Source organism: Melanerpes formicivorus, unplaced genomic scaffold (genome assembly GCF_026170545.1).
Source record: "Melanerpes formicivorus ecotype bairdi unplaced genomic scaffold, bMelFor1.0.p_v2 SCAF_3, whole genome shotgun sequence".
NCBI classification, from domain to species: domain Eukaryota; kingdom Metazoa; phylum Chordata; class Aves; order Piciformes; family Picidae; genus Melanerpes; species Melanerpes formicivorus.
In genome coordinates, this window is record NW_027142355.1 from 7,566,413 (window position 1) to 7,622,442 (window position 56,030).

Here is a 56,030-nt window from a genome sequence, read left to right on the forward strand (position 1 = left end):
ATCTGGGTCAACCTTTTTTTTTGACAAAAGCATGGTCTAGACAAGACAGCCCAGCACCTGCTCCAGCTGAATTTTAAAAGGGTCTAGTGTTGGGGAATCCACCCACTCCTTTCCTGGAGAGATTATTCTAATGTTCTTGTAGTTAAAAATGTTCATCTTGTATGCAACTGGAATCTCGCCTGGAGTAACCTGTACCCATTACCCCATCTCTTTTCCAGGTGACTCCTTGTAAAAACAAGAGCCTTCATCTTCTTTGTAGCCACCCTTTAAATACTAGAACATGGTTATAAGGTCCCCTCATAGCCTTCTCAAGGCTGAACAGCCTTTGTATTACTCATGCAGAGATGGCTAGGGCAGGCCAGAGATTGCAGGCTACCATATGAAAAGATTGCCATCCAGATCTAAAGCCCTAGATGCTTATGAAAGCTACAGCAGATATGGGGGAAATATCAGTTATTCCTTCAGCACTGCTTCAATGACTGTGAGCTGATTGATGGGGCAGGAGCTCAAGTGGTCTTCTGCTCAGTGTCGTCAGTGGCAGCGGTGTACACTGAGAGGAATGGGAGAACCCACACCATCAACAATTGGCTCAAGGGATAGTGCCAGCAGCGGAATTTTGGTTTCTTTGATCATGGGGCAACTTTTACTGCACCTGACCTGCTGGGTCCTGATGGGGTGCATTTATCTAGAAAGGGTAAGAGAGTCCTAGCACTGGAGTTGGCAGGGCTCATTAGGAAGGCTTTAAACTAGGTCTGAAGGGGGTGGGTGAGGAAATCGGTCCCTCTGCAGAGGAAAGAGTAGGGCACAAATTAGGGTCAATTGAGATGTTGGGAGCCCAGCTGAGGTGCATGTACACCAATGCACGCAGCATGGGCAATAAGCAAGAGGAGCTGGAAGTCCTGGTCCACCAGGGTGACTATGATGTAGTCGCCATCTCAGAAACATGGTGGGATAATACGCACGATTGGAGTGCTACACTGGGGGGCTACAGGCTCTTCAGGAGAGACAGGTGAGGGAGAAGAGGAGGAGGGGTGGCTTTGTATATTAGGGAGTCACTCTCTGCCACAGAACTTGAGGTGAAGAAAGAAGGGATTGAGAGCCTGTGGGTTAAAATCAGAGGGCAGCCAAACAAATCTGACATCCTGGTTGGAGTCTGTTACAGACCACCCAACCAGGATGAGGAGGCTGATGAATTATTCTACAAGCAATTGGAGGCTGTCTCAAGATCATCAGATCTTGTCCTTGTGGGTGACTTCAACCTGCCAGATATCTGCTGGAAACTTAATTCAGCAGAGAGGAGGCAGTCCAGAAGATTCCTGGAGTGCATGGAGGACTACTTCCTGATGCAGTTAAGTGAGCCTACCAGAGGCCAGGCTCTGCTTGACCTGCTGTTCTCCAATAGGGAAGGGCTGGTGGGAGATGTGATTGTGGGAGGCTGCCTAGGGTGCAGTGACCACGAGATTGTGAAGTTTTCAATATGCAGGGAGATAGGGAGGAGCACCAACAGAACCTTCACCTTGGACTTCCGAAGGGCGAACTTCAGCCTGTCTAAGAAACTTATTTGTAAAATTCCCTGGGTAGCAGCCCTCAAGAACTGAGGGGTCCAGGATGGTTGGACCTACTTCAAAGAGGAGCTCTTGAAGGCACAGGAACTGGCGGTTCCCACGAGCCAAAAGACAAGCTGTCGGGGAAGGCAACTGGCCTGGATGAGCAAGCAGCTCCTGGAGGATTTAAGAGGGAAGAAGAGGCTGTATCACCTTTGGAAGGAGGGAAAGGCTTCTCGAGGTATGTTTAAGGAAGCTCTTAGATTATGCAGGAATAAAATTAGGGAGGCAAAGGCCCAGTTGGAACTGAAGCTGGCCACCTCTGTGAAAGATAATAAAAAGCATTTTTATAAATATATTAACAATAAGAAGAAGGGCAGAAAGAACCTGCACTCCTTATTGGACCTGGAGGGGAACACTGTGACTGAAGATGAGGAAAAGGCTGAGGTCCTGAACACCTTCTTTGCCTCAATGTTTAACAGAAAGGCAGGAGTTCAGGACGAGTGGTCTCCAGTGCTGGGTGATGAGGTCAGGGAGCAGTGTAATGCCTCGGAAATCCATGAGGAATTAGTTTGGGATCTGCTGAGCCACTTGGACACCCACAAGTCCATGGGACCAGATGGGATCCATCCTAGGGTGCTGAGAGAGCTGGCAGGTGAGCTGGCCAAGCCTCTCTCCATCATTTTCCTCCAGTCCTGGCTCACTGGAGAGGTCCCAGATGACTGGAAACTGGCCAACGTGGTCCCCATCCATAAGAAATGTCGGATGGAGGAACCTGGAAACTACAGGCCAGTCAGCCTGACCTCAGTGCCAGGGAAAGCGATGGAGCAGATTATCCTGGTGGCAATAACTGCACACCTGAAGGATGGCCAAGGGCTCAGGTCCAGCCAACATGGATTTAGGAAGGGCAGGTCCTGCCTCTCCAACCTGATCTCCTTCTATGATCAGGTGACCCGTCTGGTGGATGTGGGGAGGCCTGTGGATGTGGTCTACCTGGACTTCAGCAAGGCCTTTGACACCGTCCCCCACAGCAAACTGCTGGCTAAGCTGTCAGCTCGTGGCTTGGACCACTACACTCTGTGCTGGGTTAGGAATTGGCTGGAGGGCCGAGCCCAGAGAGTGGTGGTGAATGGTGCCACATCCAGCTGGCGGCCAGTCACCACTGGCATCCCCCAGGGATCAGTGCTGGGCCCCGTCCTCTTCAACATCTTCATTGATGATCTGGATGAGGGGATTGAGTCAGTCATCAGCAAGTTTGCAGATGACACCAAGTTAGGGGCAGATGTTAGTCAGTTAGAGGGTAGAAAGGCTCTGCAGAGGGACCTCGACCGACTGGACAGATAGGCAGAGTCCAATGGGATGGCATTCAACAAGTCCAAGTGCCGAGTGCTGCACTTTGGCCATGGCAATCCCATGCAGAGCTACAGGCTGGGGTCAGAGTGGCTGGAGAGCTCCCAAACAGAGAGGGACCTGGGGGTGCTGATCGACAGCTGCCTAAACATGAGCCAGCAGTGTGCCCAGGTGGCCAAGAGGGCCAATGGCATCCTGGCCTGCATTAGGAATAGTGTGGCCAGCAGGAGCAGGGAAGTCATTGTGCCCCTGTACTCTGCACTGGTTAGGCCACACCTTGAGTACTGTGTCCAGTTCTGGGCCCCTCAGTTTAAGAAGGACATCAAAACACTTGAACGTGTCCAGAGAAGGGCAACAAGGCTGGTGAGAGGCCTTGAACACAAGCCCTGTGAGGAGAGGCTGAGGGAGCTGGGATTGTTTATCCTGGAGAAAAGGAGGCTCAGGGGTGACCTCATTGCCCTCTACAACTACCTGAAAGGTGGTTGTGGCCGGGAAGGGGTTGGTCTCTTCTCCCAGGCAATCAGTGGCAGAACAAGGGGACACAGTCTCAAGCTGCGCCAGGGGAGGTTTAGGCTCGAGGTGAGGAGGGCGTTCTTCACCGAGCGAGTTGTTTGTCATTGGAATGGGCTGCCCAGGGAGGTGGTGGAGTCACCATCCCTGGAGGTGTTCAAGAGGAGATTGGACGTGGCACTTGGTGCCATGGTCTAGTCATGAAATCTGTGGTGACAGGTTGGACTCGATGATCCTCGAGGTCTCTTCCAACCTTGGTTATACTGTGATACTGTGATATTGTGAAATTAGAAGAGCCAAACCACACACTGGACTGACACAGCTGCCTCTGAATTTCACAGTTTACCCTTAAAAGCTGCATGATGCAGTTGATCACAAATGGTTGCTGCAAAGGGAAGCTCTATGGAAAGCCAATTGCTGCACGCAAGGCACCTACCACAGGTCCAGCCTTAGCTGCTCATGGGCGCAGGCAAACATGCAGCCTGCAGTGTGCATGTGGAAGGGGATGATGCTCATGGCAGAGGGGGCAGAAGGACTACAGCCTCCTTATTCCTTCTGGGCATTGTCCTCTTCATCTCCTCCTTTCCATTAAATTCCCAGCTGACCTGCACAGCACAACACTGTGCAATGTAGAGGCACTCCAAGCAGCTGTGAGTAACACAGCTTGGGTAGCAGAAGATGTGTCAACACAGGGCTGTTTTGATCTGATTTGTGTGAGAGGCATGCAGAGTGAGCAACATGGCATTGCTGTGACAGTGAGATGAATGAGAGAGACACACTATGGATTTTCCTCGTCCAGGGAGAAAGATTGCCCTGGGAGCAAATTAGAGCTTGTGCTTCTTTACAGAAAAAGGCTAGAAAAGAAGGCATGTCCCTGTGAGTGGCCTGGAATTGCTCAAGTTAATCTTTCTGTTCACCAGAGGAAACCAGAAGTCCTGCAGCAGAGCTAATGCTTGCAGGCTTTGGAAGACAAGGAGAGACAATGGAGCTATTATATACGGTCTTGTTCCTACACAGGAATAATTAAATCACACAGTGGTGTCTTCAACTAATAGTAGTCTGGATTAGAGCTATAGAGCAGAAAATTCTGGGCTAAAGCCAGTTTGCAATCCTTAATGAATGCTAGCCTGCCTCACATTCGAGGTGTATGGCCTGACCTTTGCAGCAGGTAAGAGTGACATTTGCTTGAGGACTGCATACTCCATGTGAGCAATTCATGGAAACTGTAAAGCTACATGGATCTGGACCCCCAAGGCTTGGAAAATCCTCTGATGCATTTCTAAAAATGCCCATTCACCTCAGCAAGGACATGGTTTACAGAGTCCCAAGGTAACAGTCTGTGCCCCATGGCATTCCTTAATCAGTCCACAAAGAGCATGTGGTCACCTTGTCCTCTACCTGTGATGACGTTATGTACCAAAACCTGGAAACATGGCAGACATAAAGAAGATATATGTGCAGATGTGAATCAGCAGGTGCATGAGGAATATCTACCCTTTTACTGGACTTCAGTTTTCTGCTAGATGCCTCAGCTGTGGCAATTATCCATGGGGTTTCCCAGTTCCCAACCCAGGGACCCAGACTGGTAACCAGATATTCCTTCTCACCACTAACCTTGTACCAAGCAACAGTAGGAAGCAAGGGACTACTGCTAGATCTTTGTAGATATGTATGCTACAGGCAACATATTGGCCACCTCTATATTTCAGGCTGTGTACCTAATAATTTTAATATAATCAGCAATGACAGATGTTCATTCTGTAAATAATCTATGAAGAGTCATTCTGTAAATGTTAATTTTACACTTACAATAATACTAAAAAGTCTACTGTCCACTGGTTAAGTAATATTACATGGTGTTTTGTGGTCTGTTGTATGCATCCACAGAGTAATAGTCTTCTCCCATACATTGCTATGGTACATTTGTGAACTGGAAGCCTCCAGTGTTGTGATCAAATTAGACAGACAGGTGTTTGTGCTATGTTACATGGTCTTTCAATTTACCCTCATTTATTTTGGTTTGGACTGACTAGTCCACAACTAGTATGATGGCATTTAAAGAAAACAGGGAGAGAAAAAGGGATTTTAAAGAAGTGTTTAGTCTTCAAAACCAGCAAAGATGATACAGAATTATACCAACCATAGATTTTTGCTACTTCAGATCTTGGAAATCTGTATTGATAAGTGCAGGTAAGTGTTACATGAGTGACAACTTGCTAAGCACACTTAACTGTTGTCACTATGCACATTACATAGATCCCAATATGTGAAATACTTAAAACCCTGAGCTCCTAATACAAGTGGAAATTGAGAATTAGTAGTAATATATTCAAATATTTTTAAGATCAAGGGTAAAACTTGGCAATGTTTAACCTTGCTTTGTCTTCCCATTGCTCCCTGAAATGAAAAGCCTAAAGACCTAATTCTTTTTTAATTCCTCTGACAGGTACTTTGGCAATCTTTCCTGTCTACCTAGCCTGCATGTTATTTGGATATACTAGCGCTGAAATATATCTGGTGTTCAGCACATGGTAATTTTCTGTGGGGTAACTGGAAAGTGCATAGTCCTTGAGAGATTTGCTCAAGGCATGGATCATATTATCCTCTGTAGCTATGGGGAAGATACACCTAAAATTAAAATGTTGTGCTTTATTTTAAGGTTAAAAACCACATTAGAAGTAAATTATTAATCCAAAGGAGCTCTCATCATTTCTATTAATAGTAAAGTAACTGATCTATAACAGAGATTGTATGCCTAAGTTCCTAAAATAAACTCAGTGTGAAATAAATAGTATTCATGCTACTACTGTTGGGGAAGTACATTACAAGAAACAGCAGGCTGAGTTCTGCCTTAGGGTCATACTTGCTGCAGGAAAAGATATCTCCTGCTCAGCTATGCATGCTGGTGGGATTTCCACCCAAATGCTACTCTAGTCTGCTCACTCAGTCTCACTGATAAAGCAGAAGCAGTTTATCCGATTTTTCCTCCTGGACCATGAGTTTGCAAAGGGGCCAAGAGCAGATGGTATTTCCTAATCTATTAATTTTCCCTGAAGCAATTGCAGCTGGAAGTGAGTTGTGTTTTGAAATGTTAACACATTCTCTTCCCAGAGTTAATGGGAAGATTAAAGGAAGATTCTCTCCTCCCCCAAGTCCATCTTCTTTTCCCATCCAGGGACTTGTATCACATTGTTGTTGCATAACACTGGAAGAGTGTAAAACTTCTGTTCCATTTAATTCCATTTAGAATAAGATATCAGTTTTATACAAAAATAATTTAAATTGGAAGTTGATAACTTTGCTTACACTGAATAACTGCCTTTCCTATTAACAGTTCTATTGAATTTAATGGAATTGAATTTATCATGTAAGAGATCACCAACATGACAAAGCATCACAAAATCAGACTTTAACATAAATAATTTTTTGGTCTGTATTTACAAGGATTCCACACAGTACGCATCTTGTCCATGGGAGGAGATCCTAAGCCTATTAGCAGACAAAAGCATACAATAAATAGTTACAACATCAAGAGTACACTGGTGTAACATCAGCAGGACACTCTAATGGCATTACAGGTCTTCCAGTTTTCACCAAGGTAACTAAATGAAGGTACTTGGGTGGCTGTAGTACCTCTCTGTGAGTCATGACATGAAAATCTCTTTCAGGTGTCTAAGGAAAGCATATTTGCGAACACTACTATCATTGCTTTTTTGATGCTACTCTTGTTACCCATATTTTACAGTAAAGCTCCTATCTACTTGATCTTGCTCTCTATGCCAGTGCCGCCACTTGTTTTTATAGCTGGGGCGACCTTAAATAGCCAAAACCTGGCTCTGTTTCTTTGGGAAGCCATGAAGAATCCCTGCACCTTTTTTTCTCTCCTTAGGGACTGATTAGAAACAGTCATTTCAGAACTGCAAGCGTAAACTCAGGCAAAAACATGACAGAAAGTGGAGATGGAAAACTATATTAAAATCTTTGTGCCTCTGCCAGTGAAGAGAAGCAACACTTAAGGCACGGCCAAACCAAAACAGTAAGAGAAAAGGAGAATTTATGTTTCAAGCAGACTGCTTTTCCTTGCCAAATAGTGTTGCAAAGTGCTGCCTAATTAGCTATCTGCTATCATCCACATATCCTTCAGATGCACTGTTTGGCAGGCTCCTTTCTGCCACAAAGCACTAGTTTTCTTTAGGATACATTAGTTTGCATTTTCTACTCAAGGTCAGTCTCACTGTGTTTGCTGTCCATGTTTGTAACCACTCTTTGATATTGCTGCTCTTACTAGCAGGTTAGACACTTCTGAATCTTCACTTCTTACAGTATTTCTGTGACACTTTGCTTTCCAGAATGACATATAAAGGAACATCACTTCTCTTTCATCAAATTGTCAGTCCAGTATATACAGTATCATGAATCATGGCTTTGATTGAATGAGATTCTATAACAGTTTCCTTACTAAGGTGTAAACATATTTTATGATTCTGCCAGTGTCTGAAAGATTAAGCTATTCTAGTAAGATTATTTTTCAGACATTCATTATTTTTGGCTTCATGTACACTCAAGGAGCCAAATTCTGCCTCCTTTACTTAGCCAAAAGTGTTCCAACTTAGGAGAATGGGCAGAATTTAGCCTCATATACCCATCTCACCCTAGTTAAAAAAATCCACAAATGTTGATATCATCTGGCATCTTCCAGCAAGGAGATTAACATGAGATTTGGAGGAAGTTCAGCACTTAACTGTCAGTGAAACCAATAGTTATTATGTGCCAAATACATCACAACAGCACTGATGAATCATAAAACATCTCTATGAAGATACTTATAGATTTCTGTACCCTTAGCATTATTCTTCATCTCTGAAGATGCTAGGGGAACCTGGGTGACAACTGATCTGCCCATGTGCCCTATATTTTGACTGCTCCTATCTGGCATAATGCATCCCAAGATAACTTTACAAGCTTGTTCTAAAGCTGTTTTGCCTAGCTTCTTTTACTATAAGGAAGGGCAAGGGTAACAAAACCCATCACTTACTGACATTCTTTTTGTTGTTCTTTATTTGTGTTGAAGCCAAATGTGGTTGAAACAATACCCAGTGACAGCCATTCACAGGTTTGTCCTGTGCAAAGGGACTGTGGCATTTCATTAACACTGCCCAATGTAACTAGTCTAGCCCTTCTCCTACAGATTTAATCTGTCAGCAATTCAAGACCTTGTTCTGATAGCACCAGCTCTGAAAAATTTCTGAAACAAAAGCCCCAATGTGAGAAAGTACACAGAGTCATGTGAGACAGGAAAGGCAAAAAGGCGGAGGTGGTGGTGGTGTGGTTTTGAGATAAGGATAGTTGGCAGTTCAAGGATTCAAACGGGAAAAACACTGCTGTGTCAAGGTGTAAAACCCTGAAGAGAAGAAACAGCTGGCTGGGAGATGGCAATGCGGCGGTGATCACCCAATCCAAGGATAGAAAGGACTTTGAATGGCTGACAAGCGCCTGGTCAGCAGAGACTTACTGCTTCAAAAGAAACAGATACACAAATGTCACCTTCAGAGCCTCCTAACACTGCCTGTTCACTTTGGTGTGAAACTGTGAAAACCATCTCCTTTTAGCCATTGTTTATGAAATTTCATCTCTGCAGACCTCTAGGTTGTCTGCCATGAGATTTACACTTCACTGTGGATGTGAGCCTGTGGATTTAGTGCTAAAATGTGTAATAGAATGCAATGTATTGGGGAGTACTTCTAGAGCATGGAAATCATCATTCCTAAATGCTCTTCACATGAAGATCTGGGAATCTTTGAAGAAGATCTGAAAATCAAAGGGACTAGCTCAGATGATGTCAAGAAACTGATGAAGAGCTTAATCTTGCAAAAATCCCCCAACCAAACCAACCAACCAACCAAAAGCAACACAAACAAACAAAAAAACCCTGTAGAATGCAGGAATGGTAACAGTCTCCTGCTGACTAAATTATTAATGCCTTTAATAAAGAATAGATGATGTTGCACTGATGGTTATGCTACATTACTGCTTTGACAACCATGATTATATTAAATGAATGTGTTAAAATATGATCCATAAAGTACCTTCTTTCCTTTCATGATTCTGTAACAGGAAGAAACCAACAAAATGTTTTTCCTGTAAGTCTACACAAATATTACACTGGAACACAAACTTCAGGGCTCGGTCCCAAAGGAGTTTGATAAAAGTGTGAACAACAGGGTACTCTGCCTGATTTTTTGGTGTGACTATTGCACGTAAAAGCTAAAACCTCCAATTTCACTTAAAGTTGTATCTGGAAATTCAAACAAGAGCAATTATTGTCCCAGGATAACAAATTACAGAAGAAAAACAAAAACCTGATAGTTTAAATTCTGCAGTGATCCAGTAAACTGCATAGATCAAAGATCTTTCACCAACTAATGAAACTGTAATAACAACATTTAATTAAAACATTAAAAAAACCCCAATATAACCACTTTATAGGTCTGATAGTATGTTAGCATGTAATAGTATACATTTCTTGATTACCTGAAGCTGTGTCAGACTCTATGTGTCACAATGCCTTTGAGTAGTTTCTGTGTTCAGTACAAAGACCCATAGTAATGAAGATAGTACAAGATCTTGAACTGAACAGCTCTCCACACCTCTTATGGTGTTGTCAAGAAATGCCAAAGGGAAACTGGTCATTTAGAATGGTTGAAGACTCACTAAGCAATTACCAAGGATGCTAGTTCTACCTCTGCCTGGGATCCTGCCTTATTTGAGGTTTCCTTTTCATCCTTTTCTTATCTGGTTTGTAGGAGTAGCTTATGTTGTGCAATGAGTCTGTATGGATGGTGAAATTTTGTGTTGGATCTTCCTGGGCCACTTGTTATATAACAATATCAACTCCTGGACATTTCTGCAATGCCACTTAATGCCTTCTCTGTGGCTCAGTGTTATCATGGCCTAAATCAAGTTAATATTTAACAGAGTGAGGCCACCCAGAAAATAGTTTCCAGCTGGGAAAATCCAGACTGGCTAATTGATTGCATGGCTGTGTAGTTAGTTAATATTCAGGTACAATTTATGCTTGTTTATGCTTGTTTCTTCCAAGTGTCCTAATTTCACAGCTTGATGCAGTGTCAAAAGTAAACTCTGTTTTTTAATAGATTTCTTATGGTTTCTGTGGATTATTTATGGGATCTTAAAGTGCTACTTCGAATGCTTACAAGTTTAGTCCGTTGCCCAGTGTGAACTTGGGCTGCAGTAAAAGTTTCTCTCGAGTTTTGAGCTTGTAGAACCTTTTCATCTGAGGCAGGGCAGCGGCCAGCGAGAACTACCACAGTCCACATACACCCAGCATCCGATGACACCCCAAGACCTCGGACAGGAGCCCTAGGGGGGGGCGTGTAGGTGCTTCTTCCCCAGGGTGTCGCAGTCGGCTGGACAGGTACTAACGTAAGGCGGCAGCTTGTTTAACAGCAGAGAGGAAGCAAGGACCGCACCGCCCCGCCCCGTCCCGTCCCGTCCGGCCGCCCGCAGGAGCCGTTTCGCCCCGTCCCGCCGCGCCCCCAAGCGCCGCCGGCAGCCGCGCCCTCGCGCCGGTCCCTGAAAAAGGGGACGGGGCGGAACAACGGCGGCACTGGCACCGGCTGCCGCGGCTGCGGGAACTGCTACCGGGCCTCGCACCGAGGGCTAACCTGGAGAACTTCCCACACCTCGAACACTGCCAGGGCGCCCTCTACTCCCCGCCGAACGACGCGGCCGCAGACCGGCACCTTCGGATCCCTTCAGCGCCCGGCGGCCGAGGGACCCCTTCACTGTGACGGCCACAGCCCGCCCGTCGGCGCCAGGGACTGAGGGCACCATGACCGTGCTCAAGTTGTCCCTCATGGCCTTCAGCTTCATATTCTGGGCAGCGGGGTTGACCATGCTCATCATCGGCCTCTGGGCCAAAGTGGCTTTGGGGAACTATCTGGAGCTGTCGGCAAATGACTACCCCAGCGCCCCTGCCATCCTCTTGACTACCGGTGCCGCCGTTATCATCTGGGGCTTCCTGGGTTGCTTCGGTGCCGCCACGGAGCACCGGGGCCTCCTGCGCGCCTATTGCGCCTTCCTGACGGCTGTGCTGGTGGCCGGGCTGACCGCGGCGCTCTCGGCGCTCCGCTACCGCCAGCACGTTGCGCAGGGTTTCCAGGGAGGACTGCGCCAGGCCCTGCTTGCCTACGGGGAGGACGAAGGGTTGGCGGACGCCCTGGACGCTTTGCAGCGTGGTTTGTCCTGCTGCGGCATTGAGAGCTACCGCGACTGGCTCACCTCGCCCTGGGGGCTGGAGCAAAACGGCTCGGTGCCCTACAGCTGCTGCCGGGCCCGCCGGGGTTGCCAGCACAGCCCGTCCAACACACAAGGGCTGCACCGCGACGGCTGCTTCAGCAAGGTGTCGGCCTTCATCAGCAGCAACATGTTTTACGTTGGCACCGCTGCTCTGGGGTTGGCACTGCTGCAGCTCATCGGCATTTTGCTGGCGTGCCTGCTGGCTAGCCGTATCCCTGCCCACCTACTAGACATTGCCACCCCTTGCTGAAGTCTCCCACGTCCTGCCTCTTTACCCCCTTCAGCTCCTTAACTTTCCCCCAGACCTGTGTGCACTACATTGGAAAAATCCTTTCTTCATATTCCCCACTTCCACATGAGCTTCCACCCCCAGGCTCCATTCCTCCTCTAAAGCCTGTGTCAGGTGTGTCAAAGCCACAGGCAACTCTACAGTCCCTCAGAGCTGGGAAAGTGCCACCTGGACTGGCTGTGTTGTCTGCAGGACAGCAGGTCCCCACTGCCGCCTGGAAACCTCTGGACTGCATCTACAGGGAATGGTGGCAGCATGGACAGACTTTGCCCTCTGGGGCAGTGAAGATAACAAGGCTGTCCAATTTCTTGGGTGGTGTGCTTAAATGGGGACCAGAAAAGAGGAGAGGGTCAGGAAGAGCAAGAGTGTTGTTTTAGCATTGTACTGAGTGAATGTTCTGAGACTGGAGTGCATAAAGGGCACGTCTGGTGTGAGGACACCCAGATAGCCAAGCCAGCAGCTGCCATCAGAATCTGCTTGAAGAACTGCCCTGCAGCATGCACTCCACTGCACAAAGAGCATGCAGACTCAAGCTGCAGAAGTGCTTTTCCCGCTGTGGTGTTTCCATTGCTGATCTCCAACTAAAGGTGGAGCTGCAGCTCTAAGTGCTACTCCCTCCTTCAGGGTGTTGCTATCCTCTTAGCCAGTGCTGCACTGGTTATGTCCTTGAAGGGCTTAGAAGACTGTTATTATGAATCCCTGATGATGGCAAAAGCTGTAGGATTGACCCTTACCAGGGGTGGCAAGAGGAAGAAGGGATACATTGCCCTCCAGACGTATCTTTTGGACATTTGATATTAACTTCAGAGTGAGCAGAATGGACAGTTTTCTGAAAACCAGTCCCTAGACTCTTTGACATCTTTCCTCTTTCAAAGCATCTTTCTCTGAAGTGTGCTCCCACCTGCCAGATTTATACAATCTGAGAGTAAACAGAGGACCCCAAGACTTGTGGCATAGCCTTTGTTGTGTGCAGGGCAAACAGCAACATCAGTCTGCAGGATTTAATTTCCCCCATCATTTCTGGCCTTGCATTTGGAACTTGGGAGAAGCAAGCCTTGCACTATAGAGGCTCCTTTCAGAACTTCATCCTTGCTTATGCCCACTTCTTTAAAACCTGGGAAGTAGACTCATACATGTTTTTCTGCCTCATACCAGAAAGACATACTGAATAACTCCCTTACCAGACTGGGAAAGGAGGATTCCAAGAAAGAACCAAGATCCACAACGGAACTTCAGGATGTGACATCTTTTAGGAATGCGACTAGCAAAGCTGTGAAAAGTGGTCCAATGCCAACAAAGATGAACAGGACAAGAAATCTTGAATTAAGATGACCAATAGCTTCTTGGGAGAAGTGCCCTTGGGGGAAAGAAGGTATAACAGTGACACTCTGGTACCTGGGCAATGAATGCATAGAGTGGGGGGTCAGGAAAGCTTGGCTCATTTTATTCCTTCCTACTACTTTTCTGGCTCTCTCTCTTCCTCCTGTCAAAGAACGACTGCTTGGCTGCAAGGATGAGCCAGGCAGAGCCTGTCTCATCAGTGCAGGAAGCAAGAGCCTCTCCTGCTTGCTTTGGGAGATGGAGGTGGCTTTGCCCTCTGGGGCAGCTGTGCCTATTGACCCTGATGAGGCAGGCAAAGGGAGAGCAAACCCATCACTGCTTTTCCATGGGGAAAAACAGATCAAATGCAGAACTAACTCTCCTCCCGCTGTTTAAATCCTCACAGTTTCTGTACTTAAAAGAACCCTATCTTGATATTTCTGTGCTTTCTCCCTGCAGAAAATTAAGCTTCTAGGATTTTGTTTGACAATGCTCCTGGGAGTGAAACCAGGGCAAAATGTGTATTCACTTGGAAAGACTCTGATTCCAGTTTTTTAATGGTTTATACCATTCATAAATGGTATAAATGGTTTATACCATTTAAAAATACCTGAAAATGCTACCACTTCCTTGTCTTTTGTGATGAAGTCCCCTTCCCCCCTTTTTTTCCCCCTATCAGTCATAGTTTTGGGGAGAAATATTATCTCAATTATGTGGTGAATTTGTTCCACCTGCTGGACTGTAACTATTTCTTGCCTAGGCATAGTGCTGCAATTTGGCCTGTTCATAACATCCTGACTTCTTGTACTGCCTTCATAAAGGTGCAGTATTCCTGCAGAGCAAAGCAGTCTTGTCCAGGGAACCTAAAGACAGTTCCCCCAACTTATGTTAACAGTTGCACAAACTTGTGGATGTTGAAAGTATAAAACAAACATCCAAAAGAATCTATGTGTTTCTGTGGAAAAATGACATTTCACTCTGCAGATATGCAAAACAATCTAAAATTCACATGAAATTTCAGCTGGTGACTGTTGAGTCCAGAATGCTAATGACAAGGAAAACATTTACAAGAACCAGCAGGGAGTATCCAGCGCTTGCTGGAGTCCAGGCACATAAACTGATCTTAATGAAATTTAGAAAAATGATCTTTGCTCATAGAAATAATTCCCTGGAGTCAGTTCTTGCAACCAGGCTCAAAAGATTGAGAGCTGAAAACAGACACGTAGTTTTCCTTTTTAGAGAATGAGTCTAGTCTACATGAATGAAGCTTAGTATTCTGGAGTGACAGATGTTTGCTGTGGCTTTACATTAACTGTTCTCTCTCTAATTTTTAATTATTTTTTTTTTTTAGCTGTCAGGTGGCTGTGTAACTCTGATAGTCATGTCCCAGGTGAAGAGTGCAATGTCTACAGGCTTGTCAGTTGTCTCCCTGTTCGTCTGCATAGGTGAACTCTGCAAATGTGTTTGGAATCTCTCTTTATAGAGAAAACATGCTTTGTTTTTTAGTGCTGATGTTCATTGTTTTACATAGTGCCTATATTTTAATTCTTTTAATTTGTAAATGTCACTGCTTTTTTTGAGTTATATACTAGTGGAACTCTCATTATTTTCTGGAGATCAATGTCATGTACAGTGTGGTCAGTGGGCGAAAAGTGTAGTTTGTATGGGAAATGCTACTTCAGAAATAAAATTGAGCAAGTGCTATGACTAAAAACAGGTCACTGTTTTGAATACAGTATTTGTATTTCTGTATATCTTCACATTGTTCAACTACATGCAAGTGAAATGAAGTGTACAGTGAAATGTAAAACCAGAAGCATTCTCTGTGTGTTTGTTTTATTCAGACAGTTCATTAAAGAAGCAATAAAACAGGTGGTGTGGAGTGTGTGGGAAAGGCAAATGGAGGTGTACTGGATTAATTATAATGATCTTATTTATTGAATCAATAAGGTCTGAATACTGACAAGAATATGACATTGCTTGTCCTTCCCCCCCCCCCCCCCCTCCCCCCCCCCGATCTTGACCCTGGTTACTTTATAAGTCATGAAGAATGCTGTTAAAACACATTCAACCTAAAACCTTGTGTAGATTCACGTCAGTGGATTTATTGTCTTTCTAAGTTGCTAGGAATGTCAAAACAAGAATGAGAAGACCCAACTTTTAAGTATACCAGCACTTTTTTTTTTATGGTGGCCAGGACTGAATTTCAAAACATCAACTTAATGTAATGAAGGACACTTAGTTGCTGGAGTGGGTCCAGAGAAGGACAACAAAGCCAGTGAAGGGCCTGGAGAACAAGTCTTGTGAGGAATGTCTGAAGGAACTGGGATTATTTAGTCTTGAAGAGAAGTCTGAGGGGAGCCTTATTGCTTTCTACAGCTACCTAAAAGGAGGTTGTAATGAGGTGGGTGTTGGTCCCCTCTCCTTAGTATCAAGTGATAGGACAAGAGGAAATGGCCTCAGGTTGTGCCAGGGGAGGTTTAGATTGGATATTAGGAAAAATTTCTGTACTAAAAGAGTGGTCAGGCATTGGAATAGGCTGCCCAGCTTGGTGGTGGAGTCACTGTCCCTGAAGATGTTTAAGAACTGCGTAGACATGGCACCTTGGTTTAATGGCCATGGTGGTATTAGCTTGATGGTTGGGCTCAATGATCATAGAGGTCTTTTCCAACAAATTACTTCTTTGATTCTATGGTTCTATGAATAATTAAAAATGTAAACTATCACTCTGCACTCCAGGCCTACAGTCACTGAAATAGGATGAACCTTGGCAGTGACCACCTAAATGTCAATTATAGTTACAACACTGAAGATTTCATGGACTGTCTGTGAGTTTTAGTTGAATGTTTATTTCAGATTTCTAAAATAATAATTAACAACATTAACTTTTGTAGCTATCTGGAAGAAATGGCATTCTTTTCTAATTCCTTCCTAGATCAGCAGATTCCCAGTAGCTGTTTAATTTGTTTTGAATTCATTGTGCTCAGTGACTAAATTTAATTTAACATTATTGAGATTCAGCATTCCTTTTGCTCTAGTTCGTCAGAATGGCTGTAACTGGAAAATGTTACACTGGACAGAACCCTCTACCCCTTGCCGGAGTATGTCACAGAATCACAGAATTGCCTAGTTAGGAAAAGACCCTTATTAAGATCATCAAGTCCAATCTGTCATCCTGTTCACCATAAAGTCACTCATCAAAATGACATACCAAATTAAGAATAGGAACAAGTTTTGTAACAGTTGCAGAATCAATAGCTCTGTATTTTTGGCTAACTGAGATTTAGGATTAACAGGGTGGTAAGATAAGACACTTCGTATGAAACAAGGACTATTCTGTTACATTGATCTAGAATGATAAGAATATAAGTCTTTCAAACTAACATTAGTTATGTACTGCACTCGTGTGTAGCTGAACTTCACAATGCAGATATCTGGAACTAAACCCAGCCTTTATTGCAGACTGTGAATTTTTAGAGAAGAGGTGACTTTTCATGGGGTCAGAAAACTTAAACAATAGATGGGGTAAAGATGGGGTAAATCAGAGAAGAAAAGAGCACAGCTAAAAGAACTTAGATTTCACTAGAGACCTGAAGGAGGAGATTAAAGGAAAATGCCCAAAGCTGTGGTGACAGTGAGACTGCAAAGGAGAAAACAGTGGTAAGTTCTGCACTGCCATATAGAAGCTGTTTTCTGAGTAGAATTGAAGCATGAGCTGCAGAAAGGATTTAACAGTGGCTGAATTCCTGTTGCCATTACCCTTCTGATACATGTAGCGTTTGCTTTTTAGTGCCACTATATACTTTGTTCATCTCTCTTTCCTTGTGTTTCAGAGGCTGACCATCTTTGTAAGTTAAGATTTTTGACACTGGTATGTTAACTGACTGTACATGTCTATCTGTGCAATTTTACTTCAGTTTATACTTAATTGGTCATGCTTCAAAGTACTAAAAATACATGCTTCTACCTAAATTGATCTGGTTGAAAACCATACATTTCAAACCAATATGCCATTGTAGTTTGCTTAGAAACTGATTACAGTATCACAATTTAACCTGGTTTTCTTGTGCCCTCTACTGTCCTGATCTACTTTTTGGGACAGTAAAACTCAGGTATCAAAGGATATAGTGTTTCTGTGGTATCAAAGAGGACACACACACACACATTTTTCAGAAGCTTTGTATTTATTGGTCAGATACATGGATTTGCTTGTTGATCAGACAGTGACAGAGGAAAAAAAAAGAAGGGAGCTATCATAGAAAGATGATGTTCAGTCCTTGACATTAGCTTTCGTTTGTGACGAACGCTCAGCATTATCTTTTGTAGAGAGGAAATCTTTTGTTAATGATTTTAATCCGTGTAATAGAATTTAGTAGAGAATCTTATCTGGGCTACAGGATTAAAATAGTCAAACATTGTTTTAAATGTTATAATTTTATAAAGATTTCCCTAATCTGCTTGAAGCGATTTCTTTGAAGCCCTGCTTCTCTTTTTCTCTCATTCTGCTGTTGTCTAGTCATTCTTAAGTTGGCTTCACAGCAGCAAAGTTTTAAGTAGTGTTTGAAGCCTGAATCTTTGACTACTCCCATTTCGCAAACATTACTCTTATCATTTCAAAATTTGTTGTTACTTATTGAAAGGGTAATAAACACATCTTTGAAAAAGTAACAAATACATCTTTTTATGTGAAAGCTTTTCCACATGATAAAACTTCCCTTGGAGAACTGCAGTGATGGTGTCCCATTTGCTCATTGTCAGCCTGGTCTGTACTGAAGTTTGCAGCATAGCTGAAAACAGACTGCCCTGAGCAGACTTGGACTTCATCACCACTTTGGTTTCCTGCAACCACCTTTTTGACAAGATGCTTTTCTCAGTAATTGTGGTGAGTATTATGTCATGTTCCTTGATATAGTGTACTTGTATCCCAGTAATTCCAGGTACTGTTATTCTTGCCTAGAAGCTCCCAGAAGACACAGAAGTGGACATTTGCCATCTGCAGTAGCATCTTGAGTTTTGATGCAGAGTTCAACCAAAATAATCAAGAAAGAAAAGAAAAATCCAACAGCTAAATATATACACATCATGATTTGAAATAGATCTGCTCAGTGGAGCAAAGAAAACATCAGGATGGCTACATAATAAGCACAACTGAAAACTCATTAATACTGTGAATTTTCCCACCAGTATAGCATGTTCACACTTTCTTGTCCATTTTGTTCTTCCAAGACCTGTCTCTGTAACTCCACTTCTTCACAGTGTTACCTGTACTGCTCAACTTGGTTGTTAGTTTCCTGCTGGGTTCTGGGTCCCTTGAACCAACTTCTCTTTGTTTTCTAGCTTCCCATCCCAGGAGTCAGGCAGGCCTTACAGGTCTGAGCACCTGGATGGACAGGTTTTTTATAACCCTCTTGATCTGCCTGGCTTTACTATCAGCAGCTTTCTAGCACTAGTAGCCACCTTTATATTTCTTAATTATGTGAAAAGTTTGACGGACAGCCATTATTAAAAATGTCAGATAACTATTTTTCTATTAAATAATCTTTGTTTCTTGCTGGTGCAAACACCAGCACCACCCACCTCATATATATCATCTTTGTTGGCTTGATGGTAGTGTTTGTTGTTGCTGTTGCTTTCTTATAATAATACTGTGGAAAATTCAGCTAGAAGCTAAACTGATGATTTTATAAGGAAAAGAGTGAGTTTGGACCACCAGATTTTAGGATCTGCCCAATATGCAATTCTCTGGATATCAGAACTATCTACATTTGCAAATCCCAAACTCCCATTTTGTATCACACAAGAGTCACTTGTAGGAACTGAGACACACAGTAGTCACACCTCAGGATTGTGGCAAAATTGAGAGAGAAAGAACTCTTACACCAACTAAGAGTATGTAGGATGTTGCCACTGGGCAGTCACTGCATTGCACTTTGAGATAGATCCTGGCAATCTGTCTTTACTTGCAAAGAAGTAATTTCAGACCAACTATGTTAGAGGCAAGAAGCGGTGATCTTTTTTCACTACCTTATCCAGCCATTTCAGGCAACGTCCAGAGATCTTGTACATCATTCATCATCTCCTATTCTTCTCAATCTGGGCTGACTCAAAGCTGTGCTGAGTGGGAGCACTTGGGAAGAAGCAGTATGAGTTCCTATTGTGCAGTTGTCCTTCCCTCACCCATTCTCGAGGAAGTTTTCCATTTAGAAGGGACTGAAGAACTATGGGATAGCCAGGAGCAGAAGCACAGAGGAACCCAGAGCAGACATCCCAGCTGGTGAGTCCCTATGGCTCAGTGGAGCACCATGTAAATCTGTCAGCCTGTTGTTGTGAAGCTTCCTGGCAGCTCTGTCCAGCTAGGGCAAAGTGCCTATTGGCAAGCTAATCCTGCTTCTGGTTGCAGTGATGGCTCCCACAGAGCTAACTGAAACATCTCTGCATGCCACTTCTGAGGTTTACTCACTGTGGTTACTAGCTTGGATGAGTCTGTACTCATTGTGTACCACTGGTTCATAGGAGGATTGAATGAAACCTTTTGAAAAATAGAAGCAAATGTTAAACAATGGTCACTGACTAGTAACAGATGTGACTACATCAGTCAAGTGCTCTTGAGGCCTTGCCTTGGCATGCAGCAGCTTTTGGAGTAAAATACGGGTAAATGCAGTCCTGAACTTTTATTTTCTGTATCACAGGAATGTGTTACAAACTCTGAAAAGATCAGGATAAATCCAATTACAAATGTGTTACAAATTCTAACCTGATTAAGAGAAACTTGATCTTTAAAATATGCTACAATACTTTTGGGCACATTTCAGCCACATTTTATTTACAGTAAGTTTCAGTAGAATGATTGGATGCTCACACCATAGCACTGTACTTAGTAAGCAGTATGCCTTGAGGTTATAGGTTGGTACCAAAGGTATCGCTTTAGGAAGTACCCTTAGGCATTCTGTTGAAGTATACTGCCTGCTGGGAAAATGTTTTTTTTTTGGGAAATAGGAATTTTACAGGCACATTGAGAAGGTTTCCTTTCAATTAAGTCCTTTGTGCCACAGTAGGCTGCAAGCAAATTCAGGGGGTAACATTATTGTTGACCACTGACATTAAGCTTGGCCCTGTGAGAGCAAATATAGCTCTGAAGAGATTCATACCTTCCATATATGCATTTGTGTGCAGGTGCAAAATCCGAGGCAGTGATACAGTCACCTTTTCTCACATGTTCAGGGATTAAGCACTTTAGATGGCTCTCAAATGATGAGTGAAGATTACTGACTTTATAGCGGCAGTTAATTAAAAAAAGCAAAGTAAATAGTCACTGACATCCAGAGCTGATCAGTCATTGCTAAACCAGTTTTCATCCTGTCAAAGGTTGAATGGCAGCCTGAACACATTACCAGCACATTGTTGGCTATTAATGTCTCAAGTCTTCCGTAGAAAAAGGAATTGGCAATACAGACATTTTCAACCTTACTCACAGGTTTATGCCAGAGGCATAAAGGTCAGAGGAAGAGCAGTAAAAGACATTTTCTATGTCAGATATAGCAGAACACCAGGCACATGCTCCTGACTACTGAAGACTTCAGCTGTAGTGGACTACAAAGATGCTGAGAGTGTAACAGGGAATGGTTTTGCTGTTCTGGGCCACAGGTCTCCCTGGGAGCAATAAAAAGATTACTGAAAATCAGACTTGTTCTGATAGACTTACTCTCCTTGATGCCACGTCTTCTGACACAGTGCTTGAAAATGTGGGCTGCTCAAACAGTATCACAGTATTGCCAAGGTTGGAAGAGACCTCGAGGATCATTGAGTCCAACCTGTCTCAAAGCACAAAGCACCATATTCCTCATTTCTTTACTGTGCGACAGTTGCATTCACTGGGTTTGGGTTAAGCTCTCTTCAGATTCAGAGTGCAGCAGATTTGTATGTCCCTAAGACATCACAGTAAACAGTCTTGGACCCTATAATGAAGGGAATTATCAGGGGATCTCCTCTGTGACTACAGCCATGGGAAAAGGTGATTCCTCACAGGCTGGTTCCTCCTCATGGAGACTTGTATGGCTGAAGTTGCCCTAATTACTAATCTTATATTGTATTAGTTCCTTAAAGATTTTAATATTTTTTCCTGTTCTTTTTTCTTCTTTCTTTTTTTTGCCCCTCTGATATGAAAAAAACAAACTCAAGCCATACCCACTTTTCCATTCAGACTCAAGTTTGTGTATTTTCACTTCAGGTATTTTTTCCACCTATAGATGAATATCTTTTCTTTGTTGCTAGGACTTTACAGGCTGATTTACCTTTGGGAAATGAGCTGTCCTGAGCGAATGCCAGAAAATGTCCTTTAATTTCATGGGTCAGTTACGCTTGTGTTCAGGCGTGACATGATTGAATACCCATCATTTCAGAGATTGACCTTGCCCATCAGAAAATATACAAGTGAAAAATCATTAAGCATTCTTGCAGCCAGAGACACAGAGACCTGGGGGAAGGACTGGATCTGGCAGGGTATTTGCTGTGTACTGTAGGTGCATCCTGTGAATGGGCTGAGCTGCCAGCCTGGGCTCAGTTGCCTTACTTGGAGCCATGTGTGGCAGTTGTAAAACTGCTGTCCTAGCACATTGGTACACAATTGGTTTGAACAAAGTATTTTCCAAAGAGGACTTTAACTTTAGACTGATTCAACAAAGCCTGCTTTAGAAAAAGCTGTTTAATTTCCTTGGGAACTTGGAGTCCCTGGAGATCTATAAGTGGACTTCAGATTCCTTAGAGCACATGAATGTCACAGAGATGCTGCAACTCCCAGGTATGTGCTGGCTTGGCTGATGTAGGCAAGCAAGGACCCACAGGGTAACAGAAACTCTCAGGCCCCAAAGCAGCCCAAACTACAGCTGCATTATCATGCCTCCGACAGCAGCTATCTCAGCTTGATAGAGGTAGGTCATACAGAGCCAGCCTCAGCGTCTGTGCTGTGACTGTAGAAATCCTTTACATCATCTCTAGCCCTTCACCGGATCTGCTCATTTGTTTTTGCACCTCATCTGCTCTTGTCCCGCAATGGGAATTCTCTGTTGCCTTCAGCTCCTTATCTATTCCTGTGGGTCCTGAAAAGAGATCCTCTATCAGCCTTTAGTCCCAGGTAGTTTTTCACTAGGTGTAATTACAGCCTGACTGCACACACACACACACCCTGAAATTTTGCTTTGAAATTGCCTGTCTCTGCTTCCTATTAGGTAATGCTGTTTCACTTTATGTGGAGACGATCACACTTTGGAAATTAGCAAAGTGATTTCTAAATGCATCTCAAAATGGCTTTCAGCAGAGGGTTACTCTGGCTATTTTTTTTTCTTTCCCCAGAGAGAATGCAGTAAAATTGTTATTCAAAAAAAGGAGATGGAAATTGAAGCTTTACATGTACACATTGGAGAGAACTCTGGCTTATGAAGGGAAAGGTGAAATAATTCCTTCTTTGAAAACTGACCTTTTCTCCAACAAGGTGAACTCAATTACAAGAACTGCACTGATTTCATTGCAATACCACTGGGAGCACTCTAAATCCATAAAATGAATTAGCATAAATACAAAGCGCACATGATGGGTATGTGGAAAACTGTTCCAAGTTCTTTCTCTGCAATATTAATATGCAGTTTATCAAAGCTGTGAGTGAAGGCTCACAAGTGAGGGATGAATGTTTTCAGCTACATGACTTGTGAATAAACATTGCTGCTTGCTGTTAGGTTGGTGTCTCTTTGCAGAGGGCTTAGTAAAAGAAGAATTTCTACTCCCTGTCCATCGCTGAGATTAATTCATGTCCTATTACACAAGCTTTCTGTCATCTGCAGTTGCAATTATTTTGGATTTAATGTTGCACTTAACATTTTTTAATTTCTTCCTGACAATCTGATTATAAACCTTTTGATAGACAAGATTCTAGGCAAAGATGTGTAAGTACATTAGATAATAACAAAGGGTAACAACAAAACAATGGGTATTGATGAACAAAAAATCAGATAATGGCCATGTCTTCAAGTCACTTACAAGCTCAATGTTGTGATTGTGTCTTACTAAGATACTACATAAAAGGAATTTTAGCTTTAAGCTGTTAAAAACTTATTTGTTGATTCTTAAGTCTGCCATCAGTCAAGGCTTGAATTTCTGTCCCTGGGTGAATGTATAATTAATGTAATATGAAATTAAGGTACCATCTGATTGTCCTTATAGTTCATTTAACAAGTCACCAGGATAATGGCTGCGATTCTTACAAACACTTGTACTAAACATTAAAATATAAATAATATACTATATAAAAGATAATTAGATTATATTACATTATTATGTAATTATATAATATAATAATATATAAATAAGTCAACAAATTAGAATATTTCCACTAATTATATTAGTAATGGCTTCTGTGGGAACGTTAACCAACAAAACTGGACACTTTGTGAGTCCACGTAGGACTGGTTAAATGACATGAAATGTTGGATTTTGGTCTAATTTATCAGAGGGGATAGAAAGTGTCTCCTTTCTGAGAATTTCATTTCCACCTCAGTCCATGATTGTGATCTACACCATTTTTGAGGTAACAAAGACATTTCCATGCCTGTACTTAAGGTAGCTCTTGTGAACACTATTAAAGTCTCTTGGGGAGAGGGGAGAAGTGTGAGAAGCAGGTGTCAGATAATTAGAAACACTTGCTATGTACTGGTTGCAGAAATGCTATGTTACCTATACTTACTACATGCACAGAGCATTGGCCAGTCAGACCCTGGCTGAGCAGACCTGGCAGGCTCCTGCCAGGCAGCAAGTCAATATTGAACAGCTCACTGCAATTCATACTGCAGCTCTTTTTCTTGCTCTCTGGATTAGTGAGGTATCAGACTTACTATCTATCTCTAAGCAAGATGCAAGCCTGCACATGCCTTTGGCTGAAGATGCTTTCAGGACTGTTTTGTAGGTATGCCTTGGCTTGTATTTTGAAATACAAAATGCTAACCTCCTCAGAAAAGGAGTAGTTACACTTGCCCAGTTGGGTCTCTTTGTGTCTGACATGTTCATAATAAAACCTAACAGGCTACAATCTTAATATCCCAGCAAAACCTATTGAAGCATCCACTCCCTGAACCCCTTTCCTAGAAGCAGCAACTGTTGTCAATACTGTTCTGCATTGTGTTGAAAGGGAAAAGAAAAGAAGAGAGAGATGATGCAGGAAGGTCAATACAAACTTATTTCACAGAGGAGCGTCGCAGCATGCCGTTTGATTTTGACATTAGTTTAGGTATAGCATATAGCATTTCTTTATCTCACCTGTACAGTCTAACAGAACTTTTATGACAGGAAAATGCAAGCTGGTTTTGTTATGTTATCCCTGAGTTTCCATTTAGTAGTTTCATGCATGTACCTGCTGTCATTTGTCCTTCATTGTTGTACACCCCTTTTTCTGTATGTTAGGCATTTTCATCCCAGAATTTTTGCAGGAGTCAGAGAAAGAGTACTACTTGAGAAAATATTTCACAACTGTGTTTCAGTTTATTTTCTTTTTCTCCTGACATACTTAGGCAGTGAGCTTGCAGATCTTTCTGACTAACTTTAGTAAATGAGTTATGAAAATAATTTTGACTGTTAAAATATCCTGTACTGGTTGCAGTTTTTATTAAATTCCATCTCAATTTCTAAGGCATGGGATTAGCAGTTCAGTTATGCCACTGAAGTACAGGCTTCAGCTGATCAAGTTCGCTGTGATGAAGGGCACTCAACAGGTAGGTGGCCTTTCAATTGCAGCCTTTCTGAGGACAAGGGCCAAGATATTTGCTGCCTGTGTCTTGCTGAATACAAGTGAGCCTGTCCTGACTACCCAGCAGGATTTTGCTTGGCAAGACAGCAGGAACAGCTCCTGGTCCAACCCAAGTGATTGCAAAATAAACAATGCAGGCTAATGTAAAGGTGAGTTGACTCCAATTCATTTGTAAAGTTTTTGTCTTTCAACTCTATTTAAAAGAAATGTATTTAATATATCAACACAAGGGCAGACAGACATTAACATTCTAAAAGGCATTTAAGGGAGCTATCAAGAGTAAGATATTTTAATAGAAACACTTGGAAGCAATGCATCATTGGAATAATGGTTCTGCTAAATATTAGGAATTATTTCTCCACTAGTAAAAGATAATTGGGCCAGTACATACACATGACCTAGTGCACAGAGGAAGTCAATTACCTGACTGCCAGTCTGCTAACAGAATCAGTGTTACCTTATTCATACATTTGCTGCTTCATTAACATTCAGGGGGAAGAAAATGGAAATGATACTATAAAATCTTCAGTTTGCAATCAGGTGTAGCAACTTGAATGCCATAAAAATTGTCTGAGTCATCCATGCTAAACAAATCTCGCCAGTGCCTCTTCTGGTGCTGAATGCTTTGGGGCTTTATGTCTGCTATAAATCTGCAGAGGAAACATCACTAAAGCTATCTGTTTCTGTAGTCATTTAATGCTTTGAACCTGATAGATTGCTCAGCACAATCAGCTCAAAGGCAGCTTATTTGGACACATTTGGTATCACTTACCACACAGTCTTTGGCTTCCTAAGCAAAGCCAACAAGAGAACATTTAAAGTTTCAACATTACTATGGAGACATTAGTGTCTCTTAGGAGTTTCCTAATGGAGTGAACTGCACAGAATACAAAAAGCTGTGGGGAAGGTTAGGACATGGATTTAGGAGGTGCTAGGCACTCTGGAGTAACAAATCTTGTATATGTGTCCATCCAACAGTAAAGCAAAGCTTGCTTTTCAGTGAGAATCACAGAATTAGTTTATATTTAGCATGAGGCCAGAGTACACACATGCATAGCTGTCACACAGAGATAATACACTATAAATCAATAGTCTAATTTTACTTTGTGGTAGCTGAATGTTACTATATGCATAATCTTACCTTCTGGGGAGAATTCACCTTGTACTTGAACTGGTAAATCCCACTGAGTTTAGCTCTCAGGACTGGTGAACAGTGTTAGCACCTGCTGGTCCTCCTTGTTTTCTTCCTTGATGGTAGAGGAAACAGTTCTACAATCTCTTCTGTGCCAGCTGTGGTGATGTGGTGCTCAGGTGAGGCAGAGCAAGGTGTTGCACAGCCATCATATAATCTGCAGCTCTACGAGGAAGGTGTTGTGAGGATGGCTGGAGGAGGGACAATACAGGAGATGAGTATAACAACAGCATCAGAATTGGCATTTTGGCTTGGAGTAGCATGGAGATAATTTCCTGATGGACCTGCCAGCTACATACTGGTTAATTTTTACAGAGTGGATCTGTTGTGATTGCAGCTTCTACAGGAGAAATCATTCCTAGAAGGTCTGCTCCTATGGCACTGCATTATTGGCTAATGAAGAAGTAGCCAGTGTAACCTAGGTACAGTATGTGCAAGAACTGACTTTAGAAAAACAGGCTTAACAAGCAAAGAGGTATATGGTAGAGAGAGAAGGCAGAATTTCGGGGACATCACAGGCTGTGGACTTTGGTGAAGACAGGGGAGCAGATACAAGTTAGTGACCTGCTCAAGAAAAGACAAGAACTGGCTGCACAGTCTTGGGCTGCATCTGACCTCCCAGAAGATGACTGTTGCCCTTGATTGTTTTGGGCCCTGACTCACCTGTTTCTGCCCATTTCCTGCACTCTTGCAAAGGCCAGCAGGCAAAGTGATCTCTTCTGTGCCCTTGTGCATTGTATAGCTAAGGCAGCTTTCCTTTATCCGTGGAAAATGTTTTGGCTTGCAGAAACAAAGTGGACAAGCTTCTACAACAGAGGGAGGGTTAAGGCTGCTCAGTGCTTGCTCAGAAGCCCTCCAAGTAGGGGCAGCTCTAAGCCCATGCAAGCAGGCAGAGCTGCCTGAACAGGCGCAGTACAATGGCTGTAGGCCTGCTAGATTCTTGGCCAGAGTTGCCACTGTATTACTGGTCTATGAAAGCAACTCCCAAGTATGACTGCAGCCCAAACACTAGGTAGTAACATATAATAAATTAGCAAGTCATCTCATCAGAAGTGTCCTGCCTTGACTTTGCAAATGAAACCTGTCATCAAGTATTTTGCAATTTACTGTTAGCCCAAAGAAGAAACATCTAAAGAAAGCCCTACTGATTTACACATCTTAATTCACTACACAATTTACAAACATAATTCAATTTACAAACATAATTCTACAACTTAAAACTTGCAGAAACTAGATAATCTTTTGGTTTGATTTTGGTTTCAATGCTTAGGGTAAAAATCAAAAGCCAAATTCCCATTTACAGTGTAAATGTGATTCCTATTTTATTTATTGTGGTTTTGGTGAGAAAGTCAGTGAAATATAAAAACAAAGTTAAAACTGTATAAAGGCCAGGGCTAGAACCACTAGAGGAGAGGTCTGCTGGGAAAAAGAGTGTGCCTGAAGAGGACATTTTGTTTGCCAGCCACATTGCCTCTGGTGTTTCCCAGAGATTTATTGTAACATAAACCTGCATTTAGATGGTAAAAAGGAAAATAAATAGCTCTTGCTTTAGGTCCAAGTGTCTCTTTCCAAGACACTGCTGTTGGATCTGCTTGTGCTTCCCATTCTGTAGTTACTTTAATATAAGACTTTATTTAAACAAAAGGACTTATGGCAGGAGACCAGGCCTCCTAGCACTTGAGTAGAAACCGATGATTTAGAGCAAACTGGGTAGTGGCAGGCTGAGCCAGCAGCTCTTATAAGTAAAGACAGGCTTGTAGACAAATACATGGACTGATGTTGTGGGACATTCTGACTAATCTGTGGATAAAAGAATTAAACAGACTTTTGCAAAAATCCTGGAATATAGAAGGGAAAAGACATACCTGCATATATATTATATTGCTGGCTTTTCCCAGGATGGTGCTCTCTCTTCACAACACAGAGTTCTTGATTTCACATGGTCTGAGAGGAGTTTCCAGGAGAGCAGCCAGGCTGCTAGGGAGCCTGGAGTCAGGGTTCTGAAAGAGGCAGATAACTTAGGTGTATTGAATGCTGTTCCTTTTACAGCCTCCACCTGCCTACCTGACAGGTTAAACATATTGTCCCAGCTTTCTCAGTACCTCCATCATCTCTGTGGCACTTCTCTTAGTGTCTTTTTCCCAGGCATTACAATATTCTCTGCCACTGCTTTGGAGACACTCTCATGATATTTAAAGGTTCTCTCAGAAGTTCCCTTGACTCTTCTGCCACTCTTGTCATGTGAAGCATCCCTTTGCTCTGCTGAGATACCTCATTCCTCAAGCTCTCAGCTATGTTGTTTTGGATGATTTCTTCCTTATGTCTATCTTTTTGTCTAAAACCATTATCCCTTGTCCTGTCACTGCAGGCCCTATTAAAAAGGTTTTCTCCATCTCTCTTACAAGCTCCCTTTAAGTATTGAAAGGCTACAATCAGGTCTCCCTGGAGCCTTCTCTTTTGCAAGATATTAATTTTTTTCTCTACATCCTGTCACCCTTTTACATTGTTTTGGCCTTTCTAGTAACAGGATAAATCTCTCAGCATGACATCTGCAGGACTGTCTACAGAGGACAAATAGTACAGTTTTCTTTCCAGGCTTGTGTGGATAAACACATCCATCACTTTGCAAAACAAGTTCCCAAACTGCTCTCAGAAGCTCTTTCCCTCAGCAACAAAATGTACCCATCTGTCTCCTCTGCTGTGTGCCCCAAGGTCTGGGCACAGGCTTGTTATTCCAGAGCAATAACTGCTGTAAACTGCCACGGCTTTATTGACAGAGTGTAAAAGCTCTAAGAGCAAAAAACAGTATAATCTTGTAGGCATGTAATTTTTCTTTACAGGCAGTCATCTGCAGTGGAGGATATGGGGTTTTCTGTCTCATTTCATGCAAGACATTGTATTTCACTTGTGAATCATGCATTCCTCTTCCAGGCATTTATTGTATTCTGTTCACTCCCTGGATATGTTTTTGGAAAGCTAGGCTGGTGAATGATAGGAGCCTGAGATTACAAAGCAACATTATTTCTAGTTAACCAAAAGAGTCAGTAAACTTCTTTGCTCTAGAGCTCAGCAGGAGGCTCAACAATTTCTTTCAGTTTAAGCTGGCTCTGAGTCTTGGCAAATCCATTCTGTGAACAAACAGCAAGTCAGTAAAACAGCAAGTCAAAAGCATCAATAATCACTGAGAACAAGAGGATTGGCAGGCCAGCACTTCCTTGAATCTGACCTGCAGAATAATTACTAAATTTTTCTGTTGTACAATGTTGCAGAACAGCTAAAAAGACTTTTAAACTGTTCAGAGAATAGCAAAAGCTGGAAATTTGTTGATAGTGAATAATGTACATAGAATGTTTTCTCATTAGTTACAGTCCCTTTAGAGATGGAGTGGAATATTCCTTATTAAAAGCCAGAAAGCATTGAAAGGTGGATGAAAACGAATTGTCCTGTTTAAAACTCACAGGGTTCTCTGTGTCTTGTATTTTAGCAGAATGATTTTAATGACAAAATTCATTGCTTCTTTGAAGAAAAACATTTTTGATCAATATTTCACTATGTTTCTGGTAGAATTTAAGAAAAGCATTTTCTGCTAGTGAATTCAGAGAGCTTTCCTCTAGCACCCAAAACCATCCTCGCTTGCTTATACTGGCAGGTAAGGCAGTGCACTACTTATAGCATGGTCTCAGTTTTAGATTATGTACTATGGACACAGCTTAAGTCGCTTCATGACAATTTTTTTCACTTTACTGTGCTTCAGAGTGTGCATTTATAAGCTGGGAATGATGATGAGCTCTTCTAGAAGCCTCCTACTGAAAGGTTAAGGTTTTCACTAGCCCTATTAATGCTCTTTTATGACTGTGATATGAAGTGAAGAATTTTTTCCAACACAGCAATAGGTTAACTGTGTTTAAGGCTGTCTTCAGTTTTCAGTGAGTCAGTGTTTTTAGAAGCCTGAGCTCATGCTCTCAGACTTAACTTTTCATTAGTGTTCCTTTTGATGCAAGCCTGAAATGGCACTGACAACCTTTCCTAAAGCTAGAGATGACATACCCTTAGTGCAGCATCTCTCTCACACAGAGACCGTGAACACTATCCCTGCTGTACTTTTAACTGGCAGATAACCTGGTTACTCTTAACCAGGGACAAGCAAAAGGAGCTTCAGCTCTGCTTCACTTGCCTCTGAGTCCAATGGTGGCTTTGGGAGCCAGCTCTGGAAATACAAAGGGTGTGCAAAATAGCTGTCAGCTGCATTCCCAACACAGAGATTAATTCACATAACATGTTGCTGGGTTGGGCCTCATGCATGATAATGACAAATGAAGGGAAAAGGAAAGAAATTACTAAGTATAGCTTATTCACAAAGCAGAGAAGATGATCATTTCTATGCAACAGATATATATTTACATCCATATAGAGAATTTGTAGGTATATAGCTATATATGTATAAATCTGTGTGTGCCTGCATATGAGTATATTTACTCAGTACAGCCAAATGTTAGTGACATCAATATTAAAAAGTACTAAAAAAATCCCAGCGGAAGTACTTCTCTAGCTGGCTGTAAGACAGAAATGGCAGATCTCCTGCTGGGTTTGGACAGCCTAAATAAATCTCAAAAGATGCTTCTGACACACTCATCTCCCCTATTTGGTTGTCAAACATACTCTGAATAAGAGTTCCCCAAAGAAAAGGGTTTCCGTGCTCTCAACATGTGGTCATTTCCGAATGAAGCAAATGGGAAAGCAGCCTTAGAGAATGTGACTCATCTGATCTGCCAAGCTGAAACCATTAGGCAGAGTCCAGGCAGACAGAGATTCTAATGTGATTAATGCTAAAGAGACATTTAAAGATGAGGAAGACTAAGGCACAGATAGTGCTAAACCTGGCTGTGGTGGGTTGAATCTGTAAATCTGTAACTAAATTTTAAAGGCATAGCCTAAAACCACCACACCTGCCAAAGGATGCAAAGAATAACAAGAAGGTTTTCTACAGGTACATCAGCCATCAAAGAAAGGTTAAAGAAAGCATTCCCCCTCTGAGGAGTTAGAATGGAGAGCTGGTGTCAACAGATGAGGAGAAGGCTGAGGTACTTAATAACATTTTTTTGCCTTAGCATTTACTGGCAATCTTGCTCCGTTGCCTTCCCAAGTCCATGGGTGACTAGGCGCAAATTGGTGGGGTAAAGTCCCTCCCACCGTGAGGGAAGATCAAATTTGGGACTACCTGAGGAACCTCAACATACATAAATCTATGGGACCTGATGAGATGCATCCCAGAGATCTGAAGGAACTGGCTGATGTTGCAAAGCCACTCTCCATAATCTTTGAAAAGTCCTGGCAGTCAGGTGAAGTCCCTGCAGACTGGAAGAAGGGAAACATTACACCCATCCATAAAAAGGGTAAAAAAAGAGGACCCTGGAAATTGCCAACCTGTCAGCCTCACCTCTATGCCTGGGAAGATCATGGAACTACACTGGAACACATGGAGGCCAGGGAGGTGATTTGAGATAGCCAGCATAGCTTCACCAAGGGCAAGTCCTGCCTGACCAACCTAGTGGCTTTCTACTATGGTGTAACTACATCAGTGGACAAGGCAAGACCAACAGATGCCATCTATCTGGACTTCTGTAAAGCCTTTGACACAGTCCCCCTCCCCAGAGTTGGCTTTGATGGGTGGACTGTCCAGTGGATAAGGAATTAGTTGGATGATTGCACACAAAGGGTCGTGGTCAATGGCTCTATGTCCAGATGGAAACGGGTCACAAGTGGTATCACTTTAGGGTGTGTATTGGTACCAGTGCTGCACAGTATCTTCATCAGTAATATTCACAGCAAGATTGAGTGTGCCCTCAGCAAGTTTGCAGATGATACCAAGCTAAGTGGTGTGGCTGTTAAGTCCGAAGGATGTGATGCCATCCAGAGGGACCTGGACAGGCTGGAGAGGTGGGCTGAGGAGAATCTCATGAGGTTCAATAAAACAATATACAAGGTCCTGCACCTAAGTTGGGGCAACCTTTCATATTAATACAGGCTGGAGGATGATGAAATTGAGAGCAGCCCTGTGGAAACGGACTTGGGGGTACCGGTGGATGAGAAGCTGGAAATAAGTAGACAGTATGCGCTTACAGCCTGGAAAGCAAATCACATCCTGAGTTGCATCAAAACAAGCATGGCCAGCAGATTGAGAGAGGTGATTCTGCCACTTTGCTCTGCTAAGGCCTCACCTAGACTATGGTGTCCAGCTCTGGGGCACCCAATACAAGAGATACATACAGAGAAGGGCCACCAAGATGATCACAGGGCTGCAGGACATCTATGAAGACAGGCTGAAAGAATAGACTAGACTAGACTAGACTAGACTAGAATAGAATAGACTAGACCAGGTTGGAAGAGACCTTCAAGATCATCGTGTCCAACCCATCATCCAACACCATCTAATCAACTAAACCATGGCACCAAACACCCCATCAAGTATCCTTCTAAAAACCCCCAATGATGGTGACTCCACCACCTCCCCAGGCAGCCCATTCCAATGGGCAATCACTCTCTCTATGAAGAATTTCTTCCTAATCTTCTAATCTTCCCCTGGTGCAGCTTGAGACTGTGTCCCCTCGTTCTGGTGCTGGTTGCCTGGGAGAAGAGACCAGCCCCCACCTGTCTACAACCTCCCTTCAGGTAGTTGTAAAGAGCAATAAGGTCTCCCCTGAGCCTCCTCTTCTCAGGCTAAGCAACCCCAGCTCCCTCAGCCTCTCCTCATAGAGCTTGTGCTCCAAACCCCTCACCAACTTTGTTGCCCTTCTCTGGACACGTTCCAGCAACTCAACATCTTTCCTAATTTGGGCTATTCAGCCTGGAGAAGAGAAGGCTACAAGGAGACCTTATAGCTACATTTCAGTATCTGAAGGGGACCTACAGGAAAGCTGAGGAAAGACTCATTAGAAGGGCTTGCAGTGATAGGACGAGGGGCGATGGTTTTAAACTATAGCAGGGTAGATTTAGGTTCAACATAAGGAGGAAGTTCTTTACAGTAAGTGGTAAAAACAGATTGCCCAGGGATGTGGTTGAGACCCCATCCCTGGAGATATTCAAGATCAGACTCAATGTAACTCTGGGCAGCATGATCTAGTTGGAAGTGTCCCTGCTCACTGCAAGGCAGTGGATGAGATGACCTTTGAGGGTCCCTTCCAACCCAGTGTAATCTGTGAATCTTTGAATCTTGGTCATTCAATTTAGTTAAGTTCCCCTTAGTGAGTGGGACACTAACATTTTCCTTTCAGTCCAGCAAGGCAGTGTTTGCTATGTGCCTACAAGTTACCTACTCCACATAAGCCATGACTAAGCTGCACTTGCTCTCTGCTTGCTTGCTTGGTCAGTGTAATACAGTTAGCTTGTTAAGACCCAGAACTGGGTGCCCAGTATCTGTAGCCTTCAGCTTGTGAAAGAGGACAGTGCAACACTCCTGTAAGACCAGTAGTGAGTGTTCTCTGAGTTTAGCTTGTTCCCAGGGATGGGGAAAGCTATATGCTTTCCTTTCTTTCTTTAAGCTGGTCCAATAAAGCCTGATACTGATTTCTACAAGGACCCCAACAGATCCTAAAGCAAGAGAAAGGAGCATTATCACAGTGTCCACACAGACTTCAGTTCTGCTCTTGAATGGAGACATGCACTTTAGTGGGATACACTTCCTAGGAACCACCACTCATTAGATTGGTACATGCACCTTCCTGAGAATCCAGCTCTGCATCTTCTGCATAATGAAAATCCCTCTAGTTACTGAATGTTGCTATTTGCAATGCACTACACAAAGTTCAGACCCTTAGTTTTGCACACAGTCTGCTTTGCCTGATACTGGTGTACAGGTACAACACTTTCACTACAGACCTACTGCTCATCTGATATATTGCTCATGTGTGGTATCAAGTGGAAAGTCAGCAGCTGCCCCCGAGGATTTCTCCATGCATTTGTAACATTGACAGTTGAGCTGCTGCAACCAGGAGCAAATTCACCACACTGCCTTCCAGCAATTGAAAGTACAGAGGCATAAGGGAGTTACATGTCTTTAAATCTGGGCTGAGGGTCCTATTCTTTCACTCTGCTTTTGTTATGAGGTTCCTGATTTTCTGAGGGCAATTTTCCTATTTTTTGTAATTGTTTTTTAGCAAGTACTGAACTACAATGGTTTTAATTTGCCTGACAAAAAGACTTCTAACTGCAATATTCATATAAGGAAATACAGTGTAGTGGGGCATTCAGCTTACCTCCAAAGTCTCCACATGCCATTGCTTTCAGGTGACTCTGAATGGATGGCAGTTACCCATCAGGCTGGATGGAGACCTTGCTTGCAGTCCCATCACAAGTGATGCTCCACTCCTAGGCTCTCACTGAAGAAAACTTCCTCCTGTACCTGGGGCAGAATGAGGCCCTGGCTACGCAGGTGAAGATTCGTTACTAAAAAATCCCACCAATTTATCAGTCATGCAGGGCAGTGATGCTCAACACCCTGCAGATTGTGTTAGGGTGGATTAAAAGACAGGTGACCAGCCTATGGCCCTAAACCTACAAGTAGCATATGAACTACTTGAATCCCTGTTTGTCCCACAACTGCCTCACACAACAGCTCTGCTGCAGGCTACAGTGGGAATTTCAATGTCCCCAGGGATGGAAGGAGACAAGCCAGCAGCAGCCTTTGCAGCTATCATCTCCCAGCTTCCCTGGAGCAAGCTCCATGTCCCTCATAAGTTCCGTGCTGTCCTGCATTATGACGAGACCTCGGGTGTTAGAGGTCAGCTGTCCCCAGCGCCCCTCCCCTGTCTGTGGCACGTGTCCTGCGATTTGCTGCCTTTTTAGTATTTGGCTGTTCAGGCCAAAGAGCTTGGGCAAATTTGAAGTTATGTAGGGGGAAACGGTGGCTTTACATGTCCCTCCTACTGCTTTTAATACAATCCCACTTGCAAGCAACTAAGCTAGGAAGTAGTACACATTAAACTATTCAGAATAATAGGTATTTATTTTCAGTGCTATTTTCATTAAATATTGGTATAATATATCCATGTCTGAGGTAATAAATTAAAAATAAATTCAAGATCTCAGTCCCATTTTTTGTGCTGCATATTTTATCTACCATTATACATAATTTTGAAGCAAACACACATAGTCCATAATTCTGGATGCAGCTAGGAATATTATTTTAACACAGTCACTTTTTGTTTCACTATAATTTTGCTGAGAATGGTTATTGCATGACACACTTTTAATAGATGTTTTAGTTATACTAGAGTTTTCTATTAGATCACACATACCGTAGTTATAGGAAGATGGGCATGAAGATGTGCTTTGAGCCAAGGCTGGCAAGTACTGAATCAGAGTGGTAGCACATACTGCGGGATTATTGTCTGCTTGCTCTACAGTCCAGATTCAGCAAAGCCATTTCAGTGTGTGCTTAGCTTGAGACATACGAGTTGTTTCAGTGTCATCCATGGCAATAAGTGTTTGCTGAATCAAGGACTAGCCAAGTCTGCAGACATAATTCATAGACTTTTAAAACTGTGTGTTATTTGAAAACATGTTTGCTGGTTTTGTATTTTTTAAGATGTTTTGTAACAACCTCCATAAAATTTTTCGTATCAGTGAAGCACCCATGAAAAGTTTCTAACCTGGTTCATAAATACACTATGAAAAAATAAGCAGCTACAATGACTCTCTTCTACATGCTTTGTTAAAAGCAAGAAGTCTGAAAAGTTATTAAAGTAATTTTTCCCATGGTAAAATATATCTAAAAAAATAAACTCTTCATTTCAGCATCTTCCATCAAACATATAAGCATGTTAAAGGGCAGGGCATACCTCAGATATTTTCATTTATAAACACAAGAGATTGAGTCTATCAATCTTTTTGCACTTAAATGCTGGTGGTAGTAAGGCCCTTTCAGGTAAGTCTCCATCAAGCCCAGCATTAGTGAGCTAAAGAAACAACTGAACAAAAATTTTGCTTGCATATAACTTTTTCATAATCCTGAATTGAAAAAAAATCCCATTTAGGAAAAAGCTCTTATTTAACTGCTGCTGTTAAAAAAGTATTCCTCACCTCCATTTTGTTTTAACTTTAATCAGCGATTCGGATTCCATTTGCAAAGGATTTAAACACTTACTAAAATTAATGTGGCGTGCCATCAGACTCTTAATGCTCATAAATTGTGCTAATTCCCATTTAAATCAGGAAGCTAGAGTTGAGCTAGAGCTAATGGTTGTTTTGGTGTTAGAGGTCTATTTCCACCAGATTTGCTTTATTCTATTTTGCAAATGACTGACAGTGCTCATGATGTGATCCTGACAAACCACTTGGTGTTATTACTGAAAGCTATAGTCTGTGTGAAAACTCTCCATGCTCATGCAGTGAATTGCATCATTGAGGGGACCACGGTCCGCACTGCAGTGGTTTTGGGCCTGGCCATGAAGGCGCAGCTGTGGAGCCCGGGGTCTTCAGTACTCCACCGAGCTCACAATTGCCATTGGTTCATCAAATGTTGCCAACCTTATCTGCTTTGGGGTAGCGATAGAGAGGATTTCCCCGGTGTCGGTTGGTGAATGAATACCATTGTCTACTATGTTTGACACTTCCTCCTCGTGATCCTCATACAGCGTGTTGATGTGCAGCAAAGGGTGGGCTGGGTTGCAGTTCAGTGCAGGTGTTTGCTCTGGCTTGACTTGGTTCAAAGTCATACTTGTTGCAGCAGCGGTTGTGGCTATATGATTGTGGTTACATGTCACAAAAGCCCCAGCAGCAGGCACAGTTCTGCATGTCTCCGAAGAGTATAGGATCTCTTTTGCAGGATGAGGGGTGTCTGAAAGAAAATAAAACAGCCAGTTACAAAATAAGTTGTCTTTTACCCTTCCAGTCCACCAGAGAGGAGTGTCTGAACCCACAAAAGTTATTGGCACTTTTGGCACCGATTTCAGTGGGAGCTGGAGTGGTCCCAAAAAATAGTTTTCTTGGGACCCTTTAATAAATTCAACAGGACTGTTTCAAAACAACAGGGTTGTAAGCTCAGGGAAAAAGGACAAACAAACGGGTTTTGTAAATCTCACTCTTATTTATGCATGCTCATGCTTGCTGACAATGAATGGTTTTTTGGTAAAATGAACAAAAACCAACTGAAAAGTATCTTTTTTTCTCCTCTACAGTCTGGCAGGGTTTTTTTTAAAGTAAACGTTATGACTTAATGTTTTGACAAACGTTATGACTGTTGAAATCCACAGGATGGAATAGAAAAAGCACTAGTATTTTAAATAGGAAAAACTAGTGCTTACACATTGTAAGCCACTTGTCTTCAGAAAGAATTCGGACATTTGACATTAACTGATGTCTCTTTCCAGAAATTATACGTCTACCTTACCTGATAGACTGCAATGTAGATCTAACTCAAAAGCAAAGCTGAAATTTTTAAATGGGAATGGGCAGTAACAGAGCCCCAAAACTACAGTAATTATTTCTTGCCCTTAAAATATTCAAGCACTAATTTAGGTGAAGGTAATTAAGACCAGAAAACCCCAGTAGTTTTGTGGAGTTGAAATCAGAGCAGGTGACTAGATACAGAATGCTGTAGAATAGCTCACATGCACATTGGGGAGTTGGAAAGCTCTAAGGAGTGTAGGGATTTGGAAGTGACAGAAACTTTTATACCTCAAATCACTTCTTTGCTGGGCACTGGGGTGACGGTAGCTGTCAGTCTGTCGAAGCCCAGAGGGAGGTCTTAGCTTGTAATGAGATGAGAGCCATTGCTTTAAGTACGTACAAATCTTTCTGTAACTTCAACTGCATAGTGCTTCTTTCTTATGTCAGTAGCTTACAAAAATAACTGAAGTACCCATCTATCAGTTTCTTTACTGATCTATCACTTTTCTTAATGCTCACATGGCTTTCCCCATCACTCCAGTACCTAACACTTATTGATATATTTGAAAGACTCCTTTGAGGTAATAAAAGGACAGGATTTCCAAGATCCACACAGGAAACTGAAGCTCATGAAGAGCATTTCCTGTGGGGCTGCACAGGAAGGGAATGGCAGAATTCCTGAATCTCTGACCAGCACCCACACTTCAGACCATCCATCCTCTGGTCCACATGAAACAAAGGGCAATTTAAAACATCCCATGCATGGTTAATATAAAAAATATGAATTGTGATTTCCTAGTGACAAATATGTGCCAGCCCTTAAGGACTGGCAATTTAAGAGAGTTCTTCTCTATTGGCAGCTTTAACTGCCATTAGCACAGTTTCTCACACATTTCTATGTCTGGTCAGAATACTGGACATCTACCATGGCAGCTTCCATATGACTTTAAAATAAGGCAGGCTTGAATTGTGCCAGGTGCTGGTTGAGCAGAGAGGGTATCATGGAGGCCAAATTCTCATTTCCTTGGCAAGGCATGACCACATTCATAATTGTGAAAATCTGCTTACATTTGAAAAATTACCTGCACCAACAGCCTCAGGCTGTTTCATACAGCTCAGCCTGTAGTAATCCTTTTCCTACGTATAGCTGTTAAAGAGAAAGAACTTCTATTTCTGAGGCCTGCAAACCCTAAAATTATTAGCTATCTCTAAATCTAGGAAGGCAGGTCAAACAGTTCAGATAAGCTTTGAGTTCCTGAAGACTGCTATGAAAATCAGGGTCTGTGGAGGTGGTATGGGCATTATGGCATACTGTACCTTTGAGAGAGGAGGTAACATGTACTACGACATTCTCTTCCTGGTTTAAAAATCCACCCTCTTGGCTTTTTGAAGTAGGCATTGAGGGGATGGCTTGAACCTCTGGCTTGGGTTTTTTGCTGCTTAGTATATACGGATGAACATCCAAGGAAAAGTGTCGTGTGTGTTTTTTCTCAGTGCTTGTGCTTGGGATGGCATTTGACTCAGTTTTATGAGTGGAAGATTGCTGTGAGGTCTTTCCAGCAGACTCTAACAAAGGAGCTATAAGGCTGTCTGTTGCTGTTTTTCTCCGCACAGGCTTCGGTTTTTCAGGTTTATGATTTTCGACTTTCATAATGGCTAACTGTTCCTTGAATGGCTGGGGAAGAGGATTAGTAGTTGGGATCCATTTCATCTTCTTCCTTGGTCTCTTAATGATGAGCTGCTCATTAGCATCAATGTCTGCTGGATCGACACTTGGGTCTATCGTTTGGATCCCGGAATCACGCATGGTTGGAGTGGCATCATGATTGGACTGGGCCAGTGCTGCAAGCAGCTGTCGCACCACGTTGTCATACATCAGATCGCTTTCATTTGTAATAAAATCCAGACGGTTCAATGATTTTATGTGGTCCCGGTTTTCATTACAAAACATGGCCAAAATATTGATATCACAAAACTGGGACTTCTGCCACTGTTTCTTGGTCTTTATTCCAACTTTATTCAGTTTATCAAATATGAAGTTGGACTTGCGAAATATGAAGAGGTGAATTAAGTTGATGAGGATTATCAAGTTCATGAAACAGAGGAGAACAATATCTACACCGGCAATAATCCGCTGGAGCTGGACAGATGGCAGTTTACAGTTCACTCTGATGTGCAATTTGGAGCTGCTTGTTTTGTCTGGAGGCTCTCCCAGTGCACATGTAAATTCATTTTGCTTCTGTGTAGCATAGTAGGTAGATAAGTATGTAATGGGTATGATGCTTAAAAAGATGATGAACAAATGCCTTGCAAGATATAGCTTAGCTAAAAAGTTACTTCGTCCTCTTCTTTCCAAGTATTTCTCAAACAAGTTCTGTTCGGGGCTTTTTTCCTTCTCTGCATTCTCAATGATTTCTCTCTTTTCTCTCTCTGTGATCCCAGGGCCTTTGGACTGAATCTGTTTCTCTATTTTTGGTGCCCGCCCTTCAGCTGCACGGTGATAGCAGTTATCGATCTCCTGAAGCAAAAAATTAAGCTCTGAAGTCAGTCGAGTGGAAGCCAGAAATTCCCAGCCCAGAGCTGGAATGTACATTATCCCAGCAAAAGCCAGCAGTGCATAAGGTAAGAACTTATGCTCAAACAAGGAGGGCCAGTGGCTGGCATCAACTCCTGGCAAGGCATCTTTTAATTCTGTCCAACAATATCCTCTGGCATACAAGGCTTGATCGCGGGTGAAGTTGTGTGGTGTGTAACAGTATATTGGCTCCTCTGCATAACAGAGAGAAAAGTCACTGCTGTGCATTTAACCTACAAAAGGAGCTCTGGAAAATAAACATTTCAATTATATGAATTTTATTTTACTGTATCTTTACATGACCATTAAGCCCTTCACGTCTATTAGAGAGCTCAGCTTGCACACATCTTCTCAAGCCCCCAGGCAAAACTATTTACTTACAAGTTTTGAAACGAACCGGAGCTAAACATGTCAGCAAGAAATAGGTATTTTGGTTTAATTACCTCTCTCAGAACAGCATCCTAAGCAACTGTGACCTAAACTCTGTGAAACTAAAAGATGAGTCCACAGTAGCTGAGGATGTTCTGTGCAAATGCTGAAAGGCTCATTTAAGTGAAATTTATGGTTCATCCTAGCTAAATATTCTCCTAGAGAAAAGCTGAAGGCAATGTGCTTAATACTTATTAACAAAGTCTACTCGTTGAATATGGTAGAAAATTTTGAAACTTAATGACATACAAGCATTTAGTCAACTGTATCACAGCAGATGTTATTTTTAAATTTTATTTTACAGTGTTCTCCTGATGGGTAAGTAGCATTACAGAAAAGCTGAAGAGCATTAAAATCATAGCTCTGGCATTGGATCATGCAATATAAAAAATGTATTAGTTTTTAACTTAATACAGGAAGTTGCTACTAATACTGGTATTTCACCCTCAAAATCCTCAAGCAGTTTAGAAAGATTCTTTCATGTAACCACTCCAGCCACCAGGAAGTGCAGCTTTTCCACAAGACTGCAGCTTAATTGCAAATGGCATAGCTGTTCAGTGGTGCAGGAAAAGACTATAGAGAAGGAAAATTGCTTTTAAAAGCCTAGGAGATACTATTGCAGCTGTGCAGAATGGTCATCTTCTCAATGTTGTGTAGGCTTAAGCCCATAAATACAATCTCTCTCAATTTTCCTTGATAGCTACATTCTTGTGAGTCCAGGAGGCAGAAACTCCTACCAATACTCCCAGAGGGCAGAATCATCGTCTCCAAAATAATGTTTTTGAGGAGAATAGAATAGATTAAACCAGGTTGGAAGAGACCTTCAAGATCATTGTGTTTTGCCAGTTCCAAACAATGAAAAGGTGTCTCAGGGTGGACATGTATCGGTGATTTCCATACATGCATCCACATGAAAGGCAAAAAAACCCCAAACAGTAAGACAACTAATGTGCAATCCTTATTGGTGCCTGGAATACTGAACCCAACTTCTCTGCATTAAACGTCATGGGCGTACCACAAGATTTTTTGTTCTGATGCTCACAGTAAAATCTCAGGAAGTTCTGAAACCTCAGTCTGAAGGTCTGCCCTTAGGTCCACTTATACAAATGTGTTAGCTGCACGCCAGAATACAAAATTCAAAATCACTAGGAATATTTAAGAACAAATCCTGTCTTCAGGACTACTTACCTACATTCCCAGGTAATAGTCCCTTTTGAATAATTTTAAAGAGACTAAGTAATGCCATGCTAATGCTGCACAGAAATAATTACTACATTGGAAAAAGAGTCCTTGATGTTACTATTGTAACATACATTATCAGTATCAGTATCAGTATCAGTATCAGTATCACTAAGGTTGGAAGAGACCTCAAAGATCATCGAGTCCAACCTGTCACCACAGACCTCATGACTAGAGTAGGGAGGACACTACTGCCCACTGCAGGCTTGAACTCACGACCTTCCCATTAAGGGTCTTGTGCACTACCAACTGAGCCACCAGGTCTACTTATATACTATATTATATTATACTTTATATTATATTATATATTTATATTTATATAAATATAATTTATATATATTTATATTTATATATATTATATTATATTATACTTTATCTTATACCAACTTGAGTATAAATATGCATACTAGGAAGCATAGCTTTTCTTTCTTCAATACTATTAGGCCATCACAAGACCACTACACCAGAAGTTTTCAACAGCTATACAGAAATACACTTTATCCTGCTCACTCTGCACCTAAGCAGCTTCTGGAAGTCCACAAAATTAGTCTCATGGATAAGAAACATCTCACAATTTTTTTGGACATGCAAAGATGGAATAATCAACATAGGATTAGTTGTGTAATAGAACTGATTGGGTTATGTCACTTTGAGAAATTAAAATTCCTTGACAGCTAAGTTTTTTCCCCACACTCTGTTCTGTACCATCTTACCCCATCAGTTTAAGTACTACTTGAATGGAGAAAAATTACTTGCTGTAAGTATTGTGGTACAAAGGGCATACATTAGGAAAACAAAAGAGAGTACATGGTTGTGATAGCCAAGGTAGGGAGAGAGATAAAGGGGCCGTGCTCAAAAATATCTTGAAAAAAAATTAACCTAAACAGTATGGAAAGAAGGAGTGAAGGCAAAGTATGAAATACAGGAGCTGCTGAGTCTGCTGCCCATTAGTAAGGCTTGTAGGCTTCCTATAGGTACAGACTCCCACTCCTCCTATACCAAATCCAGTGTCAGCCAGTTCCTTTTAGTGGTATCTGGTTTTCAAAAATCTTCTTGGGAAAAAAAAAATCAGTGAATTGCATCCAACACAAACATTCACTTGCCCCTTCGAAATAAAGATAACAATGATGATGTCTTAGTATTCAACACTGTAAAATATTAGACCAGCTCCTAAGTTTCTTCATGAGTTGGGCAATTCCTTTGAAGCCAATGGGACTACTCACAGTGCATAAAATTTGGCATGTGCAACTCTCTGAAGAGGGGGTCACTTTCAGGCTTTTAAAATATTATGAGCAAAAGTTATGGAAAATAATATGGACAACACATCTACAATGATTTTTGGTAGACATTAGAAAGTAAGAAAGAAAAATACTAGTAATAGTATATACCCCTATATAGAAGGGTAAGTAACTTTTCACACCTACTGTATTCCTAATGACATAAAAAGCATTCACCTAAAGCAAAACATTGATAATAATCATAATAATAATATCTGTATGTCTCCTGGGACTTCCAGCTTTTAGAATTTACTCTGGAAAGAGAAATCACACCTCATCAATCTTCCAACTGAATTGCACAATTTCAGCATTCCAGTGCAATGCAGAAGGAATAGCATAATTCTGCAATGGCAGACAGAAAAAAAGGGAACCCAGTTTTCAGAAAATATCATTCAAAAATGAAACAAAACAACCAGAAAATTCTTGTGCTTGCTACACGAAGACAAAGGTAAGTATGTCTCTTGTGCAAAAAAATTCCTCAAAGATCTGGAAGAAAACATTCAGCCTGACTGCTATGGCCCTACCATTGGGTAAAGGCAGCAGAAGCGGTGATGAGGTGCTGCCAAACAGGCTGGATCTTCCAGTTCCTGGACACGTGCTTAAATCCTTGTGCTGGAGACCTAAGTATCAGGCAAGTATACCGGTAAGTATACTCACTGAATTAGATGTACTACAGACTCACCCTGGGCCTAGTGCTTCCTAGCAACTGGCTTTCTGCCCTCTTGAAGAGAGCCTCTAAGTCATCCTCAAGCTGGTGCCCACCCCACCTATGCAGAAAAGCTGTCATGCCAGTCAAGTTCTCTGAAGTACTCCTTTTAACAGTCCTCTTCACCTGACTCTATGAAGAAACTCAGTGTCTAGGTGTGATCTCTAAATCTCCTTGCCCGTCAAATGCCATAACACAAGTTTCTAACAGCCAAGATAAATGAGAAACTTCCAGAATTCAGCATTAATTGCCAGTATTTGACATGGATAGTTCCCTCCGTAACATTGTGTCACATATGTGTAAGCAATCAGACACACATGCCTCACTCATCCTGGATAGTAACAGGACTGCACAAGAAAGCAGGTAGGAAACTCTTTATTTTGAGAAACAGGAATAATTTATTTAGTTGTTTTTCAGTGACTTTTAAACTGAAAAGAAGAAATGTCCTGGATCCTCTTCTCCCTGGAAAAAAAGCACAAAAAAGATTCATGTTACTAAGGTTGAAAATGTAGTCTAAGGAAGTATAACACTATCTAACCAGTATAGAGGGTTTCCACCTCAGCCACACAGTCCACAAGGAATATGGAACCCTCTATGAATGTGATTATAACACATGCTGGCTAATGCCCAAATTAATTCACAGCCAAAGGAAAAAAAACCCAACATTTAATTTAACTGCTTTATTTCAAATAGTCTACTTAAAGGCTATTTAAAGTCTAGAAAGTAGTACAGCATGAGGATGGATTCCTGAAATTACTTTTGTCCATCAACTGCAGTCATACAGACCTATTTAACTCTCTCAGTTTATTCATAATAGGAAAGCATTCACCAAACTAAGCCTTAACATAGCAAGCTAATTATCAAAACAAAAAAACAATACCTTTACCTTTCTTAAGGAATATTCTTTCCATATCTGAATATAGGTTCCATGCCCATGAAGTCTTCCTAAGGTGCAAATTTCTCCATGATCAACAAGGTAAGGTATAGCCTTTTTTTCTCACTCTCTGAAACCACTTGTCCTGTTTAAGAAAAAAATCTTGAAAAGAAAGCCCCTAAAGAAATAAAACAGGAAACCACTGCTGCTATTAAGTTTTACTGGCCCATACTCTACAAAGACTAATTGTAATACATGAGATGTAGATAAGCATTTTCCAAGACTGATAGGTAATAGGTTCCTCACAGGCATAACTGCAATGTAAGGGCAGCAGCAGGTGTCCCCATATTTACAAACTGGGTCATTTTCCTTGCAGGACTGCTGCTTGAACTGCATATATGCTGGATCTGCAGAATCACTAAATTAGTAATGCACTTGCCTAGTGTATATATAAATTTACAGAACTATATTCCCTGTATGTAATAAACACTGGCTCTTCTAATATTAGTTTGTAGGCTCAAGTTCACTTACCAGCAATGGGGCTTTAAAGACTTATATTGCCTGCCCAGGTTATTCAGGGGACGAAAATACCTACTCCTACTTGGTTGATATGTTGAAGTCTGCTGGAGGAGGTTATTCAGAAATAGCAGCTGTTATAGGGAATGTGAGGAAACACCTAAAGGAAATCCCTTAGGCTGCCCATACAGCGGAATGTTTCTTCAATCATGAGCTACCATCCACCATATGATGGCCATGCAGTATGGTGGTAACACGATTGGAAAGAGAGTTTCTTTATAGTGACTGTACTGTTAAATCACTAGGAGCATTTCTCCTTGTGCTCAAGAGAACTCTGACAAAACAGAAAACACCTGGAAGGAATTGCAATGCTTGTACTTGTACATAGAGGTATGTTTATGTATTATAATGTTGCTTCATATTATGTTAAGATTCGAGGGAAGGTTAGGTCTGAATTCAAAAACATGCACTCATCAAAATACAATAAACTAATTCCAGCCATGCAGACAGTCCCACATAAGAAATATGAATAATATTAATTTCAAATACAGCCTTTACATAAGGAGGTGAGTGGAATTTTCGTGATACGACATCATCTGCACAGAAGTAGTAATGTGTGTAAAAGTAAGTGTTTTAATATTTTCCAAAGATCAAAAAATCATTTTGGGGCAACTCAAAAATTCCCCTCTAGAGGTGGAACCCTAAAGCAACTACACAAGCACTCAGACACTATGATAGTGTGGCCAGAGCAATAACTAAAGCAAACTGTAAGAAAATGTAAACACCAAAGTGAAATGAGTTATGAAAATCCAGTGGAACTGATGATGTTTAGACAAAGTTGGCTTCCTAATTCAAGGGTCAAGAGCAAAATACAAACACAGGAAACATCGGGCAACAGCAATTTTTTTCTACTGCACTATTGTTACTTAATGATTAGAAATGACAAACCCCCCAAAAAAACCCAACACCAAAAAGCCCCAAAAGAAGTCTTGTATTAAGCACCTTTTGGCATTAACACAGTGCACAGAAAATTTTGTATTAAAAAAACCTAAAGCCACCACTAGTTAGCTTATTAGGTAATGATGTTATTTTAATAACACTATTTTGGAGGCAGAGATGGCTGTTCTACTGCTTTTTGGAAAACTGGTTCCTCCAGATAGAGAGAAATTGTGGTGGTTTCTGTTTGTTTGGTTTTGTTTTTTGGTGGTGGTGGTTTTTATTTTTTTTTTTTAAAGTGTCAGAACTATTCTATTCCATCATGACAGAGCTGGGAGAATCAGTCCCCAAAGGTTCCCAGGAGCTCTGATGGTTCAGTGTGGAGGCCTCCTGCTCTCCTCAACAGATCGTGGATCCCACAGAAAATAAAGCCCCTCGGTCTCAGAATGCTCAGATGATTACTTCAGCATATAACTAAAATGTTCCCAAAATAGTCACTGAGTTCCTAAGCTGCAAAAAAATGTACCATGTGTCTCAGCACCTGGGTGCATCGCTGCTCTGGTACTTAAAATGTGCCTGACAGGCATGACGCCAGTGAAGAAAAGCAAACCGGTTCCCAAACCTTGCTATCATAACAAACCGCTGTATTTCCCAGTTCAGATGCAAGAATGTAATACACGCCTGGGACAAAATCCCTGATGATGGAAATATCTGCATGGATTTCAGTGCTGTTCTTAGAATAAATCCTGTATCATGGAAAACAACAGGAATCTCTATAAGAATCATGCCAGTCTGCTGCAAAATTATCCAGCTTTGCAATCAAATGTGTATACCTAAGGAGGCACCCACTGCATTCATTTGTAATGCTGACAGAAACCAAGGAACTTGGTTTCTTCCCAAAGAGTTTTACCGTTCTGAGAAACAGGACAAGCTTAGATTTATTCTGCAACATGAATGCTTATTTTCTATCCAGTTTAAGGAGAAAAAAAACCCTCCAGCATAGCTTTGAAAAACAGTCTTGACCTAACTCTTACTCATTCACAGAGCTTCTTGACTGAGTGAAGTAGTTCTTAAATGAAAATATTTTTGACCATCTGTTCCATTTGTTGAAGTTATCTAAAAGCATGTACTAAGCTAAATCTCATCCATGTTTTGGACTTCCTCACACATGTGATGCTTGGGAAGATGAAGGGTCTAACAGTGAAAACAGGATAATTAAATTTAATATGAAATTGTGTGTCAATGAAGCTTTAGAAATGGAATTAATGACAAAAATATATCTGTATCTGCTAGGAACTGCAGTGGAATGATTACATGTGAGGCTCATGCATTTCCTCAAGATTGCCTTTCTATTCAGCATTCAGCTGTGTAACCGCACACCTTTAAATGACCAAACTTGTAGAAAGCCAGTTCACGTATCTTGTGCCTACTTTGTGTTTGTGTGTATTAATTACTCTTACCCTTTGGGAAAAATTTCATCAGCAGTGTAAACAGTCAGCAGATGAACTGCAGCCAGCCTGTGGTTGCTTGTACTATTTTGGTTCTTTTCAGTAATAGATGATTATAAAGCACTTAAGCACAACTGGTACAATCTTTAATACCACCTCAGAACCAATTTCTGCACTGGCGCCATTGGGTACAGAAAAAAACCTAGCCCTGTACTCTTAGCACTAACAATAATCACTTGGAAAAATGCCACCTTCATTTTCTTGCTTCATGTAGTTGTAAGTACAGTTGAGGAGAAGAAATGGAAAAAGATGCTCAGAAGTCATCTAATAGGTAAGTCATGTAAGTGAGCATATATAAATATGCTGCCCACAATTTGAAGCAGTAAATTAAATTAGAAGTTTCACCAGAAATTGAAAGTAAAACTCCATCTTATCATAGGGAACTTTTCAAAACATATTTCAAAGATACTCGAGGATGAAACTCATATAAAGACACTGAACTCGCACATAGACTGTACTACACTGTGAAGTAAGCATTGCTTGTGCCAGATGATTACAAATCAGAAAAGAAAACATAAAAACTTGAACTGACCCTTCAGTCATTTAACTTTCTTAACATGTCTCTTTCCATGACTTCCTCATGAGAATTTTCTAGCAAAAGGGTGGTAGAGGGCTGAGCTACATAACTGCTAAGAGACATAGAAATAACAGTACTCATGAGCAACTTCCTGGTTATTTTGTAGGCACTCTTTTATAAATCCACCAAGAAAATCAATGCCAAAGCTTTGCTTTTGAATAAAATATAAAAATCATCTGGATGACTGTTTTATCTTGTTTTAATACAGTGTTGTTATTTAGCATCTTCCGTGGGAAAAGCAAACATGACTGCAATACACAAATAATTCACTGTGAATAGAAAGCAAGAGGCACTATGCAAGAGGGATATCACTTAGCAATCCCTGAGGTTGACCACATCAGTCCTAAAGCTTTTGAAAGTTTGGAAACCAAAATATTTCAGTATCATGAAGATAACACTTGACAGAAACAGCAAGATATTCCCTTTTGGGGCCCTCACTCTCTGATTGCTCAACACAAAGAAACTCCCAAAGTTATCATTACTTCTGAACACACTGCAACATTGAACTGTAATATTTCAATAACTTAGTAAAAAACATTAAACAATACACTAAGCAACACATCATTACAGCCCAGTATCTCCTCATCTACTGGACTGTAGAACAGTATCTTGGAAGTTCAGCAAATGCCATGAGATGTTTCACTACAACAGGCTGCCACTCACTGCCAGCTGCATTGTTGCCATTCAAGGAGGACAGAATACAGCATTTGCTGGTGGAGACCAGTATTAAATACTCATCAGCATCATGCTGTGGTCTATGTGTACTAGCTCCATGGTAAAAACAGGGAGGGTTGAGGAAAGGATGAAAACCACATGAAACACCAAACAGAATCACTTTGAAGTGGTAACAAACATTGCAGTCTAACAATACTCAGTGTTCTGTGCATTTTAGAAAGGCAGTGAAAATGTAATGGTGGTATATTAAAGAACAAATCCCTTTTTATCTAGATTCCAAACAAAACCAGCGTGTATCTAAATCCCCTTGGGACTATGAACTGCTCACATTGTTATTCTCAACAAGAATACTTATATGGGAAAGGTTTCCTTTAGCCTATGCTGGCTTCCTTAGGCACCTTCACCAAAGCTGAGTCCTGTGACTCTAGAAAACCAATTACTGTTCCATCCACTGAGTAAGAGAAACATATCTCCAGAAGTTTCCTTATTATCTTAAAGGTACTCTTAGCGTGGCCTCTAAATACAGGACTTCCTAGTTTTATATGAAGAGTGGGTACTCCTGTAGGCTTTCCTTTTGTGGGGTAGCTGACTATTGCTCCTAAACAGCTTTATGATGATCTTACACCCAGTATAAATACAGCACATGGATTTATTTTTCTTAACTTTCTAGGAGTGTCCTTTCTGAAATCACACTGGTTTGCTTTGAGAACACTAAAGGAGAACTGGAAGGTGTGGAAACTGTAATGTTAAAGATCAGCTAAGGTAACTATCTTTTCTTTTATGAAAGAAAATTTAGGAAATTAAAAGAAAGGCTGTATGCCTTTCTTCAGAGAGGGGCCAGTGCAAGAATTGCATCTTACTTCAGCCATCAGAGTGAAGTTCTGTCTCCACTGAAATCAATAGTCAAGATCTGGTAAAAGAAAGATCTACTACAGTAAGTCCAGAGGAGGGCCATGAAAGGATGAGAGAGATGCAATTGATCAGCCTGGCAAAGAGAAAGCTCTGGGGAGACCTTATTATGGCTTTTCAACATATAAAGGGGGCCTGTAAGAAAGGCAGAGAGAGACTTTTTACCAGGACCTGCAGGGACAGGACAAAAGACAATGGTTTTAAACCTTTCAGTTTAAAAGGGCACATTTAGATCAAAAGTAACGAAGAACTCCTTTACAAGAAGGGTGGCAAGACACTGAAACATGTTGCCTAGAAAGGTTGTGCATGGCCCTTCACTGGAAGTGTTCAAGGCCAGCCTGGACGGGGCTTTGAGTAACCCGAACTAATCAAAGATATCCCTTCGTATGGCAGGGGTGTTACAACTGGCTGATCTTCAAAAGTCCCTTTCCTCCCACACTATTCTACGATTCTAAGATACAAGTATTAGAAGCTCAATACCTAATTTAAATTTAATTTAAAGCCTTTTGTAACACATTAAGTTCAACTGGACTGTGATTGCTTCAGAAATAAGCTGAATAGTCTTTTATGCTCCTAAGACAAAAATCTGCAATATAATTTCTCAAAAGCAATGTAAATATCAGAACACTCCAATACGAGGACAAACAAATAACTTACATGAAATTGCAAATGCATTTACCTAAAGAACAACTTTGTCCATGACACTAGCACAGTATTATTAATTTATTAACTTGGTTTTCACCCACAGGCAAACTACAGTATGCAATCTGCTATACAATGGAGACAATGATTTTTAAGATTGTTAATCTTTTAACTAAATAACACAGTCTTTCTTTGTCCTCCGTTGTGGGGCTGAACTCTGCTTTCATACATGCTTCACCACAGCCTCCAGCCCCAGGGAATTCTGTGATGCCCAGGTGCCTTCTGCAGACTCCCAGAGCAGGATGCCCATGCTGCTCAGCCATGAAGCAGTTCTCCCTACACTTGTTGCACAGACTGTGCAGTTGCTCTTGACTATGCTTTAAGCTATGCTTGATCAAACACAAACTCAAAGGTAGATCGGAGAAGTACAAAGGCTTTTATCCCCTCAATGCACTAATCATACAGCTTCTTCCAATCCAGAGCAACATTTTTGTGAGAAATCACTGCTTTTTGACCACTACACTTTCATATCTCAAGTGCACACACCACTGTTTCAAAAGTGTTACCAACACTGATTAAGTAAGATGGTACAGACCCCACAAAAGGGGGTTGTTGTCAGTTGAGTGACATAATGGTAGCTTTCCATGGCTTGCACTGGATGCCATTAACAGATATAATGAAAAGCATGGGGTTTTATTTCCTATTCTGAAGCAGTAACTGATGCACACAAGGGGCCAAAGCAAAGTTTGGGAAGGTACCATGATATTCACAGCTGAAGGAGCAACAGGAACCTTATTTAATTTTATCATCACCTATTAATTAAATTGCACACAGGGAGCAGTATCCAAATCAACCAAACAAAGACAAGAGTTCTGTTTTTTGGGTTTTTTTTAATATCGATGGCAGTGCGAGAGTGAAACACAACACAAACTGCAGGATCAGGAATAAGAATGTATCCAGATGAACTGCTGGTATACCCATACTCAGTGTCTCTGGATAAGCCTGACTTAGGTACACATCGTTTTTGGTAACAGTAATACCTGATTTCCCTCAGATTGAAGTTAATAGAGGAGTTTTGAACTGAATTCACTAATCCTGAGCTCTTCAACACAACTTAAAAAGGGGATCTATTTAGCTCCATCATACCCTTAGAGCATTTGTACTATATTCCCTTTTATATTTTTTTCCTTTTATAATTTGTTTTTAACTGCAGACTGTCTGAAAAAAAACACATCACATGGCAGATGCTTGATTTCTCCTATTTTTCCACAGACATAGGGATGTTTTCTGTGTTGCCTTGTATGCTGCGTCCCGGCACGACAGAACAGGGTACTGCCTTCTATCTTACTAGAGCAAATGAGCATACACAAATGATACTGCTTTTGGTAATTCTGAAAAATAAATCTGGAACACAATCATCATCCTGGAGAATAGCTTCCCATGGCATAAAATAGACTTAAATGGAGAAGTTCAGTACATTCCCCTCTGTTCCACATTCTTACGTGGGCCACAGTTTAGACTTACAAAGGGAAATCCATTGGTCTTATCTGAGTCTCTCAGAATTGAGGCTTCCTCTGTAATATGCAGTCTTGGAGGATTTGTTCATGTAGAACAAGTTACTGCTGTCTGCACAAGCAGTTATCAAAGGGCTTTTGCTAGGAAACTTACAAAACACAAAGGAACACACATGAAGGGGCGTGACCTTTCCTGCACTAAAGGTTACGTTCAGACATGGCGAGGCTCAAATCCATGCACTTCAAACAGTATGAAGATACGGAGGCATGCAGTCTCGAGAGCACATATGTAGGTGTGCACTCTTGTGAGTTTCTATAGGATTGCCTTTTTGTTAGTTCACTTCTCTATACACCAGAGGAAGAGATCCCCAAAATTTTGTATTCTAGAGGACCACCAAAGGTGACCTTGAATCCTGCTTTTAAGTCACTATGAAAAAAAGAGCTTTCAAAGCTTCAGCAAGCTCAGCATGCCCTGAAAGTATGGTCTCTTTGAGATTCCTTCAGATGACTATCCAAAAAATTAGGCTCTCAACATTAACTGTGCCTGAAGATCTTGAACTATGTAACTGTATTCTTAAAAACTGACTATTTTGAAAGGGTTTCAACAATTAAGAAAAATCTCAAGGCTCCATTTGCAAGCATTTGTTATTCTAGGCAATTTAACTTTATCTCACAACAAAAACGAGTATTAAGGATACGTAAGTATTGGAAGTCAATCACAAAGCAGTGTGCAAAAGCAAGAGTCTAATTCTTGTATGTTTAGACTGATTGAATACAGCCAATTTCCACTAACCTCACAAGCAGGATCCCCTGGTCAGTGCTGTATATTAAAGCACTAGTAATTTCAATGGGGCTTCAGGGGACCTTAAAAGCAGCCATGCACTGGCAGCTGCCATCATCAAGCCTATACTTCAGAAAGTGAAACAATATTTACATATGCACTAATGGCCCAAAATGTGTCCTAAATTTACCGGGTTGGTAATTTTCAAGGCTCATCAAAACTTGACCTTCCTAGATTGGAAGGATTCAGCATGGGTGGCGATGGGCAATCAGACCAGGCCTTTAAAACTGTTAATGGCTGCATTGCAAGGTGTAGCTTTCAAAGGGAACAGACAACAGTGATTTCCACTATCACAATATGGTGAAGCACAGTGTGCTTGTGTCTCCATATATTGTATCAGCTTCCCTGAGAGCATCTGCCTCTTCCTAGCAAGCCAGTTAAACACTCACGTTGTGTACACCTACACCAGCATCAGAACAAATGCTTTAAGTCACCAGGGTCCAGCTCAGCACCTGCCCAGGATCCACCTCAAGAAGCATAAAACCGCAGCCCGTGTTGCCCACACTAGCTCTCGGCAGCTGCAGGGCTGTGGACACTTCTCCATGCCAGCAACTCAGGGCCCTCGATGAGCTGCCGCTGGGGGCCCCTCCCGCGTCACGAGGCCAGCAGCTGGTGCCCTCAGCGCTGGCGGCCGTGTGGGAGCGGCTACTGCCGCGACGCTCCCGCCCTTGCCCGCTGAGGCGCGAAGTGGCAACTGCCCCCTCAGCCCGCCGGCCCCGCCCGCCTCACCCCGTCCGCTGCGGGCACCCCACGACCCTTACCGGCGAAGTTCTTGGTGAAGACGAGGGTGACGAGGAGGATAGGGATGAGGACGGTGCCGATGGTGACCACCCGGTCGAAGGGCAGCTCCAGCTTCAGCTGGAGCAGCAGAGCCGCCAGCGCGCCCGCCTTGTCATCCTGCTGCCCCGGCAGGATGAGCTCCTTCAGCTTCTCGCCCGCCAGCAGCGCGGTGGCCATGTCGGGATGGTTATCGATAATGTGTTGCATAAGCGGCGGCGGCGGGCGGCCTCACGCCGCCGGGCCTCCCCGGGGGCGGGCGGCGCGCTGCGGCGGGCTGGCTGCGGGCAGCGCCCGCCCGGCCTGCGGGGACAACACCGACAGAGGTAACGACGGGGCCGCGGCCGGGCACCTCTGCCGCAGCGGCCCCATGTTTGGGCTGGCGGGACACTGCCCCTGCGGAGCCTGCCGCTACCCCCGGCCTCCCGCCGGGCCCACCGGGCAGCTCCCTTGCCCACCCCTGTAGCCCTGGGGACAGCGGTGCAAACGAGCCGGAGTAACGCTGCAGCCGGACAGCCGCAACCCCAGGAGCAGTGCAGCGGGAGCTGTGCAGTACAAGGCAGCCTCCCCCTCCCCTCAGCAGCGCAGAGAACTGTCACGAGAGGCGGGCAACGAGAGCTGCCCGGTGACAGCTATGCAATTAGACGCTGCCCCCGCTTCACGATTAATGCTGTACAATAGCGGTGAAGCAGCCATGCAACAAGACAGGTTGTAGCTGCCTCTCTTAAAGTGCTGCAGACAAACAAGAGGGCATTTACCTGGCAACTTCGGTTCCCAGGGAATGGAGAACAAACCCGGTGTCTTGTAAATAACAGCGGAAGCCGCAAATAAACTTACACTGGACCGAGGCCGGCAGAGGATTCTTGCACCTCCAGAAGTAATACAGTCGCTCCAGATTCGGAGCCGGAGGCGAATGATGTGTTGATGCTTCTTATTGCAGCGGGTGGCTGGCGATTAGTACGCAAATGCCCGCCTGCACCAAGCAGCAGTAACGTACAGAGCAATTCAAGAAGGGGCTTGCAGCAGTCGTGGGGAGGTGGCGAGAGCAGCACCGGAATGAATTGCGGGAACGCAGAGGTCCTTTAAGATTTTAGAGCGAACAGCTGGAGCCTGCTGAGCTGGGAGCTGCCGCCGCAGCAGGGCGACCAGGAGCGGCGCGGGCCGCGAGCAGCCGGTATGGGCACGACACATGCGAGACTACGGCGTGCAACACGTTGCGGCGACGGCCCCAACCCCGGCCTTGGGCGGCAGCGGCAGCCGCGTCCCTGCAGGAGCCACCGCGCGGCACCACCGCGCATGCGTCCCGCGGCTCCGGGGGCGCGCAGGGTTGGGCCGGCATGCGGGTAGTTGTCGCGCTCTGAGGGGCACCGAGGCGGGAGAGGGTGGGGTGGAGGAAGAGGAAAGGAGGCTTGGGAGGGGTCCTGGGGGTAGTGAGGCGGATGATCCTGGCAGTAGGAAGCCCGGGCTCCCCTCCCCTCTCCTGCCCCCAAGCAACCTCGCAGCGCACGATGCCGGGTACGGTGGAGCCTCCTCCAGGGCGGTGGCTTGTGAGAAGTGTGGTGGTGGTGGCGAGGAAAAGAGAGACCGTCACCCAAACGGGCTATTGCCTGGAGGTCTTGAAACCGCGCTCACTCTTGGCTTTAGGTGCTCACATCAGAAACCATTCCAGCTGCTTGCCTTTTAAAGGTGGTGTGGGGTTCGTCACGTCTGATGAAACAGCCCAAGGGGTAGAGAGCTTGTCAGAAATGCAGAGAACAGCTTTCAGCTTTCCTCAGCCTAATGTTCAGGTCTGTATCTTTACAAAGGTTATCAGACCATGCTGTCTATCTCTGGAATGGAGTGGGGGCAGAGCGCATATTACTACTCTCTGGGCAAAAGTTGGATCACACAAGATCAAAGGAGGACATAAGTGGTGCATCATAGCCAGCAGCTGTGGCATTCAGACATTAGCTTCAGGTCACTGTTCCTTCAAGATGTTTATGGATTTTATATTTAGCAGTACTTAGATGAAAACCAGAGATAAACAAATAGCACTGACATTTCTCTCAAAAATTGGCAGTTGTCATCTGCAATGCAACATGATTAAGGCAGATATTTTCACATTTGCCTTCAAATTTTCATCAGTCACTGTGAACAATATGATGGTTCTGCTTGTTACTCAAGTTTAAATTTAAGCTTTCAACAATACTTGGTAGGAGTCCTTCTATCCAGGCAGGGATCTAACAAGCAAGGCAAAAATGTTGGTGACAGCCCTGATGAAGCATCCCAGGCAGTGCACACAAAGCTGTCTGTGCCATGTGCTTCTGAAGAGTACTGAGGATGAGAAGGCTCCAGGAAA

The 56,030-nt window shown here is 42.5% G+C and overlaps 2 protein-coding genes across 5 annotated transcripts; one reads left to right on the top strand and one right to left on the bottom strand.

Annotated features, from left to right (window-relative positions):
- The first annotated feature begins 11,239 nt into the window (after nt 1–11,239).
- Nucleotides 11,240–12,425, top strand: LOC137454262 (tetraspanin-7-like). The gene has a single exon (XM_068164279.1). It carries the CDS (start codon nt 11,257–11,259, stop codon nt 11,971–11,973), a length of 717 nt encoding a protein of 238 aa, XP_068020380.1. The 5' UTR covers nt 11,240–11,256; the 3' UTR covers nt 11,974–12,425.
- Nucleotides 12,426–17,494: 5,069 nt separating this feature from the next.
- Nucleotides 17,495–54,961, bottom strand: PANX2 (pannexin 2). Of its 4 annotated transcripts, none has more exons than XM_068165967.1 (7): nt 54,451–54,961; nt 53,677–53,995; nt 39,015–40,466; nt 34,565–37,146; nt 28,178–28,312; nt 26,262–26,503; nt 17,495–18,337 (listed from the first exon to the last, which is right to left on the bottom strand). In XM_068165967.1, exons 2-4 carry the CDS (start codon nt 53,900–53,902, stop codon nt 36,785–36,787), a joined length of 2,040 nt encoding a protein of 679 aa, XP_068022068.1. In that variant the 5' UTR covers nt 53,903–53,995; nt 54,451–54,961; the 3' UTR covers nt 17,495–18,337; nt 26,262–26,503; nt 28,178–28,312; nt 34,565–36,784. The 4 variants fall into 4 exon arrangements, with proteins under 4 accessions (XP_068022068.1, XP_068022059.1, XP_068022050.1 ...); XM_068165958.1 differs by having other exon boundaries at nt 17,495–19,861; XM_068165949.1 differs by having other exon boundaries at nt 17,495–22,427.
- Nucleotides 54,962–56,030: the final 1,069 nt, after the last annotated feature.

Bases quoted from the DNA above. Each gene is read 5' to 3' on its own strand.
- LOC137454262 (XM_068164279.1), top strand. From the start codon at position 11,257: ATGACCGTGCTCAAGTTGTCCCTCATGGCCTTCAGCTTCATATTCTGG.
- PANX2 (XM_068165967.1), bottom strand. From the start codon at position 53,902: ATGCAACACATTATCGATAACCATCCCGACATGGCCACCGCGCTGCTG. The intron at 40,467-53,676 runs GTAAGGGTCGTG...TCTGTTATGCAG, and splicing joins CTTCACCAAGAACTTCGCCG to AGGAGCCAATATACTGTTAC. The intron at 37,147-39,014 runs GTACAGTATGCC...ATTTTCTTTCAG, and splicing joins TGTTACCTCCTCTCTCAAAG to ACACCCCTCATCCTGCAAAA.